The following is a 68107-nucleotide window of genomic DNA, read 5'->3' on the forward strand; positions in this document are numbered from 1 at the left end:
GGCTTTGTATGAGAGGTTACTGGGGACATAATTCATACCATCTATTTATAGTGAAACTGAAATGCATTTATCATATAGTGAAACATATACGCTGTGTAATGAAATGCATACATCGTAAACATCATAGTATAGGATGTCCCTACCACACATACTGAAATGTACCATATAAATCATATCCAGAAACACCAACTCTCCATCAGATATTGAAGAGAGAGAGAGATGGTCTGGTCATCCTAAACACATGAATAGAAGTCATGGGCTCTGGAGTTTTAATCCCAACGCTGACACTGACACCCTCTGTACCTTGGACTAGTCACATAATCTTCCTGCTGAATTTTCTCACATGTAAAATGACACTTTCTTACCTAACCATGGTGAGGTAAGGATAAATCAGTTACACTTTGTAGAGTGCTTTGAAGAACAAAGGCCCTGTAAAGACAAGCAGTATGGATTGAAATATATTACACTGGATATTTGAAACATATGCATCATTTGTGACTGCAGCATATTCACTGTATTGAAGTGTCGTCAATCATATGACTTTGGTTGTTCCCCCAGTACAACCTATTTAATTCCGTTTGTACTCAATCTGGCAAAATGCTAGCCTGCCTTTTGGTTGTAAACACAGTCTGCTTAAAATAAAACATACGGCTGACAGCATGGCTGTGGTTAGAAATGTGACAGCATAAAAATGGCAATTTTTGACTCATCTGATCTGCTTCTCTCCAATATGTTTTCAAGATTCTCTCTGGCTCTCTCTCTGACAGAGCTATGTTTTTGCTCCCATTACCAATGCAGATGCAATCCAAATGTGAGAGAGCGAGTGAGAACATGCATCGCAGTGACAAGGTGTAAACACTCTTAGGCACCTCAAAGGTTAAAGGAGCCTGGGAGTGCTAGTAATCTCCCTCTTTGCACCTGAGGATGGTGTGGTCAGGTGGAAGGGACGTCTTAAAAGAGGCTACCAAAGGCCTGTGGGGAGAGGAGACCCAGAGGAGGGGATGTAATGAGTTCCCTCTCTTTTAGCAGGGGCCTGGTAGAAGGCCAAGAATGCTAAAGGGGCAGAGAAGCAGACAGTGAGCCTGATGCCTGAGGAAAGATCAGGAACTGTTGAGGGATGACAGCGTGCCTGAACTCCTGGGAAGGTAGAGAACTGTGCCAGGCCAAGACTGCAGGGTGGAGGAAGGCAGAGGAGCCTGTGAACAGATGTAAAGACATTGCATTATAGCTGAGGCTTGTCTGCAAGGGAGAGGGGTAGCCAGCTGGGCCTGATTGGGGTTGAAGATGTAGTTGTCTCTATATTTCTGTTGGACTTGTTAAAGGACTTTGCAGCTCAGAGTGTGTGTGTGGTGGGGGAGGGGAAGCAGGCTCTTGAAGAGATCTTGGCTGGAGGATCAGGCCATTCCTACGGCTAGAATAGGCTGAAGAACACAGGAGGGAAACTGAGGCACAGCTGCTGCAATGCCACAATTAGCCACTAAGGGGCATGATGGGGTGGCCACTTTGCTGCAATCACCAATAGTTGTTACCTGAGATCTCGCCTAGGTAATGTGGTGATTGTTGCCTTCTAAAGCCCATAGAGGGTTGGATGCAGAATTGTCATCCCTGGCAATGAGCGAGAAAAACCTAGCTTGAATTTCAGATCCCAGGTTGAGCGCCCAGAGCTTCCAGTGAGGGAAAACAAATCTCTTTATTTATTAACTGAGTAAACTTGACAAGGAAGTTGCTGAGTGACAAGAAGCACAGAACTAACAATGCATTTTTATGGTCATTTTTCAGGCTATAACTCAGTTTTTATACACGATTAAATTATATCCCTTGTTTAAAGGTATCTTGTTCCCTGAAATATTTGCTCCCTCTTTGCCTCACTCTTTCCTCAATAAACAGGGGAGAAATGGCGACTGGTAGGAAAATACAAGATGACTGTCTTGTTCTTGAGCATCAGTTTATCCCGGGGCTTATGTGGTCACTGTCATTGTAGTATCTCTCTGTGGTACTTATCTGGACTCATTACCACAGTATCTGAGCACCTCACAATCTTTTACTGTTAATGTGGGTATCCTCACAACCCCTCTGTAAGGCAGGGACGGGCTATTATCCCCATTTTACAGATCGGGAACTGACACTCACAGAATATGTGACTTGTATGTGTTCACACAGGAAGTGCGTGGTGAACCTGGGACTTCTCCCAAGTCCAAAGTTAGCACTCTAACCACTAGCCCATTCTTCCCTTTCGAGTAGCTGATTGTCTAAACTTCAGCATGGTGGTAGCATAACATTCTTTCTCCAAAGTACCCAGAACCACTAATGTGATAAAGACACTGTGGGTCTGATTCTTATTAGAGTGGACTTCAGGGGCAGTGAGAATCAGGCCCAGAGAATTTATCTTAAGCATTCAGGGCCCGATCCAGAGCCAACTGAACCAATAAGTGAAATTCAACTAATGTAAATCCATCTTCACTTGCCAGTTTAAAAATGAAAGCTGAACTCCCAGAGCGAATGGGTAGTGAATATAGAAACAGACCTGAGTGATATTGCAGACACATCATCTATTTTATAAAAGAAAACCAGCTAGAGCTTTGGACTGACATTCTTGATAACCAAGAAGGAAGAAATATTACCAGAACTGGAGGTCTCCCTCAGATGGCTAAAACAGGAAAGTTTATATGTCTCAAGACAGAAAGTATGGCGAGAAATAATTGGAAACAATACTGATCGTCTGTGCCCAGTGAAATGAAATGAAATTCACCTGGCACATTAGGAGTTAAAAGAGCTCCCAAGACAGCAGCAGCATGGCTGGGAGGGGAGAGAGCAGAAACACCCTCCTGCATGTGAAGGAGCTGATCTCAATGGAGCAAGGAGAAGCATCAGGGACAGGGACTTTGCCAGTCATTCTTCATTCACAGGGATCAGTGGCCACAAACCCCTGTGCAGGGAGTTCTCAATGGGTCATGGCCATTATTCCAGCTATGGAGATGGAGCAGGTGTCAGAGACAGAGAGAGAGAGACTGTGGGCTGGCCAGTGCTTTGTCTGGGATTAAGGTGGATTCTGTCCACGCCCCTCAATCCCCACACAAGGCCCATTTGCTCAGTGCTGAGAGGGGAGAAAGAGAATTTCTCTCAGAATGTTTTATTTTCTAGGCATTACTACAGGAAGATGTAGAGGCACCACTGTGCAACCGCGCAGCTCTGCTGATCGTGTGTGTAATGCAGAAACTGGGCGATCTCTAAACTCATCCAGCAACAAAAAATCTCTGTTATCCCAAGAAAGAAAAGGAGAGAGAGCTCCAATTGATCACTAAAGAGCCGAGGCTGATAAAAATGAGGTAGCATTGGTGATTCGTCTTCCAAATTTATCCCACCTGCAAAAATCAAGATTACGATGTAAGATCCCTAAGGACAGGGAAATGAATTATAGTGGAACAAGGCATTCATTTTACAGAGGAGCAATAGTTAAAAATGAAACAATAAGACTCGGCTTGCCAGCTGAACCAAGAAAAGAGAGATGAAGAATAAGAGGAGGACATTGAAGAATATCTGCAAAAAAGATTCATTTGAAATATATGTCCCTAGATTTAATTTATTTAATTAATGTTTCTTTTCTGCATCAGGTTTATGACACAGATCTAGGCCTAAACCGAAATCCAACTGCAGGCAGTGAGAGGCTCATTGCCTTAGAGCAACCTCTAACCCGATATCATGGTGTCGCTGATCTACTGGGCTTTCCCCTCAACAATGAGTCTAATGATCAGTGTTCCACTGCTATTTTCCACATTATAGGAGTGAACCTCAGTTGTTTCTGGCCCTGTCTGGCTATGCAGGAGAGAGAAGGCATGGTGAGAAGATTGGTTAGCGTCCCTCTCCACATGTGCCCCAGTTCTCACACTTCACGAGTGCAAGGGCTCTAACAGACTGGTACATACAATAACAATAGGAGATATACCAATCTCCTAGAACTGGAAGGGACCTTGAAGGTCATCAAGTCCAGTCCCCTGCCTTCACTAGCAGGACTGATTTTTGCCCCAGATCCCTAAGTGGTCCTCTCAAGGATTGAACTCACAACCCTTATGTAAATTAAGCTGTCATGGGATAAAAGGAAAGGTCCTTTCATGGATTGAGAACTGGTTAAAGGACAGGGAACAAAGGGTAGGAATTAATGGTAAATTCTCAGAATGGAGAGGGGTAACTAGTGGTGTTCCCCAAGGGTCAGTCCTAGGACCAATCCTATTCAATTTATTCATAAATGATCTGGAGAAAGGGGTAAACAGTGAGGTGGCAAAGTTTGCAGATGACACTAAACTACTCAAGATAGTTAAGACCAAAGCAGATTGTGAAGAACTTCAAAAAGATCTCACAAAACTAAGTGATTGGGCAACAAAATGGCAAATGAAATTTAATGTGGATAAATGTAAAGTAATGCACATTGGAAAAAATAACCCCAACTATACATACAACATGATGGGGGCTAATTTAGCTACAACGAGTCAGGAAAAAGATCTTGGAGTTATCGTGGATAGTTCTCTGAAGATGTCACGCAGTGTGCAGAGGCGGTCAAAAAGCAAACAGGATGTTAGGAATCATTAAAAAGGGGATAGAGAATAAGACTGAGAATATATTATTGCCCTTATATAAATCCATGGTACGCCCACATCTCGAATACTGTGTACAGATGTGGTCTCCTCACCTCAAAAAAGATATTCTAGCACTAGAAAAGGTTCAGAAAAGAGCAACTAAAATGATTAGGGGTTTAGAGAGGGTCCCATATGAGGAAAGATTAAAGAGGCTAGGACTCTTCAGTTTGGAAAAGAGGAGACTAAGGGGGGACATGATAGAGGTATATAAAATCATGAGTGATGTTGAGAAAGTGGATAAGGAAAAGTTATTTACTTATTCCCATAATACAAGAACTAGGGGTCACCAAATGAAATTAATAGGCAGCAGGTTTAAAACAAATAAAAGGAAGTTCTTCTTCACGCAGCGCACAGTCAACTTGTGGAACTCCTTACCTGAGGAGGTTGTGAAGGCTAGGACTATAACAATGTTTAAAAGGGGACTGGATAAATTCATGGTGGCTAAGTCCATAAATGGCTATTAGCCAGGATGGGTAAGAATGGTGTCCCTAGCCTCTGTTCGTCAGAGGATGGAGATGGATGGCAGGAGAGAGATCACTTGATCATTGCCTGTCAGGTTCACTCCCTCAGGGGCACCTGGCATTGGCCACTGTCGGTAGACAGATACTGGGCTGGATGGACCTTTGGTCTGACCCGGTATGGCCTTTCTTATGTTCTTATGTTCTTATGTTAACCCTGGGCTTAGCAGGCCAATGCTCAAACCACTGAGCGATCCCTCCCCTCAATAAAGCTGACAGGGCTAGACAGGCCAGCCCCTAGCCCTGTGCATCTCCATGCAGGTCCGAGGGAGATATAGCGTATGTAGAGTTCGGCCATATTGCTTATGAAATTTTCCTTCATTAGCAGAGATGCTTGTTTCAAACTCTTTTTAAAAAAAGTTCCTAATGATGGGGCCTAAGAGATCAGTCTGTAGGGAAAGCTACTGAAAGAAGACTTAATTTCTCCATTCAGACTGAGCCAAAATTTAAAGAGCAGGTTGGGCTTGTTCTGATTGATGAATTGGAGCTATGATTGGAGTCAGTTCAGATAATGGTTTCCCCCCAACCAGTTCGCCCATCCCATGATATGGATGCCTCCCCGAGACAATTGTGTTAGCTCATTTCTGTGATATTACAGACTAGACATTTCCATTTGATTGGAAGGAGTTAAACGGTGTGGTCACACTCAAGGGCATTATATTAAAGTGCTGACAGATATCCAAGTTCACTTTCTTCATAATGAAAGCACTCTTTGAACAGCACCTGAAGGGTTGTTGCCAGATCTTTTCTTTCAGCCTTTTTTCATTACATTTGAGATTCAGGTTTGGAATAAACCTAGACAGAAACTTGAGAACCATGGGTAAATCCAGGCCATATTCTACAATGAGAGAAAGCAGTGTGGCTGGTCCTGTGGATGAATATATGGCTGAGTTTGTGCCTTATTCTAAGTGACATCTTACTAATGCAATCAGATTTGCAGTTTTCTTTGGAGATTAGCAAATTAGTCATAGTCACATATTTTCCACATTATATTTAGGCTTTTTTTTTTCTGTTGGTGAATACACTTTTTGGAGAACTTTCATTCTTTGCAATTTTTAATCCAAACTTTCATTGAAAACTTTGTCGGTTGCTTCGTTTTCAGTTAGTTTCTGTTTTCCCTATTTATCACCTCTTGTTTCTAAATGGTTGTTTTGAATTCTATTAATCATTTTGATTGTGGACTCTCACACTAACAAAATCATAAAGAGTCTCAAGACACTGTAACATGACCAAATGTGGCAAGGACCCCCAGAATCAAAGATGAAACTCATTACGGTGATAGGAAACATGATACGGATTCTGCCAACTGTGATTCAATATATATCAAGGTCTCTCCTACCCCGGTAAACAATTAGGAGACAGTCCTTTTATGTGGCTGCTGTAGTTAATGTATTCACAGCCTGCATTTTACTGCTATTGTCTTTTGTGCCCTGCTTTGTGAAGAATATTGAACTTGCCACACTTTCTAGTGCTACCTTGTTAACAATCTGGAGTTTCCATCTGTAAGTGAATGCACAAGCTTGGAATGTCATTAATGGAAAGTGAGAGTGAGAAGGGATTAATTCTAGGCAGCCTTTTGATACTTCTGGGTAAAGTGGGCACATCCACTGGCAGAAAACAATCAGTCAGATTCTTCTTCAAGCTTGAAAGACACAGCAGCCCTGCCATTGACCACACCAGAGAGGACTACTGTCACCTCAGAAAGATGAAGAGAAACAAACTTGGGCCAGCACTCTGTGTTCAGTGGCCATCAACTCTTCATGATCTTCTTCCCCAAGGAGATTATCAGAGTCTGTCTGAGCCAAAGTGGATGGGCCTGATATCAATTGGAAGCATTTCTACATTGTTCTTAAGGGCAGCAGCTGGTCTATTTGCTGTGGACTGGAGAAGCTAATTTAGGGGACTGTCTTGCACCTGTGTTTCTACAAATGCCTTAAATCTGAGGAAGGCTAAATTAGGTAGGATAGACAGAAGAGGATAGTTTTAATAATGTTAAATATAGTGGGAACTAGAGAGAGCTAACACAACAAAGAACAGCAGACATCTCAAAGCAGGGCCAATGGGAAGTTTTCCTTAAAAAATTATTTTGGGTAGAAAATGGAGGGTTTGACAAAATTAAAATTTTCATGGTATCCTTATTCTCCCCCCGAAAACTGCAAACAGAAAGTATCTTGTTCTGGGGGTAAGGGTTGGGGGTTAATTACAGTTTTTCCTGAAAATTTTGACAGAAACAAACAAAAAAGCAAACACAAATTTCAACTGGCCCTGAAATTAGGTCACTTCCCCCTTTTTCCAATTATGGATGAGCAGGACAATATTTCTGTTGCTCACTGAGGGTAGAGCAAGAACTGGGAAAATCAGGAGAAATAGTGTTTTGGGGGTAAAAGTTGGGAAACGGAGTCATAAGTCCGCCCAATTTAGGTTTAATCAGTTTTTGCTTTTATTTATACTATTTCAGACAGAATTATTATCACTTATCATGTCTGGACAAACATTTATACCTGACAAATAATAATGACAAGACAGGATTGGTAAATGGGCCCAAGTTACCACATTCTGGGGCACCAGAAAGTTCTTCCATCTTCCATGACCCGTAGGTCTGGTCCTTCAGTCCCATTCTTCAGTTTTTGGTCTGGTGTTTCTCCAGTTTGGGCCCATGCTCACTTTGGTCTTTTCAATATTTCTATATTGCAGATTATTTAATCTTTATCCAAATGGCTTTTAGCACATCAACCCTTTCAATTTTCGGTAACCCAGACTTTACGCATGCATGAGTTTCAGTTACCCAACTTCTGTATTTTTCCTGCTGGATTTGCAATGTCTTGGTCATGTTGGTTTTGTGTCACCCTGCCCTGGGCCTTAGAAAAAGCTAAGGTTTATTCATCATTTCATGCTTGTGTCTCTTTTACTTACATGTTCCAACACAATAGGGTGCCTTTGTTCTATGGGCAATAACAGTTTAAGCAGATTAGCAATACTTTTAAAAAGAAGAATTTGCAAAACCACACAGTAGCAAGGCGGAGTTGCTTTCCTCTGACACAGACAGGGAGGAACCACTCCTTGCCCCCTAGTGGGTGGAGCCAGGCTGGGTCTGCCCCTTGTGCCAGAAGTGGAGGGGTCAAACAGGAAGTATAAAAGGTGGGACCTCCAGCTCAGTTGATGGAGAGCCAGGGAAGGAGTCATATGTTGCTGCTGGTCCCTGAATCAGGAGTTGAGCTGTATCAACCTCTGCCTCTGGAGGAGCTTCTGGAACTGTCACCCAGCAAACACCCGCTGGAACTCCTGGCTGCTGGGTACCCTGTGGAGCCTGAGGGCACATGAGCGACAAAGCCCTACAACCAGGTAGGAGTAGGAAGTAGCCCAGGGAAACCAGACATTAGTCTGGTTGTGTTTGCTGAAGCCACGGTCAGCGTGTTTCGGCAGGACCCCCATTGACTCTGTGGTGGGATTCTGTGCCACTGTTAGGGCCCTGGGCTGGGACCTGGTAGAGTAGGGTGGGCCCAGGGTCCCCTACCCCCTGCTGCCAACCACACCCCTGTGGCAGCCTAGCCGCTTTAGGCTTTATGGCCTGTATTTGCCTTCTGCCCCAGCCAGCGAGATATTGCTCAGATATTGCTCGGACCCACCCACAGGGCTGAGCCTGGACCGTATTGCTGCCTGCCCTAGCTAGACTGGCTACAGACTGTTATTGGTGCTAATCCCTTGTTGATTGGCTCTCAGTCGCTAGGTGGCATAGTGAAGTGGAGTGGTCTTCCTCTGCCACAGAGGAGGAGGAACCCCTCCAAGCCACTACACACACTTATTCCAGCAAGGACTTGTCCTAAGTTTTACCTCATCTGTACTCCTTCATTAAATATAATTACAAATAATTAAAAATATAGCTATCAAAGCTCTTAACCTTACCATTAGCAACTCTTCATTTTCTATTTCAGTGTTGTAAGTCAGTATATGTTACTCTGTGCTACCCTTAATCTGTTAGAAAAGGGAGTGAGAGTTATGTAAAACATGATGATTCTTTAATGTCAACATTTCTAAACTTCTCTAAACATGGCTTTCTCATTCCAAGTCCAGTTTTGTTTGTGAATCATACAAAGAAACTTCATTAGAAATTTCCCTGTGAATGCATTTTGAGGGGTGTTTTAGTTTTAGGGCCTTGCTATATTAGTTGTGTTTAATGGTGCCCCAATAAGGGGATTTCCAAGAGTCTATGGTACCAAAACTTGGGAACTAACTTGATTAGTGCTTCCTCTGACACTCTCATGCATAATGAGATCTACTGACCCATGCTCTTTGGAGTGATGTATCAAAGGCTGTGAAATTTATATCCTCCTAAAGCTGTTGTATAATAGGTAATCTCTCTGCACTTTGGTTAATGACTCCAAAATTCTTGGGGGTTTATCCTTTTTAGGACAGAGACACGGGGGTTGTATAAGGCTGCGTGGGATTTTTGATGACCTGTGGATTAGCTGTAGGAGGTCTCTTCTGGAGTGAGCTATTGGAGAAATTAATTCAGTTTACTCACTTGGAAGTTAAGTGACGCTAGTTCAAGTGTGGGTGCTGTATTCCCTCTGAATTATTCTGTGTGTATTAAGTCTCTGCACTTCAGGAAGATGTTTGGAATGTTTCTGTGGTGGATTTTGGTACCTGATGTATTTCTCATGGTTCCTCATGGGACCAGATGATGTGACACCCCCAAAAGGAGAAGTAACTGAAATTAGGGAGCAAAGTTCTGTCTGTTGAACAGAAGAACATTAGAATAATGTTAATAATGTTAAATACACTGAGACCTAGAAGCTGTAGTCAGATCTAGATGTATTCATTATATTGATTACTTAAGAATCCCCAGTTATCACTTTGAGGGTAGACAGGTTCTTGTCCCAAGATCAGACCCAGTATTTAAATCATTGTATAGTTGGGAATCCTGATGTGCACAGCTGCAACACTCACACAATAGGAACTCTTCTATATTTACGAATAGTTTTTTAATACATTTACCACAGTCACAAACACTCCAGCTCAGTAAGGTATCTAGAGATACTACAGAATGTACATCTGCACATCCATATACTCACATCATCCCATACAGGACTACCTGAAATGTCAGCCATCATCTTCCTCATCACCATCACCTTCCCCCTCATCACCAGTGGCCATCATTCTGGCACTTCCCATGGGCTACATCTCCTTCTCCTACTGTCCCTAGGCTGGGATGCAACTTTTATAATATGTTACGCTTACACCACTATATCTAATGCATATGCAGTTGGGGTTTTGCCCCTTTTCCTTATTTGTATTTCCTCCTCTTACTAATGTTGGAGTGTCCTTCTCCTGCAGGTTAGTATATCAACGATCTCAACTTGTTATCGTAGACATCAATTCGTGGCCCTCTTGCGGTTAGGTATCTGTGGATGTAACTGAGGTACCTGTCATTATCATGTACGTTGATTCATTGCTATGGCACTCTTGTGGTTGGACTCATGTTCCTGTGGTTGGAAATTCCCCTTAAACACTCTGTTTTCAGCTCCCCAATACTTGGGGGTTTCTGTTGGGCCATTTATCAGTGCCAAAGTTCATAGGCCTCAAGCCTTCTGCTGAAACTGCTGACGCAAATATCTTATCAGGTACAGGCCTGTAGGTTCCTTGCATTATAGCTGAATATAATGAAGGCAAGCTAGCCCTATGGGCTACAAAGTATAGTTAACAATAGACTAAGCACTGTGGTGGGGTAAGAAAAGCACACCTGGATATGTCTGCCGTTTTCCTACTGTTCTGAAAAAAATCAAGTCAGGGTATTGCATTGGATATTTAAGAGCTCCTGCCAAATAGGCAGAGTTGCCCTGACCCTTCTCTTGCCATATTGTTGCAGTGTATGAATAGGGACTGCCTGTACATGTTTATCTAAATGTAGCCTGATGTTAAATCAGACAAGCTGTCTCCTCTTCTAGGATGACATTCGCCCCTCAGCAGAAAAACTGCACCTCTATTTTGAGGTCTTAAGTAGCAGGTGGAACTTTTGCTGGCCCTCGGCACAGGGGTGCATTTTGCTGCTAGAGAGCATCTTACTGGAGATGCCGAAAGGACAATCAAACCACTTTGTTTATCGCAGTGGATGCTATTTTATGTGTGTAACATATTCCTACATTTTAGTGTCACACCAATTAGCCTTTAACTCACATGCCACCTGAGTTGTCCAGCTCTTTTTTTCCCATAGAATTGCCAGTAGGTGGGTGGTTGCATGTGTACACACATTTATTTTCAGGACCATTGGAGCAAAGCGCAAGCCTTTTTAGAGGGGCTGAGGACATGAAGTGTCCCTTCTTTGGTTGTGATGGGGTGTACAAAGCCTCCATTGGCCAGGAAAGGGTTCGTGAGCTGCTGTAGGCTCAGTCAGCCCCATCCTGTTTCACCTGCAAATACTGGCAGGCTTGGAGGCGGGGCAGAAGGGAGGGTTAAAAGGAGAGGGTCAGCACCTTGGAGAAGAGCTGGGAGGGAGGGCAGGTCTCTCATACTAGCTCCTGGAAGAAAGGCCTAGCGGGGGCCAGGATTCAGCTGGAAACTGCTTGGTGCCAGAGCCTCTCTGAAGGAAGATAGGCCTGGTGCAGGATGATTGTGTTTGCTTTGTTACCCAGGGCTAGGGTGTTCTTTTCAATCCAGGGTATTGTGTGTTCAGTTCTACCTGGAACCTTTATGGTCTGCATGGGACTTGTACAGACATACGTATGCATTCAGCTTTCATCAATAAAATATTGTGTCCTCCCAGGGGTCCTAAAAATGAGATAATCTCTTCTAAGCCCAGGATGAAACTAACTGCAGAGCATTCAATGTAACATAATCAGATATTAGGTTACAAACTGTACCATATACAAACGTAACAGGCAGGCAACATTTGTCAGTAAGACCCCTCTTGTTAGCAGGTATTGATCCTGCAGGGAGAAGAGTAAGTGGGTTCTGCTGACTCAGTGAGACAGGTGGCTGATGACCCCACCTGGAGAGAAGAGAAGGGGGGTGGCTCTCTGGAGAGAGGAACTAGGTTGTGGCTAAGCAGATGTATGAATCCTAGGAGCAGTCAGGCCAGGGAAGGAGGTCTGAGCTGAATTTTGTGATCTTATTACTTCAGGAACAAGGGGAGTTGTATTTTTTTTTATGCTACAGTGTTTGACCTGCATGGAGCAGCTTGGGAAATGTACACACTCAAAATACAGCATCATTTTTCAGCTGTTTTTCTCTCTTGTGTAGGCCTCCATAGTGTAATATCCTTGCAGTGCAGAATGGATTGATCATTTCCACTTCTGCAGTAACAAATCATAGGGACGGGAATTGACATAATAGATCAGACCAGTGACCTACCCAGACCACTATCCTGTATTTGTCAGTGGGCAGTACCACCTGCTTCAGAAACGGTTACAAGAAACTCCACTGGGGCAGTCGTACAACAACCCAAGATTGTTCCTAAGCCATATCACTTAAAGGTGGGCTTGTGCCCTTAACAATTACAGTTTATACCCATTGGAACATTTTATCCTGTTTTTATTATGTAACTATTTAGTTATTTTTTGAATTCGGCAAAACTCTTTTTGCACCATAATAACTTGCGGCAGTGAGTTCCATAAGCTTAATTATCTGTCAAGTTAAAAAGGATTTCTCTTTATCAGGTTTAAATTTGCTGCTTTGCAATTTTATTGGCTGTCCCTTTTTATTAGTATTACGAAAGAGTGTTCAGAGAAGAATGTGACTGGCCTTTTCTACAGCATTAATTTCTCTCTCTCTCTCTCTGTTCTTTCCCTATTGTTTGTTGAAGTGACTACTGCATAACACAGGCAATAAAGAGGGGTATATTTAAAGTACAGGGACTACAGGTTTATGACAAACCCATATTATTGTGATATATAAAGCAATAAAGTTTAGATTTTAAAAATAGCTACCCTTAATCTGTTTTAATCTGAGTAAATTTCTAAAACACATCTTAGCAAGCATATATTTTTAGGGCAATAAATGTTTCTGCTGATTGTTGTGGGTCTGGCGGTTAGATCAGAGAAATGCAGTTTCTTAGAAATGAAAAATACACAACAGCTATGTTTAACCTCTCATGGTTTGTGACTTTAGATAAGCAGCCTTAAATCTCTCTCAAACTCAAGTACTGTTTCACCAATGCAATCATATTGCTATGACTTAGTTATAAAATTAAATCTTAGAATAAATGAAACATCCTAGGATAAAATTCCCACCACTGCAGACAATCAGCGCTAGGGTTAAGGGCCACAGAGACCCTATTTTCACAGTTTAATTGTGAATTAAGGGCTTAGACCTTGTGCTGGGCCTCTGCACAAGGGTGAATTTCACTCTCTAGTGAATTACCACTGGAAATACTCAGATATCTAAATGGCAGATTTTCTTTAAAATTACATCTTCCTTTGGACAGTTCTGTGATATCTGGGGAGAACAAGTCCAACTTGAATTTTAATATCAACATTTTGAAGAATAGTTTCTGTTTTATTTTTCTAATGCATTGTTAAATTAAAAAAATTCAAAGTTGAATTAAATGGGTTTTGTGGGCTAAGAAGCTGTAGATCATTCTAAAACAAGGGAAACATCTATTGATTATGGGATATACTACTGCTTTCTATCTCCAACGGGTCTAGAATGCTTGAGAGAGAGAGACTTTTGCAAATCATTTTCCTGTTGATCACCATTCACGTCCTTTTCATGCTGACAGTCAAATTTGCAGTTTCAGCTCATAAGGTCCCATGAGAATATTTTGTTTGTTTTTCGCTCATTTGCACCTTCACCTTGCATTTCACTCTGAGTTATATCTGATTGCTTCTGAGCTCTTCTGAAAGCTTCTCAACACAAATATCCCATGATTTTAATGCAAAACCATAAATCGGCCCGTTTCCCTTGAAGTAGGGCCTAGGTTTGTTTTGATGCTCCTGGTGTGAGTTTCAATTTTATAACAAAGCCAATTTGTATAATTTCCAATTTTACTGAGAGCACTTCCCACAATTCTAGTTATTTGGAGTGATATCAGAGTAATTTTGTCTTTTTTGGGGATGAGGAGAGGGAATGATCACCTACTGAAGGCCTCAGTTCAGCAAAGCATGTATACATGTGCTTAAAGTTAAGCACATGCTTAAGTCCAATTGAAGTTAATGGGGTATGTGCTGTAGTGCTTTGCTGAATCAGGGTCTAAATGTCTTTATGTTGCTAGTAAGATATATGGAACAGAGATGCATTGTGGATTGGTAACTCAGTGCAACACTCATCCATAATTTTGCCAACAAATAATCAGTATAGGAAATACTTCATGTCAGGCCTATTTTGTATTTTACTATACACGGGTCCAGCATTGCCAGTTTAACTTGTATTCAGTGGGATGTGCTATGATTCAGCATGAGTAAGATTGGCAGAATTAGACCCACAGAGTCTGATCTAATGGGAGCTTTTCCATTGACTTCAATGAGTTTTGCATTCGGCCCATAGAGAGAGAGGGAGATGCCTAAGGTCTAATTCAAGAGGAGTCTCTTTAGGCGACCTTCTGACTTGAATGTTTCTCAACACCATGGTTCACCTAAGTAAAAGTCTAGGTTTTTTAAAATTGTTGATCTAATGCGATTCCTCCAAATTTACATTGGCATAGCTGAGAGCAGAATTTGGCCCAGACTCCTCAAGTATATCTCTTTTTTTTTTTAGCAGAAGTACAATGTGATTAACAGAATTGTTTTCCTGCAATTGTTGATGACAGCCAAATGCCCGTGTCTCCTGACTTGCTTCAGCAATAGCAATAGAGATGTATAGTCTCCTCGTGCTCTGTTTCCATTACACGAGGATTGCAATCTGCTTTTCTGCTGCTGTCATCCTTGGCATTTCCCAGACCCCTTTCCAGGAACTGACTCACATTCTGAGTCTGAACAGTCCTATTTCTTAGGAGTGCTTTAAAGTGTCTGCTTTGGGTGGGAGATGATATACAGTAGTCGGCTTTATTTACAATAACCTCTTTTCCAGCGAGGAAATATATTTTACAATTTCCCTTTAAGAATGGCTCTGTCGTTATGCCAACACAGATTCCATTCCCCAGGACTTCCATGGCAATGACATATGGACATCTCACTTTTCCTGGTAAAATATGTTCTAGATAAATATAAATGCTCTTAAGTCCATAGGCACGTTGGACTCTCTGTCCTTTTGGAGGATTAGAGCTCTGGTCTCCCCTTTGCCTCTGAAATGGGCTTTGATTTATTATAGTTCTCTGTGTAAATAGTAATATGTGATTTATGCCAGTGTTCAGCATGCAACAATGATTTCCCAAGTGATCATCTCAAAAGGGTGCAGAGAGAGTATTGAACTGCATATTAGATTCAAGGCGATCCTAGCCATGCACAAAATTATAAGCTTTATGTATTTGTGCAAAGATATGAAAGGCAGAGATGAGCCTGATCTGCAAAGTTCAGATCTAAATCAGAACTTTTACTAAGTTTATGTGTATGCCAAGGTTCTTGTTTGGTCCCTTACATATCTAGGGTCCAGCCAGGAAATTTGGATATGGTTAAAAACTTTTACCCAGTTGAGGGTTTTTTTTGGTTTGGGCCTAACATCAACATAAAAATCACACAATATAGACAATAAAGACAATACAAAGTTCCAGCAAGGGCAACACTCCTAGTTTAAGGTAATTATTAATAAAAGCAGTGGTACGTTAAATCTTAATATATTTAGAAATTCAGCCTATCGTATCATCCAGCCCCTACAAAAATAATTATTTATGATTTTAAAAATGAAGTTCATGCATGAACTTTCAATGGATTTCTAACCTCCAGCCTGGTGTAGTGAGGAGGAGGTTGTGGTCACCAGAACCCCTGGTGGTCTTTAAAATCTGCAGGATGGTGGAATTAGGCCACTGGTTTTCCTTTCATTGCATTTTTATGTGAGAGGACAGCATAAGGTAGATACAGATTTAAACAAGATAGTGGCTGTTAAATGTGGGCAGATATCTTGGTCCCCATACCTCATGCCATACTGAAACCTAAAAGTGATTTTTTAAAAATCTGTAAACATGGAAGGGATATTTTTTTGTTCAATCAGACTTTGTCCCATGCTATGGTGGTGATTTTTGAGGCATCTCTCGTAAGTCTGCCTGGTATCATCAAACTCATAGACTCTTAGAATTTAAGGTCAGAAGGGATCATCATGATCATCTGGTCCGACCTCCTGCACATTGCAGGTCACAGACCATTGCCCACCTACTCCTGTAACAGACCCCTAACCTCTGGCTGAGCTACTGAAGTCCTCGGTTTAAAGACTTAAAGTTACAGAGAATCTGCCATTTACCCTTGTTTAAACTCTCAAGGGACCCATGACCCATGCTACAGAGGAAGGTGAAAAGCCCTGTAGCTAGGCAGTCTGGTTCCCCGCCGCCTGGGAGAGGGACGAGCCCCTCCGGATGCCAAAGTGGGCAGAGCCAGTGGAGCTTGCACCTGCCCCCCAGAGGTCAGGGTGCAGGACAGCAAGTACAAAAGCCCAATCCCAGAGCTCACTAGAGGCCCAGCCGCTGGAGAAACCAGACGCCTGTGGCCTAGCTCCCGGTGGGGAGACTCCTGCAGTCTGTGATCGACCTGAGGACTGACCAGACCCTGGAGAAGCTGTTAAGCCTGCCTGTGGCAAGCTACCCTGAGGAGCTGCCAAGCCTGCTGCTCGCCAAGTACCCTGAGGAGCCCATGGTGCTTGATTCCATGGAGGACACGGTCCAGACGCAGGTACCTCTAGAGGGGGAGGTAGGAAGTAGTCCGGGGGCAGCCGACCCTAGTCTGGCTGCAGCACACCCAGAGCCGAAGTCAGTGTGTTGAGGCCAGGATCCCCACTGACACAGCAGCGGGTTGTCTACCGCTGCTAGGGCCCCGGCCTGGGACGCAGTGGAGTGGGTGGGCCTGCGTCCCCACTGCCACCCAACGTGTGGGTGGCAGTCTCCCCCTCTCCCCAGGCCTTTTGAAGCCAGGGCCGAGGCCTCCTGAACTCATTTGTTTGCTCAGCCCCTGCATAAGGGCCTGAGCCAGAGACTCTCGACTGCCCCGCCCTGAACTAGGGCCTGGGTCTGTGGAATAGAGCTGTTTGTTGATCTCTACTGTTGCCGCGGCATGAAACCCCGCGGCCAGGCTAGTTCCCCCGAAATAACCCGATGGACGTAGTGAGGCGGTCTGGTTCCCTGCCGCTCCAGAGAGGGCCGAACCCTTTTACAAGCCCCCATGGTCTCCTCCAATCTGACCTGGGGGAAAATTCTGCCCTGACCCCAAATATGATGATTGGTTAGACCCTGAGCAGGTGGGCAAGACCCAGCATCCAGACACCTGGGAAAGAATCCTTTGTAGTAACTCAGAGCCCTTCTCATCTAGTGTCCCATGACTGGCAGTTGGAGATATTTGCTACCAGCAGTTGCAGATCAGACATGCCATTGTAGGCAGTCTCACACCCTGCATAATCTTACCAAACATGTGGTCTTAATGTAATGTAGGAATATATAAAATAGTGTTTGTGCACAAGCAACACTTCAAAGGGCAGCAAAGCTATAGAAGTCAGAGGTGAAATTCTGACCCACTAAAGTCTGTCATTTTTGCCATTGACTTCAGTAGGGCCAGGATTTCACCCCAGATTATGTATACCCTAGCATATCTCCCCTGGTTGCAGTGGTGCTATGCTGAATTACATCAGTTGGAGAGCTGGCCCATAATGCACTGAAGATGTTAAATACAAGACATCCCCTGATGGGTAAAGAGCTATATTTTGGATAAAACAAAATCATTTCTTTCTTTCACTGCTGCCAGGGAGATATCTTGAGTTCTAATTACTAGCTCAAACAGTTAGAATGACCAGCACTGTGCAAATTGGTTTGCGGCTGGTAAAATTACTGGACTTGACTCTTGTGTCAGTGTAAATCAGTAGTAACTCCACTGATGCCTAGTCTATGGACTCACACCATTGTAACACAGCTATGAGCAAGGGGAGAATCAGGCCCCTTGGATCTTTTTAAAAAACACTTTCCCATCCAGTGTTATGCTCTTATTTGTTTACTTTCCTGCTTAGATCGTTTCCTTTTCTTTTTTTCTGTTTCCCCTGACTGAATTTTGTCCCTGTGAAAGGCGGTGTCAGAATGAAATTTACAGGTCTCTGTAATCTGATCTCTTTCCTGCCCTCTCAGTTGACACTGGTGTGTCAGTGAATGAAAATGACCCTTTGAGGTCAATAAAAACTGATCTAATAATGTGAAAAGATACTTTACAGTTCGTGGTGCCAAAGCGGCATGTTGGCTAGAGAGACTTGCTGTCACTGACTGTTGACTCTTTCCACCAGAGCTTCTTTGCCTGCCTTTTCCTGAAGGGGACCTCCGTGAAAGCTTGGTTCTCTCACCAGCTGAAGTTGGTCCAATAAAAGATATGACCTCACCCACCTTGTTTTCCGTAGGGGGTAATTTTGGCTTTGATGGTGTACGACTTCCAGAGAGAGAGAATTGTCAGAAATGACACATGGCCTCACAAGTGGGTCCCATTGAAGGCTTAGCCCTGAAGTCTTTAATCCACTCTCTTGTCGTACCAATGTTCAGATGTGTCTTAAACTCATCTTTATCTATTGGTTTACTTGGCAATTTACCCTTTGTGTCTAATACCATATTCCTGATCTGAAGGAATTCTGCTTGAATGTCCGGGTCTCTTGTACTCAGGGGCGGCTCTAGGCACCAGCAAAACAAGCTGGTGCCTAGGGCGGCAAAATCTAGGGGGCGTCCCCTGCTGCCGGGGGGGACGGCAGGCTGGGCCGGCGGACCTGCCGCAGTCATGCCTGCGGGAGGTCCACCGGAGCCCCGGCATGACTGCGGCAGCTCAAGTGGAGCCCCCGGACACGCGAGCCGTCCACAGCCGCGGGAGGTCCAGCCGAGCCACGCGGGACCAGCGTGAGGTCCGCTGCTCCCGCGGCTCCGGGGCGCCTCCCGCGCATGACTGCTTGGGGCGGCCAAAAAGCTAGAGCCGTTCTAGCTTGTAGTCTATTTTCCCTGAACCCCTCTCTAGGGTGAGCAGGTCATTTGCTTCATTTCATAAAATGTTTCATACTTTACATTGCTTTGGTTCAGGGGCAATCACATTACTGTTAAGCCCAACCAGCATTACCCCATAAGCACATAAGCACATATAGTAGCTGCAAAGTTGAAACCATCCTGGTGTTTTGTTTTGTTTTGTTTTGTTTTCTCCCTACCCAGAGAAGTGGTTCTCAATTTTTCACTTACTAAGGCTCCTTTTTCCATAATAGGAAACACTCAGCAGCCTTCCCCCATGTAGGGGGTTAGCTGAGACCCCCCCACCCAATTAGCAATATGGGAAAGGCAGGGCGGTCACAACTCTGACATCTGCTTGTGATCCCCAAGTTAAGAGCCCTACTTCTAAGACAGTAACAGCCTTCCTAGGGCAATCAGAACTGAGCCACTGGTGGGTTGTAAAGCAGTTGTATTACTTTGATTTGTATAACGTCCCATGTTAATACACCCTGCGCCCTGGTTGTCTTTGTAGATTGGTCTGAAGGTTTCAAAGATTTGGTTTTTTTACCCTTAAAACAACACAGCTATTGGTGGTGGTGATGGCTTTGTGATTCTTCCACTTTATACTGTAGTCTTTTCTGATGCAATTCCCACAAACACGGTTTTGCATGTGCCTACAGTACATTAAGCCCACATGTTTTTTATTTATTAATCACTTTTTGGTCTTATTGCAATCCCAGGAGGTCTTTTCTTCCTTAATAATCTGTTTTATCTTCAGTTTTGAAATGATCAGCAAACTTTGGTGTCTGGTGTTTTATTTTCTTATCCTAACAAAGTACAAAGGATCTTATAGCAAAGTCTTATCTCTCCCTAGTCACAACCTTTAGCTACAGTTGCTCCTACTTGTAACCACTCACTGTATCCTGTTTTTGAGACTGTTTTCTGTCTATCAGGTTATGTGACCTCTCTGCCATGATGACTTCTTACTTTGCTGGTGATGGGTCTGATCCTTCAGACTTCACTCAAATGAGCAATTGTGCACTTGATTAAGTCCAGGGGTCTCATGAAATCAGTGGGCTACTCTGGCAAGTAAGATTTAATCACGCCAGAGAGTATTTGTGCCTGGCAGCAGTTTTGAATCAAGCAGCAACTCAGCGAATGATAAGCATGTGCCTGCTACATCCTTCCACAGTGGAGACGTGCATTTCCTGAATTCTGGTGAGTCCTGCAGTGTTAACGAATTTAGCCTTCCTTCTCATAAATCCACGTTTTCTGCATTTAACCCAAGTTCTGTGTCTCGCCAAGTGTTTCCAAATACATTCTGAATATTTTTCCCTTGTTAATTTCAATCTTATTGAAATTACTTAGTATATTTATAAATGGAAAAAGCAACAGATACAGAGAGTACAATAAGTGATGCAAACATTCCAATGATGACTGCAAACATAAATCACAGGATCAAGCTCTACTTCATCCTCCCAAACAGGAAAGGAAGACATTAAAGAAAAATGATAGGAAGGAGAATTAAGGAGCTTACAGCTCCTGATTGCTTAATATATGAGAGATAAGGACCTCAGATAGTCTTGGATTTCATTATTCTCCAGTCTGTCATTGACCATTTTGATATGAATCTGCATCCTGTTCATCATAAACTCCATTTCTGCATTGCCAGTCTCCCAACTTTGGATAATTTATTACTGTCTGAATGCTGATAATGTCCAAGTAACTATGCTGTTCTTACAGAACTCATGGTTTCTGATTCATTGTATCTATACTATAGGATTGCACCATTGGTGACCTCCTAATCAGAGCAGGGAATAACCGTGCTTAGCTGAACATTTGCTAAATATGGTTTGTCCTTGTGTGTACTACTTTGACAGCTGGACCATGTTTGACACAAATTCAGCTGCAACCATTGTTAAAAGCTGTTAACACCAATTCTGTTCTGGAGTGTAGACAAAGCTGTAGAGATCAGGGGTGAAATTCTGACCCTACTGAAGTCAATGTAATTTTTGCCATTGACCTCAGTAGGGCCAGGATTTCACCCTAGATTCTCTCCAGTAGTTATTATGCTAATCAGGCTGTAATTGCTCACAATGTACCATGTGCTTCTTTGCTTCTGTCACTTCTCTCTCATGTTGTTTTGATAATCTAAGGGTTTGGTAGCCATGTGCCTTTTTAGAATGATGGTGTTCTGTTTGTCACCTTCCAGTCCTCAGGGTTTTACCCTCACTTAGAATGCTTCCAGAACTAAGGCCTGGTCTACACTTAAACATTAGATCAACCTAGCTATGTCGCTCAGGGCTGTGAAAAATTTTGTGCCATAAGCCCTTTCGTTAGGTTGACCAACCCCCGTGATGCAGACACGGCTAAGCTGATAGAAGAATTCTTCCGTTGACCTAGCTATAGCCTCTTGGAGAGGTAGAGTAACTACAGTGACAGAATAGCCCCCTTTGTCAACATAGGAAGCGTCTACCCTACGGTGATACGGCAGCACAGCTGTAGCTATGTGGCTATAGTGTAGGGACACCCTAAGTTAAGCTCTCCACTAATTTCATCTCTCTCTCTCAAGTCATGCCTACATGCCTGGCAGTTAAATCCAGGTCACTTGAGAGGTCATCTGGTCTAACGGAATGAGCACAAGATTGGGAGGCAAGAGGATCCTGAATTCTGATCCTGCTTCTGCCATCTGTGGCCTTGTTGAAGTCTTTTCACCTATTTGCCTTGATTTTCCTATTGGTAAAATGGGTTTAATAATACCTACTTCAAAGGAGTGTTGTGAAAATTGTTTAATTACTGTTTTAAAAGTATTTCTAATATATAAAACCTATGTATTCTGTTACATAAACATATGGTATACCACCATATTCTCTGTTACATAAACATATGTTATGCTACCACAAATAATGTGCCACCCATGAAACAAATATAGCTCATAACCCTACTTAGCTCTTATGCGGTGTTTTTCATCTTTACATCTCCAAGTGCTGTGCAAATGAAAGTATCGTTAGCCCCATTTTACAGATGGGGAAACTGAGGCGCAGAGATGAAGACCGTGGGCTGGAGGTAGAGCTAGGATAGAACCTATGTCTCCTGAGACCCAGTCCAATGCCTTCTCTATTGTGCCCTACTGCTTCCCATAATCAACTGCTAAGTACATTATTAGCTTGTCTGATTGCTCAATTGTTTTCTGACCCATTCCCATTATCTACAACTTGTACCATGCCATGCTAAGAGATTTGGGCCTCAATTCAGTAAAGTATTTAAGCCCCTGCTTAAAACTAAGCACCTGCTTACATGACTTTCTGAATCAAGGCTTTGGGGCCTGATGCAAAGCCTGGGATTTGGGTCAGGCCATTAATCCCCCTTTTAGATGGTGCGCCATCCTTTTTCACTGGCAGAATCAAAATATCTCCATTTCTTACCTGGAGATCAAGGCATTTCTCTCCTAAACACTCTTATCTGTACTTAAGAAAGATAAACAAACAAAAAAGAGAGAAGCTTTTTTCTTTTTTCTTTTTAAATTGGCAACAAAGCAGTTTGCTTGCATATGCAATCATAGCCTCTCTGATACCACTGAGCAACACACCTCTCCCTGTATCCCTTCCTGCCGCCCCCCTAAAGTACCCAATTTATCTAAGAATCCCAGACTGACTAAGTCCAGTTGGCCAGGCTAACGGTTATTTCAGCTCCAGACAGTCTCTGTCAGCTCTGCTCTGCTACATACAAATTGGTAACATACCATATATTGCAATTCACCTTTCCTTCCTTTCAGTTTCCAGGTAGGATACCCGGATCCTTTCTAAATACCTCTTTGATTTTCTCTGATGCCCTTTGTTTTCATCCTGATTCTCATGCGTAACCTGTCAGTGCTCTCTAGCCTGAACGTTTGCTCCCAACCAGCCTCTTGTATTGGCACCAGTAAAATGCCAGGTTGTGTCTCCATCTAGCAAAACTTCCCCATCTTTTTTTCGCTCTGCAGCGTCTTCACTATTATGCTTTCCCTGTCTTGAATAGTTCCACCTCACTGCAAAAAACCAGCCACCTAAAATCAGGATCTGAAATTATTTTGGATTCTTAAAGGGAGAGTGTCAACTTGATTTTTTTTTTAATCTGCTATAAACAAATCCATTTCTGTTAGTGCATGTCCTGAATTTGTTTTTAAAAAACATTTGTGTAAAGTTTTGCCTGTTTTCTGTTTGTTTAAGGGATTTTCAGCAAGAGCAAAACTAATGTGATTTAGCAAGAGAAACAGTGAAATTGACTGTACACAGAGTGCACTGTCAGCAAACTGAAAAAGAATAGCTTTTCACTAACATTTCACTTAGATCTGAGCCATTATTTGTATCTATAGCAGATACAAAATATACAGACAGAAATGTAATTTTCAAGTTCAGTGTCCCTTTAAATTTAATCTTCTATTAATTTTTAAAGCTGTGCAGTCCACATTTTACCTTCAATTTTGCTCTTACTAGTGCTGTCCACAAATATTTCTTGTTATTTATAGCAAAGCACCTATCCCTAGCTCTGGGTGCTTTAGTAGGAAATAAAATTTACAATATCAGAAATGTCAAAGAAACCTTGTTTTGCCTCTTGCACAGCTCTGGCATCAGGATTCAGAATTTCTTTGTCACAATAGAGGCAGCTTGGAATAGAACATCTGCCACTGATGCTTCTAGCTATTGCTTCATCTGTCATGGGTCATTCGTAAACTATGCTGGCCTATGAGAGCAGTCAAAGACAGCAGACATCTCTGACCTAGATTCTGGGCTTACACAAGTGAATGACATCACACATCTGAGCAGTCCTAGTAAATTCATTGGGACTTCTCTTATATGTGCACGCTTTGCAGGATTGAGGCCTAAAACTGTATCGCTACTGCACATCATCCTTACAGAGAGGTAATGGTTAATCCAAGACATAGAAGCAGGAGCTTCTTAACTAAATATATGGAGATATACCTATCTCATAGCACTGGAAGGGACCCTGAAAGTCATTGAGTGCAGCCCCCTGCCTTCACTAGCAGGACCAAGTACTGATTTTGTCCTAGATCGCTAAGTGGCCCCCTTGAAGATTGAATTCATAACCCTGTGTTTAGTATGCCAATGCTTAAACCACTGAGCTATCCCTCCCTACTGTATAGTCTTTACTAAAATGGTTCCTGAAAAGAAAATGGCATTACTCATTCTCTGGTTAATTCACATCTTTCTTTCAAGATTTCTTTAAAAAAAGAAAAAGATTATTTTGTTTAAATAGGTCAGAGAGAGTGAGTTACAGTTTAAGATATCCCTACAAGCCATTAGCAAGTAACACAAATATGAAAGTGCTAAATGAAAAACATGTTTTTTCCTGTGGATGTTGTATATTGAGTGGTGACAAGACAGAATAGTGCTCCAGTATACTGTTTCAAAGTAACTTTCAATATTAACAAAAAATGCCTAAATTATGGCAATGAAAATTGAAGCCACGTATTTAGCATGCCTTTCTTAAAGGGCTGTAGCAATGAATGTTTCCCCTCACTGTCCTGATCTGCTGAAACCCGATTCTGGTCACCTTTAGGGAGAAAAATATAGGTGAGTTTCTGTGTCCATTCATCCTTTCCTACTGGGCTGAGATTGCAAATATAAAGATGCCACTTAGGTCCAGTTGTGATGAACTTCAATGAAATTCTGCTAATTTTTGACCAAGTGACTGGAGACTGATAACCCATTTCACACATGGCTAGAGTGGTGATAACTATCACTCACTAAAAGCTTACTCTGCGTTTGAACCAATAAGATACAGGTGAAATGCTTTACATTCTATTACCCATCTGCTTGGTTCATATAGTCTCCTGAATGCTTCCCTATGGAGAGGGAAGCATTCCTTTCTGGGGTACATGGCATTGGCCATTGTCGGAAGACAGGATACTGGGCTAGATGGACCTTTGGTCTGACCCAGTATGGCCCAAGGATAGAGCCACTGTCTCCCCAATGGGCTAAAAATAAGGCTTTATTTACTGTTCAAATTGGTGTGGAGAGTTAGATCTTTTTCTCTTTGTTCTCCTTCTCTTTCTCTCCCCAGTATACGATCATTTCCCCTGTCTTAGGGCTAGGGCCAGACTAGAATAGAAATTCTGAATATATGGTTAGAGAAGGAGGTTTTCATAAGCAACCTCAACGTGATGAGAGCAACCAATTACTCTGTCCCTCCTTTAAATGTGCCTTGGTCATTTTGAGGAGAAAAGGAGAGAATATGGGTTGGGTGCCTGGTATTTTCAAGTGGGTATATGTACTGTGGGTATTTATTTCTCCACTCTGCCCCTGAGGTTCTGGGGAGCCATTCAATGCTATGTGGTACATGGTGTTTCTTAACAAATAGCCCTTCCTTGAGCTGGAGTCATGTGGTGCCCTGTTCCCCACCATCTTTAAACATGAGCAATGACGTGCCTAGCTCCCACCACATCTGTCCTGCAGTATCCTTTGAAGTGCACATGACAGGCTGGGCAATTGTGATTATAGTTAAAGCTGGGACATCATCATTTTAAGTAAAGCAACTACGGTAGCAAAACCAGGCTGTGCAAACAGGGCTGTTGACAGCGAGGATTGGCCTGAACCCCAACTCCCATTTCTTCTTCTCCAGATCTTCCCTTGGCTTCATTTCCCTCCATCCCAACACCCTTCCAAGGTCCACGGGGGGCTAACTCCTTACCTTCCTACCTGCATCGCTCCAGAAGATCCCCTCTTTTACAACTCACCCAATGGAAAAACTAGTTCGTGCTATAAAACAGCTGGTTATATCATGCACACCATACCAGGGATTCAGCCCTGTTCCCATTGCAGCTGCAGGGTTTCGCTACTGACTCAAATGGAGACAAGGTCTAATGGGTGTGATCTGGGGAAAATATTTAAAGGTTAACAAAATCCACACAAATCTGAAGACTTTATATTCCACGACAGCAACACCAAAGCTCTCAGCTGCGTCTAGCTCTGCTCTCATTGGAATCACTGGGAGTTTTACCATTGACTTTCACATGAGCAGAGCTAGGCCAATGCTGAGCGCTTTTGAAAGTCCGACCTGTAACACAGATGGCACGTAAAAAAGCAATACTATGCTAATACTAATGCATTGAATAATAAACTATAGTTCTGTGTGCAGCACCTCTGCTCTGTGGGACACAGTATTAAGTGTTTACAACCTATTGCCCCTGATGACCACACTTTATAGAGGCTGCACTGTTCCTCTCCTTCAGTGGGCACGTCTACACGAGCGCACTGCGTGGCAGGCTGGGGTGTGAATCTATGGCGGCCCAGTGTGCTTCGCACTAACTCTCCTTGTGGACCCTCATAGGATGCACACTAAAAGTTCCCCTTGTGGGTGCACCTGTAAATGTTCCCAATGCCTCCCCTCTCCCATCCTTAGTTTTTTTTCTTTTAGCTAAACTTCTCCTAACAGACCCTCACCCATTTAAAACAAAACAGAATACAAATTGTGGGACTAACATGACGCTTGCAAACTATCACATTGTTCAATCTGATCCTGTGCTATCTATATCCTTTCCCGCCCCCATCCTTGTCTGCCTTGTCTCTTTAGATTGTAATCTCTTCAGGGCAGGGACTGTTCCTTTCTTTGTAGAGAGGAGGTCATGATCTCAGTTGGGGCCTCTGGGTGCTATCCTAACACAAATAATAAACCACAGCAACATAATAAATGATAAGCATAATAAATGAACAACCTCACTATTCCAATGAACTGTCAGCATGTGTCCATCTATTGACTCCTTGTTATTCATGCACATTTTGTGTGGAATCAAGCTGTTCACCATCATAGAAAAGCCCAGTAGCTTTTAATAGCAATGTCTAAACTTTCAATAGAAAGACCTCCCTATAGAATTTAATAGAGAGACGTATCCCTTCTATAGCCTAGAAGATCATGTTCTTGGTTAGTTTCTAAAGTGATTTCCGTTGAAGTCCATTAAATTTCTATAGAATTCTGTTTGTCTCATCCCTGTAAAATTCTGCAGGTCTTCATCATGGCAAAAGATCGGGTTTCCATTGTATTAGTTCGTAACAGTGAATATTACATGAATCACTGCTAGTAGTACAATAAAGCTACTGCCAGCTACTGTGTTCCATAAAATTTCCCTGTGGCAGTAGAAATATGTTAAAGCCACATTTTTAAAATTGTATTTGGCCCATTCTATAATCTGTAAGAATGATTGCTGCAGCTCTGGTTAGCATGAGCAAGGGTAGACACAGAGGAATGGCTACATCCACATTTAAACAAAGAATTAGGGGAGAGATGCATGGATGCACATGAATGCAAACAAAGTCTCTCTGCTCTAATAAACAATCTAGAAAGAGTTTCATTGCACCTCGGTCCAAATGGTGGTCTAGGGGCAGATTAACCAGACTGACTTTGCTAAAGGTACCCTGAAGCATCATTGTGGGTGAAACGAGCAGCCAAAATGTCAGCAAACTATTATGTAGTAGGTGAAATCAGATCTGTAGTTTGGGATGAAGGGGACATCTCAAAAATTCAAAGCTTCCAGACAGGAAGGATGGTGTTATAATTAAGGCACTGGACTGGAATTGTGGAAATCAGCATTCCATTCCCACCACTGCCCTGGTGTCACCTTGGGCTAGTTTGTAACCATTGGCCCTGATTCAGTTTCCACTGAAGTAGAGTAAAACTCCCATTAAATTCAATAGTGCAGGATCAAACCATTAATCTCTGTGCATCAGTTTTTCAAATGGGTATTATAATCCTCCCTCTCTATCTGTCTTGTCTGTTTAGGCTGTAAGCCCACGCGTCTGTGCAGTGTCTAGCACAAAAGGGCCCTGAAGTCACTTGGGACCTCTAGGTGTTACTGTGATATAAATAATTATACAATTAGGCAAACAGTAGAAAGACTGTGTTCCTTGTTGCGACTCTCTCCTGGGCTTGGTCACAAGTCTCCATCTACATTGTGTTCTGTTACTGCAATCTTGGGAAATCATTTTATAAGTGACCATGGTTTACTTCTGGGATTCATGTAATGAATTGTTAAATTACGTTGGCAGGTTAATTGAAGAATTTACATGAGTTTATGCATTAGAATGATCTGAGTGCTAATGCCGTCTGCACGTTTTGAACGCTCGGGTCAAAGTCAGTAAGCATGCAATTGTATCTACTTTTCCCCCCTTGGATAAGTCTTGCAAAGGCCCTAGCTCTGTTTAGGGTAGACAGCAAATCTTGGACTGCATAGTAATGGTCTCCCTCAGAGAAGGATATGAAAGGGCTTAAATGTACCCAGTGGAAAATACTTTTACAGTGAATTGCATTAAAACTGATTAGGTTGTAGAGAAAGCAAGCCTGTTTTTATATAATTAGTTCATGTGTTTTATGGTTGACATTAGTGCATGTAAGTGCATACTTTTAACATGTGAGAGTTGGTCCTGCCTGCCAGTGTATCCTTGTAAAAAAGAGACATTTATGCCTGAAATTTGTTTTTCTCTTTGTTAGCATATCACCAGTAAACTAAATTACATTTGCTAGAGTGGTGTGATGTGGGACTTCACTTAATCAGCAATGTCCACGTTAATAAAAATAATGACCTGGAACTACGCTGTGTACTCACAGGATGCTGAGTCATTAACATCATTAGCCAAATGCTAATTTCTTTGGGAACATTGAAGATCAAGGTCTGTGGTTGAAGGAGGAAAAAAAAGGTAGGGATAAATTCATATAATGCTCAGGCCTAGGCTGACTAGATAGCAAGTGTGAAAAATCAGGAACGGGGTGTGGAGGGGGATTAATAGTGCCTATATAAGACATAGCTCCTAATATTGGGATGGTCATGATTATATCAGGACATCTGGTCACCCTGCTTAGGCCAGGTCTGACCTTGGGATATGAGCACAGAAAATAAGTCTATGGAAAGATAGGAAGGAGAACTGCAGAACTGGATTAACTTTTCCGTTAAAACACACACACACACACACATCTATGGTAACTGTGTGTATAAATAAGGTATTTGTGATGGTCTGGGTGCAAGTAGGAAGAAATACACATTTAGACAAAACATCTTAAAATCAAACCTATTCTTTGATCCCTAAAATAATGCTATGACATAAGAATTTTGTTTCAGAAAAAGAAGGGGTTTTGCACTTGGATGGTAAGTTTTTCTATTCCAGATGTGATGACAAAAATACCGTTTGCATTATATAATTGCAATTTGCATGCCATTAGAGTCTGTAGAATTATGATTAGAAACAAACCCACTAGAAAATGTCCTGTGAAGACCGACCCTGCATAGTAGAGAGTTGGTCTGTATGCTCTAACGGACTCCTACACCTCTAATGTTGATAATTCATACTAAGAGCTTTGCTGAAAATGATCAAGATCCAGCAATATGTATTCAAATTGATTTGGAGGGTTAGGTACTGAGTTAAGAAGGAAGATTAATTGGACCTGTTCCATGTAGCCGAGGGGAGAAAAGCAACTAGAATGGCATTTGCAGGGATGCATAAGATCAGATGTTGGACCTCTGTGTTTGTCATCTGCTGTAAGCAGCCAATAGTTTTGACTGATTTAATTTATGTGGCCACACAGAAAGTGGCTAATAGTTAAAGAGTTCTGGCCACATTAAATTGGAACTTATTTCCTTAAGTTATTTATTATATATTAGCAGCTATAGGCCCCGACTGAGGTGTGGGACAGAGACAGTCTTTTCTGTTCTGTTTGTACAGGACCTGGTACATGACAGGGGCCGCTAGGCGCTACTGCAATTCCAAATCATACATCATCATCATAATTTGGGGGCTCCATTGTGCTAGGTCCTGATGAAGAGGCTCTCCCTGTTCTGAATGTGTACAGCCCAGTGGCCTGCTAGAGGATTTCCATATGTAAGTGGAAAAGGCAGCATCTTTCTATGGTGGGTCACAGGGAAAGCAGAGAAAACATCGAAATAGCACTTTTCTGACACTTAACAGACAATCGTTCTCTGGGGCCTTCTGTTTGTTGTGACAAATCTCACTTAAATTCCTAACATAATGGAAGACTCCTCTTGTACTCCAAGCGGCTGCTTTCAGAAATACTGTACAGTGCCTGCTCTTCAGGCTTGTGCTGTAATCCAGTCTCTGAAAGTAAGATGCATCAAAGGATCAGACTGTGCTTGAAGCCCGCTTGCAAAGCTGGGAATAGAAAAAAACATGGACCTGCATCCCCCTTGGCAGATTAATGGGGCTGCAGCTGGTGAATCTTTAGATTAAAAAGCCCTCTAACTCCTATTGTTTTATAAATGGGAAAGGAATGAGATTGATGTCAACAACCATGAAGACCAGCCTGTCTGGTCTGAATGCAGAGACTGTGTTGAGCTGAGCAATGGAAAAAGGAAGTCTTTCCTATTTCTGACAGGGGCTAACAGGTTTTGCAAACCACAGGGAGTCGTTTCATGTCTAAAGTGATAAAAGGTAGGCTGACAAAAAATTCACTTAGCTTATTTACTCACAATGGTGCTTAATATACAGCCCGTGAAAGCGAGAGGAGCAAAGCAAATAGGCAAAGACTACACCTCAAGAAGCATGACAAATTAAACCCAGTGATAACCACATGCCTAATAAATCAGTTGCCCAAAACATCTCTACTTTCAGTGTTGGGAAATCTTGTAAAAATGTAACTTCACTCCCTGCTTATGTAACGTTGACACCTTGTTTAAGACCATAAATGGGGCCATGGGAGGACTGCTCAAATGAGTCAGTTCTTGCAGGTGCCACCTGCGTACAACATTCCAATTAAAATCTACCGTGCATGGTAAGCTGAAAGAAAGTGGTTGCCTTTGACATGACATTTTGAGCACTCCAAAGGTCGCCCATGTATTATGCATGCGTGTCTCAAGCGAAAGACCATGTCAAGCTCTATCCCCAGTGACCAACTTCAATTTTGAACCTTCAAGCAATAAAATGTAACAATCGGTCATGTTCCCTTTGTGCAATTTTGATTGTTGACATTTTGTGTTAGATGATACAATAGTGGCTGAACTGCAAAGTGTTTTATTTAGTTACTAAATAGTAAAGGCAGCCAGTGGTAGAAGGGTAGTTATAGGTAATGCAAGACTTTCATTTATATATAATGGAATCCCACCGTAAAGATCAGTCTGGGCAACCTTTCTTTTGAGCCGTGTACTCTGTACAACCTGCTGCTGTTCAGTGTAGGGGAGGGCTAACTCATATTGAGCCCATGTGTTTGGACACATTGCCCTTTTGCTTAAGGTAGGAAGGAACAGAATAGAAAGAATTTCTTTGTGTTTTCAGACAAATGACAGCATTTTGTGCCTTTGTCAATGGCATTTTGTTAGTAGGTAAAAAAACAAAAATAGACCCTCCCATGAGTCCGAGGGTATGTCTAAACAGCGCTAAGAGGTGTTTCCCAGAGCAGGCAGGCAGATACGTGTTAGCTCTGCTCAAGCTAGTGCACACAAAATAGCAGCGTGCAATTAGATTCTGATTGACTTGCCCCAGGATGCAATGCCTAGTAGAACTCATTCTTTCTAAAATGGATGTTGTGCTGTCATGCATCCCTCTGATTGTCTCAGACTTGGAGGGATAAGTAGGGATGACAGTTCAATGAATGGACTCTCTGGTGGGTCCTTGTTGGGTACCAAATACACTATTGATTTTTGAACTGGACTGAGAGCATCAACTCACTTCACACAGACCACGGAGCAGCCTTCAGGTGATGACGTCAATGGGTTGGATATGAACCTGATTTTTGTACAGGGATATTAGTGCCCTGCTTTGGATCTTGCTCTGAGACAATACAGCAAATATATGAGCCCACTCTGACTATTGCTTGTCATCTTGTTGGTTCTACATTCTTGTACCGCATTATTACTCATTATGTGTACTGCAATGCTTTCTGGAGGCCAAGGCCTCTTGTGTTAGGCACTGTTAATGAGACAATCTTTCCCCAAAATAGCTTGTAATCTAAATAGACAAGACAGACAAAGGGGACTGGACTCGATGACCTCTTGAGGTCCCTTCCAGTCGTAGAATCTATGAAAAGGTTATCAGCCCCATTTTACAGATGGTGAACCGAGAGACAGTGAGATTAAGTGATTAACCCAAGGCTACACTGGAAATTTGTGCTAAGCCCTGGCCAAACATATAACAAAAAATGGTCAGAGAACAGGTGGAGATGAGAGGCAGAGAGAGAGAGAGAGCACACAGGAAGAGTGAGATAGCCATGAGCAATGTAACAAGCAGGGGTTACAGCACACCTGCTGTTCCCAAGTGATTTTGTGTAGGCATCACGGCACAGGTGGTTTTTAAGAAGAGACTTAAAAGACAAGGTGGTGGCTTTGCAACTGGGAGCTCCCTCAATGTATAGTGGGTGGCCATGGGAAAACCGCAATGATGCTTGTCGAGAAAATTAGGCAAATGGGCAATCAGCGGTGGCATCACTGGTCTGGAGCAGAGGCAAGAGTCTGTCGCTATCGTGTGGAAGAGATGATAGAGTGGGGTGAGGAAAGGCCAGGAATGGCCTTAAATTAAAGACAAGTCATTAGTGCTTGGTGAAGTGTAAAGGGGAGGCAGTGAATGGGTGCAAAGAGGAGAGTGATATGGTTGAATGATGAGGCAGAAAGATGATTTTTAAAGTAGTGGTTGAAGAGATTTAAGGAGGGCATTTGTGGTGGCTAAAAAGGAGAAGGCTGCAACAGTCAAGATGGTCTGGGGGAAGCTTTAGCTCTGTGGGTGGAGAAGGAAAGGCAGCTCTACTGGTCTAGATCTGCGTGGGATGATGACCATTCAGTATAATGACCAAGGAGATGGCAGCACCTTTCATTGTCAAAACATGCCGGAGCTCCACCTGTGCCTGTGGTGAACTACATTGAACTCCTGCCATGTTGAATACCTATGTGAAAAGCACAAACTTCTTGCCCTTCCTCAACCAAGCTTCAAAGATATATTCTAAGAAGCACTGCTCCCCCAGAATAAGCTTTGAAATTAATTTGAAGGTGCAAGTGGAGATATTGAACCTCTTACTGGCAGCAGTTATCTTGCAGCAGTGTTACATCCTTTGCGACAGTGGTCGCACAAAAGCTGAGTATCCAAGGCAGGAAACTAGTTTCTAGCTGGATTTAGTATTACTGTTTACTATTTGTATTACTTTTTGGTGCATCTACACAGTGTTGCATAGAAATACCATTGTGCTGAGCACTGTACAAACATATAACCCCCCACCCCAAAAAAACCTTTCTAATCCAAACCGTGTTCTCAAACATTCATAACTTTAAAAAGTTGATTAAACAGTTGCAAATTTTGCATATATCTTCTCCATATATAATGAGCTGAACCAGTATTCCAGATCCAAACATCCTGACATTTGGAGTGCTCATGGCAGATGTTGAGGTTTGAGTCAATCTCTAGTAAACAGTAAACTCGATTGTTTTTTTTTCATGAATCAGCAGAAAAGAGTGCAGCTCTTTCTAGCATAAGTATGTTCTTATTTTAAGCCTTACTGAACAAATGAGATATTGTTTTGCTCACGGGGTCCTTTGAGCGTGATTTGTTACTCGTAAGCTCTCTGCTTCTTATGGAGCAGGGAAAAGTTTATTGAAATCTACGATGACCAGATTACCACAATGGTGTTTAAAAAAAAAATCTAATAAATGTTTAACATTTCGACAAAGATCGGCACATGTTCCAACAATACTGCATCTATGTTTTCTTAAAAAAAAGCATACAAAGTACTAATATAAATGCCACCTCCATGGAGAAAAGGGCAAGCATTCACTTTAATGCCTGTGAAATTATTCTGGAATTCAATCCATAGCAATGTATCTAAGTCAAGCAGTGTGGCATGTAGCCACATGCAGCTAATGCCCTATCAAAGGCAATGCTTTAAATACATACACATATATACACAAACCCTTTAATTTTGCTGTAGTAATACAAATCACCAATCTTGATTCAAAATCAAACACATGAAAAAGAGAGAGGGAGGAACTTTGTGGCTAGCAGAAAAGAATCTTTAGAAAACAACTTGGAATTCTTTCAAAACGTACATCACCACTTCTAGAACATTCTCTACAACTAAGATCTTCACTATGTTTTCTCGTCCCTCTTTATATTTCTCCTTTACATATTCAGTACATTACATGCTGTACTATCCTATCTGGAAACCTTTTATTGCCATGTTGCAGAAGGCTATCCTGTGCTTGAGGCATTGGGCTTCGATCCAGGAGAGCGGGGTTCGATTCCTGATTCTGCCATAAGTTTCCAGTGTGGCCTTGGGTTAATCACTTAATCTCACTGTCTCTCGGTTCACCAGCTGTAAAATGGGGCTGATAACCTGTCCTGTCTGCGGGGAGTAGGACGGACCATGGCAGAGAGGACCAGGCATATGTGGGAGGTGGGGATTTTAATGCTGCACCAGAATTCCTATTAGAGGTCTGGCTCACTGCTAAGGCTCTGCACTGCTCCCAGTGCAAGGTGTGTGGGAATGACACAATTATATGTGTCCATATGTGATTCAAGAGTGTGCATGTGTAATCATACACATGTGCACACGTTCAGGAATCATAACAACCTTGAAGCAAAGCAATATATGCCTGCATTGTTATTTAAACATTATGGTAAACTGACATTCTTGTCCCTAGAAAAGCTACTTAAGATAATATTTAGAGAGTTCTAAAATTTATTAGTTATGTTTTCTCTCTCTCTGATGCCTGTGCAATCTAAGTAAGGGATCTTGGGTTTACAAAAAAGGGAATATGAAAAAATAGTACTAATATATTTTTAATAAACATCTTTAAAATAGTGTTTTCTACTTAGAAAACGTATCCCTTTGTGAGAATGTGTTGGAATAAATACACATTTTCAATTCATTTTTATAAATGGAAATTTCTATTCGTGTGTTAGAAAATATTTGCATTAATAGTTGCAGTGGTCATTCTTGTCTCTGAGAAATTCACCGTGCATTAATGTGCTTAATAACACAGTGCAACAATGTATTTGGAACATTTCTTTTAGCTATTTCTAAACTCTACATCATGGCAATTTATGTCAAAATATATTGTCTCTAGCAGGATTACCTCTGTTTGTCGTGCTACTTATCCTACTGGGAGACGGTGAAAAACTGGAATGTGTTAATAAAACTGTAGCTGTAAGGATACAAGACGTTCTCTTTCTGCTCCTTTGCAGGAATACTATGTGTATTTATAGATTTGGAAAGCGTTCAGATTTTTTTTATATGCTTGAGCCAAGATGTTCTCTCTGCACTGACGCCACTTCTTGTTTTGACCTGAACACCTGGGAGTTGGAGTTGCAGCACATAGGAGACTGAGTTTAATCAATCATATAACTCTGGGCCAAATTCTGTTTGTTATAATGGTGATAAATCAAGAGTAACTCTACAGAAACAAGGTTTTTATCTCCATTGCACCCATCAGGCTGGATGCTCAGTTCTTCCATTCCTGCACTTGGGGAAGGAATGGAGTGTGCAGGGAGGGAAGTACTGGTGGCTTTAAGCCACCGTTGTGCTCTCCATATTCTGGGCCATTCAGGTGCCTTCCTGGCCTTGAGTGTAAGAGCAGCTTTGTGACTGCTCTAACTTATGCTCTGTTTCCCTTGGCTCCCTATTGTCATGTGAAGCAGGATACAGCCATAGTGCAGAGCACTCCAGCCATGCCCCAGCCCACTTCTGATTCATTCCCTCCATGGAAGGGAGCAACTGGGAGCAGAGCCAATGAAGAACCCTTCTACGAGTTCTACACAGGGCAGGGAGGACTCCTAACCAGTGGCAGCATTTGTCCTGTAGGGGCCCTGCAAAGCTCAGTTCTGGGGCCCTTGCCTGCCGAGACACTATTTTGCTATACAAAGTGGCATCCTCCACGCAGTGTGACCTTACATGCACTGTCATGCTGCACGGAAGGTGCCATTTTGTAGAGCAAAACGGTGCTCTCCATGCAGATCGGGCATATTCCAGCTCCACTACAATTGACTTTGCCACCTGGGACAAGTAATGCTGTCTCGGGGTCACTGTGATTGCATGGGTTGCAGGTACCTTCTCCTGACCAGGGGGTATTCTCCATAGACCGTTTCCACACACCTTAAGCCCCTTTACACTGCCAGAGCAGCATAAAATAGCCTTGGCATAACCAAGAGTTGGGCCCATTGATGTGGATACTCACTGGTGTAACAGAACAGGATGTGTCCCCCTCTCTTTAACTGATGAGGAGGAGGAGAGAATTTTATTAAAGGTAAAAGAATAATGATGAGAGAGAGAGGAGGTGGTTTCTGTGAGGTTTTCTCCTATATTTACACAGAACTGATGGTGTTGGTAGAATCCCATTGAAAAGCGTAGAGCAAAAAAGCATATAAAAGCCTACTGGGGTCAAAAAGCAGTATCAGGTGCAAGGAGAAACAGAGTTGGTAGAAAATTGGACCCCTTCCACCTTCTCTTACAAGAAGAACAGTGCTGGATGATACAGGGAAGAATGGAGGTCAGACAAATTGGACAATCAACAGGGAGACAGAGGTTAATGAAATTTGTAGGAAGGAGAAATTTCTGTGAAGAGAGGAAAAATCCATCATGACAAAAAGAGGACAGTGTAAGTCATGAAATACAATCAATCATAGCGGGTCAGTATTGTCTGAGTTTCAGAGCTAAGACACAGGCAGAACTTCTAGAACTGGGGGTGGGAGGTGCAGGGAGTAGTCTATGCCGTTTAAGGAGAGAGACAAAGTTTTAAGATATTACAGTAAAAATATAGCCTAGCCCATTCTTCATGTTCTTCATCAAACATAGTTGATATTTGAATTTTAATTAAGTTTTAATGCCCAGTTCTAACTCAGTCCCACTGGCTTCACTGGGATTTTTGCCTGAATCACGACTGCAGGATTGAGCCCCAAAGTTTTGTTTGTGTTCAGGAAAAAAACAAATCAATAAAACATACCCAAGTGGGATGCCAGATCATATAAAAGCCTTCCAGAGTATTAAGTATTCCTGTGCTGTGGCTAATCTACTGCAGTCCTTGTTCCTGTGGTAATCCCTGGTCCTTACTGACATCTTTTTGTGTCTCATGTTGGCTGGCCCTGATACTGTGCCTTAAAACGGTTTCTTCATCCATTATGGAAGTTGTGTTTCACGTCTCCATACAATTCCCAACTCCCCCACCCCTAAGGCCCCTTTAGATGCCTGTTTCATTTGATAGTTCAGTTCTACTCTTGCTAATCATGGTTCAGGGCGGAGTCATAATGGGGTCAAAACAGCTTAATCCACTGTATGAAAAAAAGAATGTTCCTCTCTGTGTGTTGCATACCATAAAATAGTCCTTAATGCTAACGTCTAGGACTCTGAAGTGGTTTTCCTTCATAATTCAAGCCCTGAGACCTGGCATGCACTGACCTCAGCCCTGTTTACTGGTGCAGTCTCCATGGCAAAGGACAAGGGTTGCTTAAACCCAGTCCTCCCAGTACCCTTTTGTTCTTTCTTGAAGCTCTTTTTCCCCCCCGCCCCCGCTTTTCAGGTTTGCTTCTGCACCATTGGACTGTACAACTTCCCCTTTGATGTCCCAGTTCAACCTGTTTAATGGTAAGTATTTAACGTTCAGCCTGAAACCCTTTCATAGTTTAGCAACTGACTTCATTTGACTTTAAGAAAGTGTCGGGATAAGTAACAGATTAATCCAGATTATTTAAACATCTGCAAGCATCAGTTACATTAATAATTAGCTAAAGTAGATTCAGGATCAGAGACTGAAAGTTTGCTATTCCATCCTGCAGGTTTTGGGGATAAAAATTTGATTACTAAATCATACCTCCCCCCAACAGACGTGCCATTCTATTTAGGGGCAGTTAGATACAATACATGGAAGCTTAAGGCAAATGGCTTTGCAATAGTACTGCTTCGCTGACTGATTAATAATTATTTATGGTGTAACCTTAATAGATTCATTAAAGAAAGGAAAAGCATCAATGTGTTTTGTTTTGGCAATGCTTACTGTGGATATTTAATTATTGACAAAAATAGGCAAGTACAAACACACAAATGCAGACCATTGCTTGGGGGGTTGATTACAACACAAGACTAGAGTGTCCCTTAAGCCTTGCCTTGTGGGTCATATAAACGAGTGTTAATTGGACATAAATTAGGCTAGTAGTGTTTCACACCCACTTTGCACTGGTGTCAATGATTGCCCAAGGTAGAGGGCACTGGAGAATCAGTGTCTGAATGCTTGTATTCTTTTTCTTTATATCTCTGCACCCTTGGGTGCACAGGGCGTCCAACAGTTTCTGCTATTTATTTTGGTCTTGTGCTAGTCTTTTCAGGCTTCTGAGTGTCATGTTGATGGATTTGACCTCTTTCTCTATTATTCTGCATAATGTTTCTTGAGGTTATCCATTTTTTTCTCTTTCCATGTGGTGTCCACATTATCACTTGCTGTGGAAGTTGTGTTCGTGGCATCCTTAAAGCATATCCAAAATATTATCATCTTCTCGTTACTGCATTTGATGCTTTAGATTGGTTTGCTCTACTTAGACTTTCTGATGCTGCCAGAAACTCTTTCCAATGGTCTCTGAAGATCTTCCACTGGCATTTACTTTGAAATGAGTTATCAATTTCTATTGTAGATGTCCATGACGCTTCTCCGTAAAGGAGGGCAGACATGATGCTGGTGTTAAAAATGTGTATTTTTGTGCTGCTGCCAATCATGCTACTTTTCCAAATCTTTTCAAATTTATGAAAGTAGTTTGCTGCTTTTGATATTCATTGCTCAAGATCTAACATGATGGCACCATCACTGCACATCTCACTCCCTGGATAGGTAAAATGACTGACTCCTACCAGAGTTTTTTTGTCCACGCTAATGGGTTACTTTGGGGACATTGGTAGCCATATATTTTGTCTTTGCCTTGATAAACAAACCAGCTTGTTTTGCTGCATCTGCCAAAAGCTGGGTCTTTTCTTCCCTTAAGTGAAGTTTTGAACCAAGCTGGACAATGTAATCAGCAAAAATGAAGCAATCAGTTGTGCTTTATAATTTGTCCATATAATTCCTCAGTTGCCTTCTGGGGTTATTTTCCTCATGACATAGTAAATGAGCAGTGGAAACAATAGTGAGGGTATAATACATCCTTGCTTTAGTCCAGTTATCACTACAAATCATTGGCTGATGTGATCACCATCTCTGAAGTTGCATTTGGCATTATCATCTAGATACTTTTAGTTTTGTTGGTATTCCATAACTCTCCAAAGACCATCTCAGTGTATGCTGCCAGTAGCCTTCAGGAAATCTATAACATTTATCATGGGATAGGGGGGTTTGCCACTCCACACTGTGGTCTAGAATATGTCTGAGAATAAAAGTATGGTCTACACATGATCTCAACGGCCTAACACCTGCTAGTTTCTCCCTTAAGAGGTCTGTTTCTTTCTTGATAGGTCCCAGGATGATGTTGCACATGATTCTCCCAGGCACTGAGATTAATGTGATTCCTCTTCAATTATTGCAGTAGGTAGGGTCACCCTTCTTTGGCAATTTTAATGAGGAGGCTTCTCTTCCACTGGATTGGGTTCTTTTCTTCATTCCATAGTCTATCCCAAAACACAAGGAAAGTATGGAAGGCTGTTTCATCATGTGCTTTAATAATCTCTTCAGTAATATTATCCTTTACAGCTGCCTTCACATTTTTCAGCATACAGATAGGTTTTTCTAACTTGTTCCTAAGTCAATATAAAGCTCTCGTGGTAGATCTTCGTACCGTATTTCTAGTAGTTCCTTTGGGTTTGATCGATTTAAAACAGCCTGAAAATGTTCCACTCATGTTTTCCTTTGTTCTTCTGCACTATAAGAGTCTTTTCATTTGCATCTTGAATAAGGCCTCCAATACTTCTCAAGTTTCCTTTTAGCTGTTTGATTGTCTTATACAAGGTTGTAAAATCACCTCTTTGGCTAGCATCTTCAGCCTCTGGACGTTTTCAGTCAATATATGCCCTTTTATCTCTTTTAGCACTCCTTCTTACCTTTTACCTAGAGCTCTTTATTCCTCTTGCCATTTGTTTGTCTCTTCACATCTCAGCATTCATGAGTTTTGGTTTGCACTTCTCTTTTTCACTGCTGTCCAAGCAGCATCACTAATCATTCTTCCCTTTTAGGTTTTCTTGATATTGGAATGGTTTTGCACTTTCTAGGTAGCACACTCTTACATTTTCCCATAAAGTATCAATATCTTGCTTTTCTTCAGTTAACCCCATTAGGACTCGGAACCTGTTCTTCAATTCAAGCTGAGGGGCACCTTTTGTGTTTGGGTCTTTTAACTGTGTGCTGTTGATGCGTGGTCTTCTTTTAACCTCCTTCGTCCTCTTTAACTTAATCTTTGATTTAACAATGAAAAAATTATGGTCACTGCCCACATTTGCTCCCCTTTGCACACGTAGAGCTGTGGGGGCAGAGGGAGGGAATGCTCAACACTCCCTCTTAAGAGCAAACTCTTGATCTCCCATGTCACTATGTGGTGAGATTGTGATGCTGCTGACCCTTCCTCCCATGAGTAGTCTTCACTTGCATATCTGGGCTCAGACATTATAAGTGATAGGAACCCGGGTTTGTGACATTATTGTTCTGGTAATCAGTGTGTTCTCTGTGTTAATACCCCTGTGCGATGGCTTGTTAGAATGAGTGTTTCAGTTTGTCAGCAATCTGATGATAATTGGTTGCACTTTGCTTTATGTTTCAAAAAGTGTCTACAAAAATTCCTCAAAATTAAATTTTTGGTGGCATGACCAGCTCCTACCAGTGTCCCATTGGAAATATCCTAGAACTCCTCGAATCACTAGATGTTTTGCCATTAAAAAGAGGGAGATAATAAAATACCTACTCTTGGAATGCACTGTCCTCCCCCTGCACCCCTGCCCCACCTCCTGAACTATTTTACCTATTGCAATTAATTACAGTAATTATTGTCATTGAAACGGAGATGTGCTCATTTTAGCATGATGTTCTCTTCATTTCTAGTACTGTGCCCATTGCGATGGTATGTGAGTATCAGGATTCCCTTAGAATGGGTTCTGTGATGTAATTTGATTTTAGCTCTTTTTCAGAGACGCTTATCAGTCCTTCCTGGTTACCTGCCCTCTGTTCAGATACAGTGGAACCTGAGGCCATATAAATGCTTCCTACATAGAAAGACGTGGACATGCTTCTGCCTCTCCCTCTGTCCCCCTCTCTCATTGCTTCCAGCTCCAGTACTCTCTCCTTTCTTTCCTCTCTCTCTTAGTATTTGAGCAGGGAGGAAGAATAGTCTTGTGGTTGAGACACTTGCCTTGACTCCAGAAAGCTGAGTTCAATTCCTGCTGCCTGAGAGAACGTGAACATGATTTGTATTACAGTAGCACTTTGGGGTCCCAAGCAACCTAGATACCCTGTTGTGCGGTAAGCAACAGTCTGCCCCTAAAAGAGGCTTGCAGTCTAAATATTATTTATTGTCAAAGCGTGTAGCAGCCTCACTCGTGGACAAGGGCCCTCTTGTGCTAGGCACTGTACAAACACAGTCCAAAAAGACAGTGCCTGCCCTAAAGTACAATCTAAGTAGACAAGACAGGCAATAGGTGAGAGAATGACGACTTACTAGGCTTTTTACCGCTGTTTATGTGGTCATATTCTGTGACTTGGTTTCCCCATCTTTAAAATGAGCATAGTACTTTCCTCTCTCACGGGTTTGTTTATAGGATAAATCCACTAAAGTTTGTGAGGTGCTCTGATGCTATGGTGATGGGTGTCAGATAACCAGACATCTCTTCTGGCCCAATCTTGTTTTACTTTCTTTCTACTGCTCTATTCTTTTACATCCTCAAAACTCCTGGGCCATTTTTTCTGCTCCCAGGCTACACGTTTGTCTGTGCTCATTCTGTTTGCTTTCTCTTCTCAATCTGTTTTTCTTCCACCTTTTATTTAAACGTTAGCATAATGATAGTGACTCTAACAGCTCTGATCCAGCTATTATATTTTCTTTTTTCCATGAATGATCATTTATATGTGTAGAAATGTCACCAAGCTCATTAAAGTTCGTTTACAGTGTGAGCTAATGCTCTATTTGTGTTTAGATAAAGCCATTTCAGCCAGTTTGCCAAATGTTTAAATGTGTGATCAAAAACAGGTGATTTACCTCCCCGTTTTGTTTAGAGGAACCTAACTTAAACAACATTGTTTTCTTTTCAAGTGCTTTGTCATTAACATTGAGCTAGAATACAATAGTTTGAGGCACGTTTGTTAAGTATTATTAATGTACTTACTGTGCTCTGAAGCAATGGTTAAAGTCTACCCTAAATGGTTTGGGTCACAGTATGCTATTGATTGTAGTATGCTTGAGCGTAGCTAACATGGATCAGTGTATCTGCCTGCAGTATTCACACATCTAGTGGGTTTGCTGTTACACCTGGCATCCACACTAGGGCTGCATTTAACCATGCTAACAGCAAACACACTTGACATTGTGGGACTGTGTCATCCTAAAGCTCTGGGATGACCAGCACTAGCTGCAGAGCTTCCAGCCCAAAGCACAAAACCTCCCACGACTTTGTGGTTGTCTCATGGCAAGAGTGGGGTTGAAATCTGTTACTTCCCCGGTGCAACTGGTCAGCTTGGCTGGTTGGCACATGGGGGTATGCAACAGTCATGGCCTACTCCCCATCCTCCCTGCCCTAAGGACTACAACTCAGCTGAGATGGGGGCATCCATCACCCATTCAGTGAAGTGGTATGTTACTTCTAGAGGAAGTTAGTACATCTGGGCACAAGAGAGTCCTGATAGAACAGGTTGCAGTTGATTCCAGTACCACAGGGATGGGTGCAATAGCAGAATATAACAGAACCTGCATTAAAGGCAGGAGGAAAGGTGTGCCTAGCAGTTAATGCTGATATGAATTGTTCTAAGATCCGAGAAAAGAGTTCTAATTTGTAGATTAACAAACGCTTGTTTAGCGAAATCATATATCCATGGTAGACCAAGTCAAAAGTCACCCAAATCCTAGAAAAAAATTATGGAGTCATGGTGATTACAAACTGCTTTGTTTTTAATGGTTTTGTACAGATCCAAGCAAATCAATTACCTTTCTATGTTGTTAGTGGTATTTTGTTTAAAGGTTTACAAGCTGCAATTAATCACACTTGATTTAAACAGCATGTTGTACATTGCCCACTCTCAAACCTCGATTGATTTCTTTTATCCCTCAAAACGTCACTTCACCATGAGAACAAACACCACACAGTCCTTGTGCACAGGCATAGACAAGCCACGTGCTGCATTTGATGCCAATCCTTAGCACTAGATCTTTGGCCTCCAAGGCGCTAATGGATCCAATCACTTAAGTTTCCAGCTGCCAAATTTAGTCTGTCATGTACATAACTCCTCCTGATGTCAATGGATGGGAATTTCACAAGAATGTCTGTAGGCAAAATTTGGCCCTCATTGTAGCTGTTTTTGTGCATTGCTGAGATCCTGAAAATATCCGCACTTAACCATATTTTTGTTATAACTCACGTTTTTTCAATTTTGAAGAACACTGGGGGTTAACTCAAACGTACTCATGCAATTAGTTTGTATATGGGTGGCTATGCAAGGGCTACTCGCATGAGTAAATGCTACTCACTGCAAGTCAGGGTTACAGGTAGATGTGCTACTACAGGCTTCAAGAGTATTTAGAAACTGAACTTTTAAAGATCTGTTGTGTGCTTATAAACATGTCATTTTGTCTGATAACTATAATTACGTCCTGTCTATACTGTTTTTCTTTTGCACAGGTGTGATAAGCCCTGTTTTATTTACATTGGAGGTTTGCACAAAGACACAATTATTATGGTGCAAATATATTGAGTCTGGCTGAGAGCTGGGTGAATAACAGATTTTTGGGGTTGCTGGCAATTTCAGGCCAACCCCGCCCCCAAAATTGTTAACATTTTTCTGCCAATTGAAAAGTTGGAAAACATTTCATTTGGGATCAAATGAAATATTTCATTTGACCTGAAGCAAAACATTTGCGGGTGAGTCTGATCATTTTTTTCATTTGTAAAAATAAAATTAAAGGACATTTCTAAATGAAAAGTCATTTTGAATTGAAACAAATCAAAACATTTCATTGCAAAAATGTCAAAAGAAAATGTTTTCATGTTTTTGGAAGTTTTTAAAGGTGGTCGTGGGGTTTTTTTGGACCAAAATGATTTGGTGAAATTGACACACAATTGTGAAATGTTTGTGTTGCCAAATCGGCATTTCTTTGCCCAGAACAGTTTTGGTCAAAAAATATTGCCCAGCTCTAGACGAGACAAGCCCTTTACATCATCTTTCTAAAGCTAGCCTAAGAGGTTAGTTCAGTAGTGCTGGCTCTCCTCAAAGATTGCACCTTAAACTCATGTTAGGATGATTACCTGCCATGTTGTTTCATGGCCACTGTTGCACTCCAAATTGGGCATAGGGAAAAAACACACTGATGTTTTTTACCTAATTGTACTAGCACTGCGTAGTCATGCCCCAGCTGTCATTACGTTGCTAATGGTAAACCTTGAATCACCGTTATCACTGGGTAAATGTTCATAATGCTGTAGGGGGAGCTGAAGTATGTTGCTATAATTACTGGGAGGGCTAACTCCCCATGCAACATGCTGAAATCTTGCTCCTGGCTTCGTCCCTGATCTTTTGCTTCTGAGCTTCAAACAGCTAGTTATAACATTATATCCTTGTGTTATATAAATCAGACCTTGGCCTTTGTCCTTCATGAAATTGGTTTAATTCAGTCTGTGAAAGGAGGAGCCTGACTTAAAATCATGTGACTCTTTTAGCACATCTCTAACTTGATTGGGACTGTATCTGCCAAGGAGAAAGCATTAGTGATAAAACATTAACTTCCATTTTTTGTCATTGATATATGAGTACATGCTTCTTCATACTGAAAGTACATAGTAAGGCCTCTCCATGGCAGGGAATGTGGCTGCTCCTGTGTTTTGCAAAGCACTCTGGTTCTATAGCAATGATTAATAGGAATTTATTTAATTTACTTTTGTCAAATAGTTATGTTCAGATTCAGTTCCATACTCTGCCACTTTATGACCTTGGGCAAGTCACTTAGTGTTGCTGTGCCTCAAGCTATCATTTGGATAATATCACACTTTGCAGGGGTGTCATAAGGAAAAATATAATAATACATCAAAGATTGTGGGGGTAAGGCTGATGGGAGCAATAGAAATACTTAGGCAGATACAAACTGGCCATTATTAATTAGAAGTGTTTGTTTCTTCTTCAGTATTCATGTGCAAATCCTGCCCAAAATAATTGGTTTATAATGGTGGGAGAATAGACCCCTTAATTATCAAGGATCACTCAAATTAACTTTGTAGTTGGCTGAAAAGTTCAGATTGCATGAGGTGAAAAAATGATTCTCATTTCTGAAGGTTTTAGACACTTCTGCTGTTAACATATGTATAGTATATGAGTAGTTCTGTCCTCATTGTGGATGTTCAATTGTTCTTTGTAAACATATTGCCATGTTGTATAGCATTCCTGGGTAAGATTTGATGGAGATTTTTTCAGGGGGGTAGAAATGTGATTGAGAGGAACTAGGAAAGTATGAAGTCTGAGGGTTTGTTTGTTTATGTTTGTTTCCATGTAGGCCTTGTTGGTTGTGTCCTGTCTTGATATTTTAATAAAAATGGTTTTATGTCAATTTTATGATGGGTCCATAGTTTAAGACAGGTGCAGTTATTAAATCATAATAAATGAATATTTTTCATTGTTCATTTCAGATCTATCTCCAGTAGCATAAAAATGATTTGTAGCGATGCTATTATATACCACAGGTTTCCTCAAGGAGAGATGGAATAAGTCTTGCTCAGTGATAAACTGACTTACTGCATTTAGATTTTTCATTCCTTTTAAAATAAGTACATGTAAGCAATGATTGCCTGAACTGCCTGGATTTCATGTAGGTGATGAATCTTTGGCAAATAGTTTTTGTAAATAGTTTAAAGCAAGACACTCTTCAGTGTTTGGCATAAGTCTGGCACAGAGGACTTTTGTGCTTCAATTGCATCAACTTGAATCGATCTTTAAACACTGATTAGAAGAATACACATGATTGCATTCTAGAAGTCTCTCGATTTTTATTCTTATATAAATAATTTAGGACACCATCACTTATTGAGTAGTATCTTGCTTCATAAGCAGCCCTATTAAAGCCTGCCACTCAATAAGGTACTACTCATCTGGGGTGAGAATGGCAGAATTGTGCGCTACATAAAGAGTGATGCTAGAAACTAAAAGGAGGATTAATAACTACCAGGTAACCAAACCCCTGCTAGTGGCATTACTAAAAAATGAAAACCTCCTCTCTCCAAAAAGATATGGGAAAGAAGTAAATTAGACTTGGGTTCGTTTGATTTAATTCTCCACCAAATAATTGTGCAGTGTGTGCGTTACAGCTTATGCAATGCTTTTATTGAACCTGCAAGAACTCCCTGGTTTAAAAAAACTAAATCATAAAGTTCAAAGAACTAACATTCAATGCAAAATTAAAACCTATCCTTCTCCAGTAATATTGCGTTAACACCACACAACTCCTGCGCAAAAGGATTATATATCCTCCAAAAAACAAAAGATAATTTGATGTAAACTGAGGTCTGTTTTTATGTTATTGTGTTTTTGTTGCTGTTGTGTGTTTTACAGTTGCTTGTACTATGATGTGTTTGGTTTGGAAAAATATTAAATAAAGCTGAATGCTTCCCTTTTTTACTGCATGAAATGATAGCTTGCAGGCCACAGTGAACAAACAAAGGCTAAAGGGCTTTCATCAGCTTAGATTTTTTCTGGGAAAAGGGTGCAGAAGACGTAAATGGTGTGGCCTTATTGCTCTTCTTTACATGTTTGGCTCTCATCTGGATGGCCCAAATTTAAATGAGTTACAGAAACTATGGGAGGGTTAATCCTACTCCATCTGAAATGAATGAGAGTGTTGGTGCTGACTGCAGAGGTAGCAGGATTGGTCCCTTTGTGCTGTAAATTGATGTAGCCACAGGGAAATACCAGGAATTTGGTAGCTTTATCAGAGCTGTCATAACAATCAAAAAGCAAAGGGTCCAAATGTCTTTTCCTCCAATGCAAACAAATTACAGATGAAAAAATCCAATACACTCAGGGCAAATATGCTTGGATTTGGCATTGCAAAAACTGAGCATAATGGGCAAAATCTGTCCTCAATGACATTTGTAACCTAATGTCAAGACGTGTTAGAAAGACTCCCTACCCCAATAATTTGTCAAGTGGGGATTGAATTTCTTGCACAATTTCTTGCTAGTATCTGAGCTAAAGGAAGTAACTCCATTAACTGGCAGCAGTAAAAAGAGTCTTATCCTCTTTTTGGACCAGCCAGTAGAAGGAGACTCATGACATACTGAACTAATGGATTAAACATGTGTATTGCTTATTGAGTTGCACAGGTGTTTAGGGAGATGGAGTTTGCCCATTGTATTTTTCACTGAATCTGTTCATTAGGGAAAGATTTTATTTTGTGTGCCCTTGGGAAACATCTCGGTTATATCAAATGTGAACACAAATCTAATTATTTGTCACACATTTGTCATAACTTTCCCTGCCATCAAAAAGGCTTCTCACAGCCTACCTTCTCCTACTTGATCTTGCTATGAATTGCTGGATTTGTGACAGTCAGTGCCAGGGCCTTAGACTGTGATGCCAAAATCAGAACTGTAACTTCACTGCAGGATCAAGCAGCAGAACAAGCGGGGCTGGGGAGAGAATTGGTTTAATTAAAACACAGATATATTTCCTAGCAGTCAGTGGGGAGAATACAGAACATCACAAAAGTAACAGGAATGCTCTCTCTAAGTTCGACAGAAGAAATCTCTGTAAAATGCCCTTTATCTTTTGGTTACTGTTGAATTGGGCTTGTGCTGCCAACATTTTAACAAAGGACTCTTAGCTATCTTCTAGGGGAGAAGGCACTTAAGCAGAGGAAGGGAGTGGAAATGGGGAACAGATTTGCTTTCCCTTCTAACCATAACCAAGGAGAGAGGCAGCATCACTTTGCAATCAGATGTCTACTAAGTGCATTTGCTGGAAATACTTATACATTGCTCTTCAAATGTATTGAGTCTATTAATATAACACAGGTTTGGCCGGAGTAATTTGGAACTGGAGGACAAGGGTCAGGAGCAGGATGAGGGAGGCATATCCTCCTCCAAAAGTATTTTTTATTAAATACCAGCCATTAGATGCATGTGGCTCCAATCCAAAGGTGTATTTCTGAGCTGCAGGGATAAGTCATCTCTGTAGGGATAAGTATAGAGAAAGGAGGGGAATTCCACCCAAGGCAAGGAAATCACCCCAGCCTTCCTTTACTTTTAAAGCAGAATTTTAACAATGGGTTCCCATCAATGTGCTGAATCACTTTGGACAATTCAGTGCTACTATTAGAACATAGCAATCCTCCAGGAAACAGGCTACCTGTATTATTTCCTTTCAATCAAGCAGCTTTATTTTTGAGTGGGAAGGGCTATGAGTTTTGTTCCTCTTTCTCAGGGACTCAGTGTCCTTGTGGATTCCTGAAATCTACATGATGGCAACCGGCCAACTCCTGAACTCCTCTCCCATGGCCAGGTTCTGACGCCCCTATTGCCTTAAAGGGGGAAAAAGGTAACTCTTAGAATAAATCAGGTGTGGTAGAGGGAAAGAAAATGGATACCACTTTTTCTCAGAAGTGCAGATATGATCCACTCTGGTATCTAATCATCTAGTGGACCAATACCCCAGGTATCATGTGGTGTATAATGAAGAGGAGACAGGTAAATAAGGTCAAAGCAACAAGATGTGTATTAGGGATAAGAATACAATTGATAGGGAAGGGGGAAAACCACAAACACAAACCAGTATTACAACCAATAACAATAGTGACGGTGACCCAATGGGGCATAAAGCCCAGACCCAGATAAATTCCTCACTTGGCCAAGTGCCCTATAACAGAGATTGATTTTGTCCTACTTCATCTAGGTGCTGAATTGTGTGCGGTGGTGGTGCTCAGGACCTCAACTATTGGGCTAGTGGAAAGCCGTCAAGGAGGAACTCCGAGGAGTCCAGCGGATGGATGGTGATCTCCGTGGAAGAGAAGCTCTCCAGAGATGGAACAGCTGGATAAGGTAAGTGTTGAAGGTCTTCTCCGGTGTCTTCGGGATAGGTGTCACTCTCGTTGATATGGTCGGAACCACGATGAGACCCGTACCGCACCATGCACAGGCTGCCGCTCAGATGGACACCCCGCATCCACACAGGGGTCAATCTTTTATATATGTTAAGGCAGGAAAAATTGGACTGTTCCAAATAGCAATGCCAAGCAAGTCTGAGGTGATAGAACCTTCAGGGATTTGGGCGGGAAAACAGATGCAATGTCCAGAGCCCAAAGGCAGGAAAATCCAGTCCTGACCAGTTGGGGCTAGCTTTGAGTCAGTGCCCCTGAGGTAAACAAGGATGGAGTTCTGAAGTCTCATGTCACAAACTCCATTTTGTATTTCTTATTTCAATTATCCAACACCCTGGCTCATTCTGAGTAATACCATACTCCAGGCATAGTCCCCTTGCAACCAACTGAATTACTGATGGAATTATCCAACATAAGTAAGGAGATTGAAAACTGGCTCTTGGATTTTACTCAGTCCTCATTCTGACAGATTTGCAAGGAAGTTAATGGGAAATGGCTCATTGAGCAAAAACAAAAGACCTGATTCTCCAGTCCATATTAGTCACTTTAAGTGTTAGTTACTCACTTGAACAGTCCCACTGAATTCAAGAACTTCAGGATGTGGCTTGTGATAATATTACCTTTAATTAGATATGGATTACCATTAACATAGAATCATAGGACTGGAAAGTCATAGGACTTGGGTCATCTAGTTCAGTCCCTGCACTCATGGCAGGACTAAGTATTATCTAGACCATCCCTGACAGGTGTTTGTCTAACCTGCTCTTAAATATCTCCAATGACAGAGATTCCTCAACCTCCCTAGTAAATTTATTCCAGTGATTAACCACCCTGACAGGACGTTTTTCTAATATCCAACCTAAACAGCCCTTGCTGCAATTTAAGCCCATTGCTTCTTGTCCTGTCCTCAGAGGTTAAGAAAATATTTTTTTCTCCTTCCTCCTTGTAACAACCTTTTATGTATTTAAAAACCATTATCATGTCCCCTCTCAGCCTTCAGTCTTCTCTTCTCCAGACTAAACAAACCCAATTTTTTCAACCTTCCCTCATAGGTCATGTTTTCTAGACCTTTAATCATTTTTTTGCCCTTCTCTGGGCTCTCTCCAATTCATTCACATCTTTCCCGAAATGTGGTGCCCAGAACTAGACACAATACTCCAGTTCAGGTGTAATCAGCATGGAGTAGAGTGGAAGAATTACTTCTCGTGTCTTGCTTATGGGGAAGAATTATTTCTCATGTCTTGCACCATTGGACGCGTTCTCTTCTATTCTAGGTGCTGAAAGATACCATGGTTGTGCCAGATACTGTAGGTACTGCATTGGGACAGTGAGTGTTTGAGGGTCTATTTCTCCTCTTGCTCTCACCAGTGTAACTCCACAGTGACACTCTTGGCCAGTGAACCTGAACAGAGTAGATTGTTGTATAGCGTACAGTATCATCCGGCTCTAATATTGCAAATGGTTCCCAGAGTTGACATGAAAAGAACACAGTGTACGTGGCCTATATAGCTCTATCCTCTTCAAGAAAAATAATATACTCACAGCCTTTTGTTCAGTCATTACTTCTCATTGTTGCAAGACAGATATATACAGTATAATTCATGACCCTTTATAAAAACAAGGAAGTACATTAACACATCTTTTATTTCAGAGAAACTCAAGGCCTGTACCCGTTTATAAATCCTTCCCTTTGTTCTTTTCTGTAGATTTATTAATATAACTGCATTCACTTCAGTGCCTATTGGACATATGTTTCAACCTGTTCATCCAAACTTTAACTGTTTTCAGATTAAAATAGTTTCTGAGGGGTGTTTCTCAGCCTGCAGCTGAGCTCCTGCCAAACCTATGTTCTTCCACAAAAAGGAAAATGCTGAGCATTAATTTAAAAAAATTAGCATTAGTCAGGAGATGATGATAAATAATGCATTGCTGCATGTGGCAGAACAAAATTTTACTTTGTTTGTATTTTAATGGATTTTAACCATGGCATCTACTGTAGTTTTAATAGAGGAAAATAGAAATTATACCTCTTATCGGGGGGTGGGGGAAGACTCCCAGAGCTGAATTTTCAGTTGGGTTCCACAATTGCTCCTGCAAAATTTGTGTGCATCTCCATTTTGCACATTCAAAACCTGCATTTGTACATGTAGAGTAGGTCAAAATGCAAATGAATCCATATTATCCATGTTGGTGTTGGCCTTTGCTTGCATATTTACCAGTGGTTGCACAGGTAAACACAGGTGCTGCATACGCAGAACTAAAGAGAGCCCAAACTGACTGATGTATCTGAATATTCTGAGTTTTGAGAAGAAATTTGGATTAAAATACCTGGATCTGAATCCACTTCTGTGATAGTCACTCCAGATTAAATCCCAAACTGGAAAGGACCTACTTCTTGGATCTAGCTCAATTTCTTAGACTGGAGGAAATCCATGAGAATCTTGGTTCTCGTCCCATCAGATCTCATAAATTGTGCTCTGCCACATGGGGCCAAAATCTCACAGGAACAACATGTGATACTTTGGTAGTCAAATCCGACCCATACATACATACTAAAATACATCTAGAGCCTCTTTGCCCAGCTGCAAACAAGATGGGTCTTTATAGATCCAGCCACTTGTAACTAAACTTGATAAGGCGAAAACTGGACACTTAATCTTTCTCTCAAATACTCCTCGTTCAGATTTTAAATACTGTCCCCAAATCCAAACCCATCACCATTCAACGAGTACTGTACAATATTCATGAAAAGAGAGTTTTGTAGTAGTACCATGCAAGGGATGCTCTTCAGCAATATGTATAGTTTAGTTTGGTTTCACTCATCATTTTTAATACCTCATTAGAAATAACCTCTCTTTACCTTCCCACTTTCTCTTTTTCTTTTTCTATTTCACAAAGGCTGTTTTTATTCTGTTCTGTACAGAACCATCCTAGCTTTTCCCTTTAACGTCCTTATTAACATAAGCACCATCACTAGTGATATCAGTCATGTTAGCAGCACAGTTCTGGGAGCAGCATTTATTAGAGGATATTTCCTCTTAGAGCCAGATGGTAGCACAGGAAAAATATGGCAAGGTCAGGCCTCGAGAGTAGATATTTTTCCTACACCATTTCTCGGGGAGAGGGGCAAGGACTTAAATTATATGGCATTCAGAGGAGATTTTCTGCTTCATTTAAATAAGTAAGGTAAATGAAAACCCTAAAGGGGCCCAATCCTGCTAGGTGCCCTGATCACACTGACCTCCCATTCACATGCTCTAAAGGAGTTGAGGGCATTCAGGATTGGGCCTATACTTTTCCTTAGTTTTCTTTTAAGACTGCAGAAGGAGACTAGCTTGAGCATAAATCATGATGACCCTGATGCAAAACTCACTGAAGCCAATGAGAATCTTTCCTTACCTTTTAATAGGAATTGGATCAGGCTCTATAATATTCGTCAGTGAAGGAATATAAAAGACTAGAAGACAAAGAAAAGGGGAGGGGAGAAACTAATGGTGAAATTCACTCCTTCTATAGGGCTAGTTAAAGACATTGGCCTCAAATAGGTCTTAAGTGGGACTTTAATCTGGTGTGAGCCTGTAGCGACCAAACCCTGCAGCAGCAAGTCTCAGAGCTAGGGTTGCCAACTTGGTAATATTTAAAAACCAGCCCCGCCTCTTCCTCCTGAGGCTCCGCCCCCATCCACACCTCCTTCCCTCCTCCCCATCACTCATTGCTTTTCCCCTCCCACCCCCTCCCCCACCCATGTCAGGAGGGACTCACCTGTGGAGCCATGGTTGGGAGGTTCAGCTGCCGGACACAGGTAAGAGGTTGCCACAGCTAAGTAGGGGTGGTGGGGGGATGACCCAGCACCTCCCCTTCTGCAGTAACCAGACTTTGGGTTTCCGGTCAGAAGATCTGATCAGACACTGTCAGGTCCCCTTTTCGACTGGACTTTCCAGTCGAAAACCAGGCATTGGCCACCCTACTCAGAGCCCAGGTCAACAGACTCAGGCATGCAGAGGGATAATGAATTGACCCTAAATGTGACCATCCCTCTTTTAATTCAATGAATGTTTGTTTTCTTAAACACATGCTTAAAGTTGAGCACTTGCTTAAGTGCTGTTCTGAAGAGGGATACTGGCCTGAACTGGAGCCTAACATCTTTCATAAGCACTAAATCCACTTCTAAAGCAATGTCTGACTTTTATTTTTAACAAAGGATAAAGAGGCAGAGAACTACTTAAGGCAGTCACCATAATTCCAGGGATGGTAGTGGAGGAGTTAGAGACTCTGCAGATAACACTGAGAATGGTGATAAAAAGCATATTGGGCAGACAAGTTCCCAGGTCTACAGAGCATACACCAAGAAAATGAATAGGAAACAATACCACTGTGACAACTGGCAAACATAATACCACTATTCATGAAAAGGACGTGCTATAGCAAGTTAAGTCATTATGAAAAGGTTAGACTATATATCCGCATGGGATAAATTATTAAAAGCCATTTTACAGGATTTTGAGTGGGTTGAGAGAAAAATATACCACTGTTTTTAAATGTGGGATCTGAACAATTTAATATCTGTTCTTAAAGGATCATTTTAGACTATAGACTCTCCTGCTTCTCTCACAAAGGTGCTATGGGACATCTCATCACTCCAGTTGGTAGGATAAAGGCAAAGGCACCAGAACCAGCAAAGAAGAATACCGGTGATTCATCTTCAGAAATATTAAATATTTCCCAAGAGGTAATGATGAGATAGAAGTTTATAGAATCATAGACTTTAAGGTCAGAAGGGACCATTATGATTGTCTAGTCTGACCTCCTGCACAACGCAGGCCACAGAATCTCACCCACCTACTCCTGTATCAAACCCCTAGCCTATGTCTGAACTATTGAAGTCCTCAAATCGTGGTTTAAAGACTTCAAGGTGCAGAGAATCCTCCAGCAAGTGACTCATGCCCCACGCTGAGAGGAAGCCGAAAAACCCCCGGGCCTCTGCCAATCTGCCCTGTTTGTACATCTGCACTCCAGCTTACTTTATAGAATGAGTTTGGCTTCTTTCTTACGTTTAAAACATTTTCCAAGAAGCAAACAGTAAGTTTAAATAGATGTTATTTATATTGCATGTCTAAATGTGCCATCTGAGACTGGGGTTCCATTGTGCTAGACACTGTATATACACCAATCAATAGACAATGCCTGCCCCAAAGTGCTTACACTCTAAATAAACAAAGCTAAGGGGTGGGGGGAGGGGAAACAACTAACCCAAGGCCACACAGCAGATGAGTGGTACAGTGGGGAACAGAACCCACATCAATCCCTTACCCACTAGACCACTGTCTGTCAGCGTCACTGCAATCTAACATTAGGCATGAAAATATTGAAGTCTATATGCCAAATAAGATGTTTATGAAGATTGTTCTTCTATAGTCTTGTATCTGAAAGACCTGAGACTAAGACAGCAAAATATGTATGCATACTATAATTGTCAGCTTTATGATATGATACATATTAACCACATGACTATTGTTAAGGAAATCTTCCCCATGCGGCTCACTACTACAATCTGGAAAAATGATTGAGATCAGCTCTGGGATTTATTTCTTGCTCATAATCAGGTGTAGTAATTAAACAGATGTATAGTATTGTTTGCACCAGATGTGTACAGTGGAGCCTTCTAGACTGATTAACATTTGCTTTTAATATTTTCCATGGGTTCATATAGCATTCTGGTTTTATTTAGATGTTTATAATATTTTTATTAACTCCTGTGCAATGCTGTCAATGGAAATAATAAATCCTTCCTGACTCCTGAAGGCAATCAGCGTATTCCCTGAAGCATGAGTATTGATTACTCTTATCTTAGAATGAATAGCTATAAATGTTGAGCAGTCTTGTCCAGTGTGATAGGTGCTATGTTTCCATGTAGTGCAAAATGCCAAAATACCATCTCTACCCCAAGTTTTCAAGCATTTATTAATTTATTATAATATCATGATAGCTAATAGTAATATAGCCATTATACTACAGAATTATAACTCCAGAACTGCTTCTTGTAAAATACATTCAAACCATGGATCGGGTACAAGAATGATTTCATTTGCTGAGGATCCACTGGAGATTAAAGCTCTTCTGAGATAAAAAGAAATGCTGTGCTATTTCAACTAGTCCAGTTTCCAAAAGAGAATAAAAAATGTATAATTCACACAATGACAGTCAACATAAATATTGAATAAGTAGTGCAATGGATTTTAAAAATAAACAGGAGGAAAATAGATATTTGATTTAGTCATCCGCTTCTGGAACCAGCAGGTTACAAGAATTAGTCTGTCTAATATAGTGTAGCCTATCAAATTGTAATTCAAATCATCCTCTTGCTTTTTCCCAGCAAAACAAAGTAATAGTGATGAAAAACCATGCTTAAATTGTTCTCCTCTGCTCTACATAAAGGGCCCAATCTGACCTGTGAGTAATTTTATGCTGTGATGGACCCAGGCCAGTTGGGAAGAGCAGAACAGTAGAAAGGAGATATACTGGCCACTGGAGAAGCAGTTTTCTGTTCCCTGAGTGACCAGAGCAGGGGCTGCTCTAGGCTAATGAGAACACCTGACTCCAATTAACCTGCTAAGAGTCAGGTGAGGCTGTTAAGCACTGGACTCTAATTAAGGCCCCTCTGATGCTGTAAAAGGGTTCACTCCAGTCAGGCCAGAGGGAGCCAGAGGAGAGGAAGTGTGTGCGAGGAACTGGGAGCAAGAGGAGTGCAAGAAGCTGAGAGTGAGTAGGCATACTGCTGGAGGACTGAGAAGTACAAGTGTTATCAGACATCAGGAGGAAGGTCCAGTGGTGAGAACAAAGAAGGTGTTGAGAGGAGGCCATGGGGAAGTAGCCCAGGGAGTTGTAGCTGTCGTGCAGCTGTACCAGGAGGCACTCTAGACAATTGCAGTCCACAGGGCCCTGGGCTGGAACCCGGAGTAGAGGGTGGGCCTGGGTTCCCCCCAAACCTCCCAACTCCTGATCAAACACAGGAGGAATTGACCTCGACTGTGGCTTCTACCAGAGGGGAAGGTCTCTGGGCTGTTTCCCGACCCACAGGGTGAATCTGTGAGGCGAGCAAATCCGCCAATAAGTGCAGGACCCATCAAGTTGGAGGAGGAACTCTGTCACAATGCATATAAGTATTCCTATTGATTACGGTGTGATACGGATACTCACATGCATAAATCTTTACAGGATCAGGATTATAATGGTTAATATTATAAAGTTAATTAATTTGGTTAAAAAAATGATAAAACTAATCCCTGCTGTGTCTCCACTCACTTCAGCAAAGACACACCAGGAATGAATTTGGCCTCATGTTACATGAATTAAGTTAGGCATAATTTAAGGAGGAGATTTCTAAAGGCACAAATGAGAGTTAGATGCCCGGTTCAATAGGAGTTGGGCACTAGTTCCCTAGGGTCCCTTAGAAAATCCTAGCCTAAATAACATCCATCTAATGTTTTTATTATTATTATTGGTGGGGTGAGGGTGGTTAGCAGGCATTCCTACCAATGTGACACTCAGCCCTTTAACACTGAGATAATTGAGCCTTACTAATGGGCAAGATCCAACAAAATGACCAGATCACCGGGCCTGAGAGAAATATAACACAAAGTTCATCTCCGTTACATCTAGTGGAAAGATTCCTATTGACGTCAGTTGGCCTTGGATCAGGACCCTGGCTTAATGCAAGCACAGTCTGCTTCCTGATTTAGGGTAATTGCTCCAATGGGCATGAAATGGGCACATGAACAAAAGTGGGCAAAAAGCAAAATCCTTCCTCTTTCTCTCTCATCATTAGTAATTTTGGGGGTGGTTTTTTGCAGACCATTAATTTGTTGGCCTGTGTGTAAAAATAAGGGCAGCTCTAATGTAGGCATTTTTTTCATATAACAACTGAATGAGTACAATCCAATTCTGAATATATTTGGGTTGTCAACTTTTTGGGACTGTGAAAGGTGGTGAAAGACTCATGTCCCTGTCCCCTGCAATGTATTTGTTCAAAATTATGCAATGATTTTGTTTTCATGCTAATGTATTTCAGACTCTGGTTTACCACTGGACAGTGCACTAGCAGGTACAGCTTTGAGAACATCCCACAAGAACTAAACTCCCTTGAGTTTTCTTCCTGGGGGCTGCCCCGAGCAACCCCCTATGGGGGATGGAGTCAGTGTAGTGTGCATGGGGTGAAAAAGCAGTCATCTTGCTGGCCCTATCTCTTGCTGGCCCCATGACTTTTCTCACCCATCTCCTCCATACACTTGGAGACCCACAAAAGGCTTCCATAGGATTGGGGGAAGGTAGGAATGATGCCACCGAGATGTGGGTTTCTCCTTCCACATCTCCAGGATCCTGGGCTGGGCCCTCTTCAGTGATGGAAGCAGAGGGGATGGATCCCAGCCCTCAATATTTAGTTGGTTATAAGGCATATATGCTGCCTGTGGTTATGTGCATTCAATATTCACTGTCTTTCCATTGGAGATGTGCAAAAATACCTGACAGCAGAAGTTGCATTTAGTTGTATTTGACAGAAAATATATAAACCAGTTTATACTGTACTAATTCAGAAATATCTTTCATGCTCTTTTATGGGAAAAAAAAATCCTCCACTCTAAACTCTAGCTAACTAATTACCTGCTCAGTCTGAGACTTGTGCTCTGAATTGTGCCAGCAAGAGAAGCTCTCTTTGGGAACCTCACAGGAAAACAGGGAGATGAAAAACCTTATGAACATTCAAAAAAACCAACATTTTAGTGTTTGACCAACTGCTGAAGGAACAAAAATGCTAGGAACATGCCAAGGAGAAAGGGACAAGAGGTGTTATACAGGGGCAGGAGATTTTATTTGTATTGAACATTTTTCTTCTGCCAAGAAGAGGAGATATGCAGAACTACCTGCAGGAGAGGTGCCTACCTCTCAATTATACTTACATGCAGTCCAAGTGTTAACCTATCCCTACTTGATTGGCCAGCTCCTCAGTTGCTGTAAATGGGCATTGCTTTGATTTCAATGGAGCTAGCCCCATCTACTCCAGCTGAGGATCGAACACCAATTGTTTTGAAAAAGCTTCTAAACAATCAGTGCCCCCCCCCAGCACACATGTACAAACTGCTTGTGCAATAAAACCAAAATCCTTATTTTTTCAGATCAGGTTTTTAGGGACTAAGGTCTCTTCGTAAATCCAGGACACGCAGGCACTGGGGTGATCCATCACCTCATTACATTAATATGCGATGCTGTGCATTGTACTGAGGAGACGGTTGTCTGGTCAGCATGGGAATCAGGCCAGGAACAAATAAAGAAGTTAGGAATCTGATTATTTCGGGGCCAGTTCTATATGTGTTACAGCTTCTCCATTTCCCTGCTGTCAGCTAGTTTTTCGTCTCTTCATTCCTCCATCCCACACATGAGGTGAAGTATCCAGCTAGCTGAGGCATCTTGATTAGTTCCAGCACCTTGCTGATTTCTTAACAATGCACTTGTCAGGAGAGCTGAGCTGAATTGCAGATCAGGTTAGGATGAAATTTGACGTTTTCAGCTCCAGATAAGCATTGACTGCTTTAATATGGCCTGGCTCCCTATAGCCCCTGAGGCTCATTATGGCAGCCAGGAATAGCTGGAGTGCAGTGGGATACCATGCGTACCTCCTTTTTCCTGGCCATGCCCCATACAGTTAGGCTCTGAAGAGGCTGGCAGAGGGAGATACTTTTTCAGCTTTGCACCCTGTAAGAATTCCCTCTACCAGGAGGGAATTCCCCAGTAGCCAGATACACTGGCTTTGGAGCCCCTGGAGCCAGCATAAAGGGGTCGTAGTAAGATGCTGATGAATACGGCTCACAGTTTCTATGTTAAATGAGTGGGGAGAAGAAATTAATGGGTGGACATAGAACTATCTTTTTATCTTGGTTCCTAGTTTTTAAATCATTCCAAAATGATAACCTTATAATGTAAAGCCAGAAGGGACAATGACATCATCTAGTCTGACCTCCTGCATAACACAGACCATTAAATTTCACCCAGTTATGCCTGTATTGAGCCACAATAATCTTTGACTAAAGCATAACTTGTGTTTGGCAAAGGCATATCTTCCAGAAAGGCATCCGGTTTGGATTTGAAGACTGCGAGAGATGGAGAAATCCACCACTTGCCTGGCTAATTTCTTCCAGTGGTTAATCGTTCTCACTGTTTTTTAAGCAATTGTGCCTAATTCCTAATTTGAATTTGTCTGGCTTCAATGTCCAATCATGGGTTTTTTATATGCCTTTCTCAGCTAGATTAAAGAGCCACTTAGTATCCTGTATTTTCTCCCATGAAGCTACTTCCGCACTGAAATCAAGTCACCTCTCAATCTTCTTTTTGACAAGCTAAACCATGGGTTCTCAAACTGGAGATTGGGACCCCTCAGGGGGTTGCGAGGTTATTACAAGGGGTGTCACGAGTTGTCATCCTCCACCCCAAACCCTGCTTTACCTCCAGCGTTTATAGTGGTGTTAAATATATAAGCAAGTGTTTTTAATTTATAAGGGGGGTTGCACTCAGAGGCTTGCTATGTGAAAGGGGTCACCAGTCCAATGGTCTGAGAAACACTGTGCTAGACAGACTGAGCTCTTTAAGTTTCTCATTGTGAGGCATTTCCCCCTGCCCTTGAATCATATTTGTGGCTCTTTTCTGTGCTCTCTCCAGATTTTTTAGCAACTTTTTAAAATGTGGCACACAAAATGTGGCACACGCTATCCCAGTATATGGTCAATGCCATAAACAGAAGTAAAAATCTTCTTCCTACTTGCTAGTCCCCTGTTTATACATCCAAGGATTCCATGAGCTCCTTTTACCACAGCATCACCCTGGGAACTCATGTTCTGTTGTTTGGAAAGGATTTAGGGCCATAGCGGACAGTCACTGCTTTCCAGGCTGCGGTCCCTCATCCTGTCTGTATGGCTGCATTCCTTATATAACTTTTTGCATTTGACTGTATTCAAATACATTTTTTTTGAATGGGCCCAGGTTACCAAGCAGTTCAGATGGCTCTGTATGACTGCCCTGTAATCATCATTTATCATTCTGCCAATCTGTGTCACCAGCTAGAGCAGTACCAGTCCCTGTGGAACCACATTACAAATCCTCCCATTCAATGATGATGCCACAGTGACAACTACTTTTTGAAATCTGTCTGTTGGCCAATTCTTAATCCATGTAATGTGTGTTCTATCGATATTGTATTGAGCTAATTCTTAATCAAAATGTCTTGCGATATGCAGTGAAATGCCTTACAAAAGTCTTAGTATATTACATCTATGGAGTTACCATTCTCAGCCCAACCTGTAATTTCATCAAAGAATGAAACCAGGTATGCCTGACAAGAGCTATTTTCCATAAAACTACATTGACTGGCAGTAATTATATCCCTGTCCTTTAATTCTTTATCAATTGAATCCCCTTTTAGCGTTCCTATTATTTTATCTGTGATTGATATACATTTACCTGGGTCATCCTGCATGCCCTTTTTGAATATTGGCACAACGTTAGCACCCTTCTAGTCTTTTGGAATTTCCTCAGTGTGCCAAGATTTTTTAAAATAAAATAATATCAGCAACTGGTTTAGGACTCTGGGGTGCAAATTATCCAGGCCTGATCATTTAAAAATGTTTATTCCTAATAGATAAGCCCTAGCACTCTCCTCAGTTGCTAATTGACTGGAAAGCATTTCACCATTCTCATATGAAATGCTTTCCAAATACAGAACATAAATATTTATTGAACACCTCTACCTTTTCTGCATCATTATTAGCAATTTTACCATCTCCATCTAGTAATAGGCCTATACTATATACAGACGTTAAGTCTAATGGGTTAGGGAGAAAAGGAAGAGCGAATGAAAAAAAAATCATAGAAGCAGATCATCAGCTGATGTAAAGTGGTGTAGTCCTTTTGACTACAGCTGGAGTGAAGCAGCCTGGCCCCATTGATCACAGTTGGTGTAAAGTGTTGTAGCTACTGATTTGAAGTTAAAGTTGTTCAGCAAAAATTTGAAAAATTTCAGCTGAAAACAAAGTTTTGATTCAGAAATACCACTGCATGATGCCTTATGGGAGTAGTAGTTTGGGTGCCTTGTGTCCTCATTCTCCTCTATGGGCAGGGCTCTCTCATGGGACTACATCTCCCATGATGCACAAGGGTCTGCCTTCTTGTTGAACCACTGTGATGCATCATGGGACATATAGTCTGGCAGGGCAATCCAGTCACTGAGGAGACTGGGGGCTTTTGTTTAAAAAAAGGTCAATTTTTTTCTATGGAAAGTAGATGCTTTTCAGAAAAAAAATGTGCTTAATCAAAAACCCATTTTTCCATTGAAAAACAGTTTCAGCTGAAAATTTTCACCCAGTCCTACTTGAAGTCAAGGAAGCCTGTTTTTGCCTAATGATCTGGCCTATAGTTTTGCTTCTACTTCCTCTAAGTGCCAACATATGACTTCAGCGGTCGTTTGTGGTCCTTTCAGCACTTTAACCCATTTTCCAATGTAAAAAGTTAAAATGGAAACTCTTAAATAATCCCAGTTTTGTTTTCATAATAGAAAATGACTTGAAAATGGCTGCCAGGCTACAGACTGCAGGAGATGACTAAAGCAGGAACAGCCGCTAGCAAGTACCCTCCATGAAGATGGTAACACCAGATTTTATTTGGCCTTCCTCTCTCATGGGGCTCCTTTGTTTCTTTAGCTTTAGTTACCTGGCTCATGTCTGGATTTGTATTTATTTAGACTGTCCCTTACTATTCTCAGTTAAATTACAAATTACAGGATATCCTAGTGCCAAACCGAGTGAGTAAAACAGATCTAATTAGTCTATGGCTCCAGAATTCATGCTGATGTCTTTCAGAGGCCTTTCTCCATAGCAGAAAAACACACGCAACATCCTGAGCTCCTGTCAGGATTCACCCTGGAGATTAACATTGTTGTGCAGTTAGTACTGGTTGTCTGTCCCTTTTGCTGCAGCAGGGAGGGTGAGTTAAGAGGAATTTTAGATGTTCCAGTAAGAAACTAGAAAACATTTCTCATAAATATAATCAGAAGGGACCAGACTTTTTTTTCCCCTATAACATTTGGATTTTGTTCTGGTCACCAGTATGTCATCCTGCTCTTGTAAACTGTGCCTTACAGTTAGCAATTTGTCTGAGAATGGATGGTGCATTTGTGAATGGAAATGGGTTGGTATACACTGACAATACAATTGGTATTCTATAGTTTAACATGCAATTAAAACTGCGATTAGTTGCGATTAATTTTTTTAATAGTGATTAATTTTTTGAGTTAATCGTGTGAGTTAACTGCGATTAAATGACAGCCCTAATTTTTAGATATTCATAGATTTTTAAATTCAGAAAGGAACTTTATGATCATCTAGTTTGATGTCCTGCATAAAACTGGCCATAGTATTTCATCCAGTGATTCCTACATAATTTATGGTGGACAGGGGCGGCTCTAGCAATTTCGCTGCCCCAAGCACGGCGGCATGCCGCGGGGGGCGCTCTGGCGGTCGCCGGTCCGCGGCTCCGGTGGACCTCCTGCAGGCGTGCCTGCAGAGGGTCCACTGGTCCCGCGGCTCGGGTGGACCTCCTGCAGGTGTGCACCCGAGCCGCGGGACCAGCGGACCCTCCGCAGGCACGCCTGCGGGAGGTCCACCCGAGCCGCGGGACCAGCGGACCCTCCGCAGGCATGCCTGCAGGAGGTCCACCGGAGCTGCCTGCCGCCCTCCTGGCGACAGGCAGAGTGCCCCCCGCGGCATGGCGCCCCAAGCGCGCGCTTGGAGTGCTGGGGTCTGGAGCCGGCCCTGATGGTGGAACAAGAGTACAGTGTTTAGAAAGACATCCAATCCTGATTTAAAGACTCAAGCAATGGGGAAGCCACCACATTCTTGGTAAATGCTTCCAAAGCTTTAATCACTCTCACAGTTAAATCTTTTATTTCTAGTTTGAATTTGGCTAATTACATCTTAAAACCAGTGGACTTTGTTATGCTTTTGTCTGGAAGATTAAAGAGCTCATTAGTATCTACTACAACAATTTTTTGTTTCTTTAACTTTGTTAATGGAACCTCTGGTAAGGTTGCATTAGAATCCTTACTTCACTTGATTAATTTTATGAATGAGTTACTACAATTTATTTTGTGTGTGTCAATGACTATGATTAAGGACTCACTCCTGTGAGGTGCTGGGTGTCCTCCATACTCAGAGGAGTGCTCAGGGCCTGGCAGGATTGGTCCCTAAATGAGCCTGAGATAGCTGGAGGGCCACATGAACTGCATCTGTGAGTAAAGCTGTACTAAAGCAGAAAAAAGACATAACTCTACGCTTGGAGATACAATGTTCACTTAGGGCCAGATCCAAAGTCCATTGAAGTCAATGGAAAGACTCTCAGGGGCTTTGGATCCGGCTTGTAGAGAGAGAGAACAGTCTTTATGTTAAAACACTGGATTGCGATTAAGGAGATCTCAGTTCAGCTCCCAGTGCTACTGTGTGACCTCGGACAAATCACGTCCTCTCTGTGTCTTAGTTCCCCATCTGTAAAATGGAGATTATAATACTCCTTTTCTTCCACCTTTGTCTATTTAGACTGTACGCATTCCCGGATAGGTCCCTAGTGTCTCTTACTGTATGTTTGGCAGTGTCTAGCCTATGGGGCCAAAGTCCGTATTGGGGCCTCTATGGCTATGTCTACACTGCAGTTGGGAGCAGCTGTTTCTGTGTGCTAGCTCAAACCTCACTAGCACGAGTCTGCCTTCCTAGGCTGGGAGGTTTGCTCCAGACAGACGCTATGTGCTAGTGTTGTACAAGTTATTAAGCATGACATAAAAGCCAATGTGATGTATCTGAACATTAGCCAACGTACAGTGGCAGTTTCGATCCTGGGACACTTGGAAGAACACTGCCCCACTCAAGAAAGTGAAATAAAAGCAAAATAAATTAGCATCATGTTAATTCTATGTGATCGTTGCAGCTTTTCTTTTAAAGGGACACTGTAAAGGTTCATAGACACCGAATTAAAGACATGTTGGTTGGCAGACCCATTTCATGAGTAAAATACATCTTGCCTTATTTCTCATATTGCTTTAGGCCACTGGACACATGTTTTCTTGGTGCTTATATGAGAAGGTGTTATTGTGGGGGAAATGCAATTTTCTTATGTGTTAGAGTAGTTGAAGCTGTCTGATTATGCAGCTGAATGCATTTTCATCTGAAATACAAGGCTGGAATATCCACTGGCCCTTCAAAATTCTTGATTCCTGTCAATGTTGTCCATTACAATAATGGAGAGGGAAATGACAGCCATTCTTTATAGAGAATAATGACTTGAGAATGAGAATTCTCTCTCAAGTTCAGTAAGTAACAAGTTCATGCTAGTTTTAACTTTTGGATATAGTGGTTGTGGATATCACTCAAGACTTAATAAGCCAAGGAAGGGAATGGAACTTTTATTTAGCACAACAGCCTGGATCTGTGATTTTTAAAGCCAGTGAAGAATGGATTAACATTTATAAATGCTAGGTTGATCAGTAACACAAATAAGTAAGGGCAAATTAACCTTTGCAGCACATCACACGGAGATAAACAGACAGTGGAAAACCCTGAAAAAGGTTCCCATGTCCTTGAAGTAATTTGCAGCAAATCAGTATATAATCCATTGTATTGCACAGTACTGTGGCAGGCAGCCTCTAGAATGTAAATTTCCAAGAAGTTAACAAAGATAAGTGAACGTACAAGGGCACGTTGTGACTGGCAGGCCAATGTTCTTGCTATAGTGGCGTCATGTCCTTTCATGCAGTTTCATGTACTTTGGGACTAGGATTATAATGTTTAGCCAAGGGCCAAATCTGCTTTATCAATATCTTCATTAGACATACCATAGAGCAGCCCATTAATTAAGGCCCATATTTCCCACTTTTTTCCAAAATTTCAAGAGATTTTCCTTATTTTATTTTTATTTCTTCAGTCCAAAAACTAGGGTCAAAAACATTACATTTGAGACATTTGTCCCCCACAAATATATATTTTTCTTCTTGGGGACCCCATGTCCAGTAATCCTTCATTGTGATTGGGTTCAGTCTGCAGAAGCAATTCACTGCTGAATCCAATAGGTTGTTCCCTCTTCACACAGGGGCCCACCCATTGGGAAGGCCTCCAAAATGAACTGTGAAAGCACACACGCACCTATTGTATAATAAGTACATATAGAACATGCTATCACAGAGCTATAACAATACTAGAGAAAACTGTATCATGAAAGAAATTTTATATCCCAAACTTTTCCGTATGGAGGAGAGGACTCCAACTTCACAACCTGAGGTGACGCCACCAAAAAGAATTACCTCAAAAACAAAGGTGGATCAGGACTGCTGGATATGCTGTCTTCAGGAAAAGAGACATTGTAGATGAGGAAGGCAAATTTCCCATTCTTGAGTGAAAACATATGCGGCAGTCTCTTGTGGCAGGATATACATGGCAGTGAGTTCAGAAGAATAAGAAGTCTACTCACAGAATAAAGAAGAGAGAGAGAGAGAGAGAGGTGTTTGGGGATTTTTGAGCATTAAGGTGCCAACACTTGAAATACATCAGGGAGATGAAACATCATCAGTCTGATGAGGAGTCCAGACCCAACTTGCAGGCCTTTCTGTAGGTAAGAATAATGGATGAGGTAGCCGCCTTATATACTTCTTCAGCAAATATAAGTGCTCTTCACATGTTAGAAGTAACTGCTGGGTGACTGGAATGGGCCATAATATCTTCTGATGGCTCCATATTCTTGCACTACCTTCTTGCATGTACCTCTAGAGCGATATAATATGAACAGCTGCTGTGATTTTCTGCACAGCTTAATTCTTTTTCATATATTTAAATATGGCATTGCATTATGTCTGTCCTATGTCAGGCTTTTTTCATTGGGTGGTTTGCTGTGGAGAAGAAAGATGGTACTGCCAGCTCCTGAGCAGGGCCGCCCAGAGGATTCAGGGGGCCTGGGGCAAAGCAGGGGAGCTGCGGCACTTGTACTCACCCGGCGGCGGTCCGGGTCTTCGGTGGCATTTCGGCGGTGGGGGACCCTTCAGTTGCTCCGTGTCTTCAGCAGCACTGAAGGGCCCCCCGCCACCGAAATGCCAGTGAAGACCTGGACCGCCACTGGGCCAGGGCTCGCGGGGCCCTTGCAGGGCCCAGGGCCTGGGGGAAATTGCCCCACTTGCCCCCCTCTCTGGGCAGCCCTGCTCCTGAGCTTAGGGATTCAAGAGAATATAAAAAGGGAATCTACAGCAGTGTTTAGAAGTGTCTCTGTCTAGATTAATTCTTCCATTTTTTTTCCTAGCCAAGAGATAAACAAACTAAAATAAATATACAACTATGGCAACGTCAATGATCACAAATAACAAGGGAATTGAGTTCCAATTCACTGACTTTGAAACTCATGGATGTCCCTTAAAGTGTCCACATTTGAGTAATTTAGACACACAATGCCATTGTCCACGGTAGGGTAGGAACAAACTCTTAGACACACTAATGAAAACCAGTTGAAAGCCACAGCAGATACAACTCTTGGTGGTATTCCTAAACCACAAAGAGCCCTCTTTGGAGAAAGCATACTCTTTCCTGTGTAAGCTAGGTAGAAAACTCAGAAGTTTCCTGCATGTACGATGTGCCTCTGCTTTCCACTAACATGTTTTTGTCATGATGGAAATTGTAGAGGAGAAAAAAGTGTGAATAAGGAATGCTGTATAGTCAGCCAAACACTCTGAATATTCTCTGAAAGCTTGGGTAGATGTTGCTTATTAAGATCCAGGCAAAGGTAACAGATGTAACTACAACTTGTGCAGCAGATCACTCCAGCTGGTAATAATGGCTGCATTATTAAAAAAAATATTTTGTACACAGATAAATGGCTCCCTTAATATTTCTTCATTACACGGTATGCAGAAGACACATAACTTACATTGGCATTCAGCTCTGCATGTTCCCTTTTGCCTACCTAACTTTTCTTTTGCAAGTAAATTTCAGTCTGTGCAAGTAATGCCCCCTACTAATGGTACACTTTCTGCTGAGTACTTGAATTTGTCTCTTAAATAGAATCAAATAGTGCATGGGCTTATTCCAAAGTCAAACCTGCAATCTGGACCTACAATGTGACCTTGACCAAGTCATGTCACTTCTCTGTGCCTTTATTTCTCCTCTCCCTTATTGTCTGTCTTGTCTATTTAGATTGGAAGCTCAATGGGGCAGGGACTCTCTTACTATGTATATGTCCAGCGCCTAACACAATGGGTTCTTTAGGTGCTACCAAACTACAAATACTGATTTATTCTTGTTGGTTTCTTCAGCAGAAAGAGTTTGAGTGAGATCATTGGTGTCTAGATCACACACACACACACACACACACACACACACACACACACACACACACACACACACACACACACACACAGACAGACAGACATTTTAATCAAGTGCCCAGCCTCCAATTAGATCCAAGTTAACACCTGTGGGAAATTACAGCAAGTAATTCAAGGAGACCATACGACTTCTTGAATTCATTAGGAGCCCACTGAGAATTAGAGAACATTACTAAAAATAATTACATGGAAATTATAGAGTTCAAACAGAATGCTGTGCCCTGTTCATACCAAGCTCTCAATGTATGCAGAGGGGGAAAATCAGACTTGATTAATAACGTTTC

General features: G+C 41.8%; 1 long non-coding RNA gene across 1 annotated transcript; it reads left to right on the top strand.

Moving 5' to 3' along the window:
- Positions 1-15185: 15185 nt before the first annotated feature.
- Positions 15186-54053, top strand: LOC120409258. The gene is made up of 3 exons (XR_005601231.1): positions 15186-15262; positions 49171-49316; positions 53992-54053. It is a non-coding gene; the product is annotated as an uncharacterized LOC120409258 (long non-coding RNA).
- The last annotated feature ends 14054 nt before the right edge of the window (positions 54054-68107 follow it).

This window comes from Mauremys reevesii, linkage group 7 (genome assembly GCF_016161935.1).
Source record: "Mauremys reevesii isolate NIE-2019 linkage group 7, ASM1616193v1, whole genome shotgun sequence".
Taxonomy (NCBI): domain Eukaryota; kingdom Metazoa; phylum Chordata; order Testudines; family Geoemydidae; genus Mauremys; species Mauremys reevesii.